Raw genomic sequence first — 72089 nt, forward strand, 5'->3', positions numbered from 1 at the left:
TCTCTGGTGGCTCTCCCTTTCACCATGTTTGCCACTCGAGGTTTATATAATGTTTTCGTTCGTGTATGCTATGTGGGCTTGGAAGGTAATTTTTGGTCTCAAGTTTAGTTTCTGATTTTTTTGGTGGTTGTCTTCCATTCTCCCTTCCTCGAGTTGTTTCTTTTCTTTTCATGTTTCTTTTGGTATAGGTGTGCGAAGTTAGTCTCTTGGAACTTTTATCTTTTCTATCCAGAGCTTTGTGTTTTTTCACTTGCATGGTCGTCTTGTATGTTCGTGTTTAGTTTATGAGATGTTTCTTACCTTTTAGCTACTGGTTGTGATTCTGGTGCTTTAAGCATATATCTTCCTGCTTCTTGGTGGCTTTGGCCTTTCGATTATTATTCTCCATCTGGCTCGTTTTCTTGGTTATTTGTGTTGGTGCTCTAATTTCTTATTCTTAGTTTGATTATCTTATGATATTAATATTGAAATAAATATATAATTTGTAAATAAAATAAGAAAAATTAGTAAAAAAATAATAAAATGGTGAAAGTTTATGTATTTTTAGTTATTAATAAATTTAAAATTTAAAATATATTTATATTATTTATTTATTTTGGACCAATAAGTGCGAGAAGGATTAGATAGTACACAATTAGAAATTTATGGAGTAAATTTAAATAATTTAAAAGAAGAAGGATTTAAAATACAAAAAAAAAACATGAAGACACATGTCAACAAACCCCCTTCAACATATCAAAAAATCTCCCTTCAACATGTCATAAGAAGGGAAAAAACCAACTTTATATATATAGATTATTAGCCACAAAAAGCCAATAATAAAAAAGTGCGGATATACAACCGTAGAAAATTTAAATTGTGGCTAAATCTAAACAAAAAGTCATGATCGTTTCGTGGGGAAAACAAATCGTGTTTTATCATGAAACTATGAAACTATGTGAAAGTAAATACATTATACTAATTTATTAATATTTTTAACAATTTAAAATAATTTTTTAATTAATATGTATAATTTATTTTAAACAAGATTATGTTATTTTAGTTATATGTATAATTTCATATATATAATATCTCATCTTTTTGGTTATTATATGGATACACGATCACATATATTTTTTCCGAGTCAACCATAATATTTTTGTTCTATAGATTAAAAACTTGATTGTTTTTTATTTGCATTTAATTTGATTTTTATCTGAGATTGAAAATATATTTAGTAAGATTATGTATAATTTAGTATATGTTGTTTTGAGAATTAAATAGTAAAACAAATTAATGTGGTGATCAAATCAAAGTTACAAAAATGAATATAACAACAATAGACTTTTGAAACATCATGCATATATATAGTATAAGTAATACAAAAGAACTTAATTGACATAGTTGATTAATATATCTATAATATTATTTGAGAATTTCATATTTATTTATTGATATGTTGAGTCATTCTAGAATTTATATTTATATATTATTATAAATAATAATATATTATTCTTAGTTAAATTTTTTATTGTAGATAAAATAATTGGATAGGTTCAATTATTATTATTTCGGATGTACTGTGTTACATATGTTATTTCAAATTAAAGTACAATTATTAGAAAAAATAAAGTGATGATCGGTATAAAGTTACATATAAACATAACCGATAATTTTAAAATGGAAGAATATTTCTTTAGTTTAATATCAAAAATAGTTTTGTAAACTTTCTTTTCTATTAAATAATATTATATATAGATAATATTTTCTTTTAAATTTTATAAAAAAATTCTTTATTATATTAGTCAGTTGGAATTTTTTTTAAAGGAAACTTAGATAAAATAAAACTTTTATTCATGAAAGATATCTTGGTTTATGTTATTTAAATTATATTCAATAATTTAAGAAATAGATTGGTTTAAATAGAATACTTATTACTTTTAAAATGCATATTATGTTGTTTAAATTTATCTTTTAAAAGAAAGATGATTTCTTTACTTTAAAATAAAAATTATTTTGTGAACTAGCCTTTTTATGAATCGCATTATATATAAAATCTATTTTCATTTTTAAATTTATTAATGTTATTTTTTAAAAAAAATATAAAGAAACATGAAACTTAAATAAAAAGGAAAAATAAAATAAAATAAAAAAATTTAATGTGACAATTAGATATACTTAATTCATTAAGGTACCGCTGTAATTAACCGTCGCTCAAATTAACGTGAGCGCGACCCATAAGAAACTGATTTCTCAAATAATATTATAGAGATAGAATGTGTCTAATACGTGGCTGTTTCAAATATATTAAAAAATATATAACATTTTAAAAATAAAACTAAATAAATATAATTTAAATCAAAATTTTATTTTTAAATTAAATTCGGTTTATGAATTAGAATTTTGTTTATAAATTTCAGTTGGTGAGTAAATTAAATTGGTGTGTAAATTGGTTTATAAAAAAAATGGGTTTACAAATCAAAATATGTTTAAACTAATTGTTGGTCTCACGGTTGATTCTCTTATATATACAACTTCACGTACATGAAATTCTCAGGCAATTCAGGCTTTGGTGGATCCTCGGGATGTAAAGATTTTTGAAAGTATTCTTTGAGCAGTTTTCAGATGATGGATAGGGACGGCTGACATTTCACTGAGAATGAAAAATACTCAGTCAAATCAGGATATCAGGTACAACGTGATTATCCGGATAAGGAAAAACCACAAGAACTCTACGGATCCACAGTAGATCTTCTGAAAGCTTTCCGCTGGAAGGTAAAGTGTCCACCAAAGATAAAACATTTGGTATCTGGGTGTATAGCTGTCAAGAAAAATCTAAAGGTGCGTGGGATGCAGGGGGAAATATGTTGTGATAGATGTGGAGCTGCAGAGGAATCAATCAATCATGTATTTTTTGAATATCCTCCAGCGCGTCAAATTTGGGCGCTTTCAAAGATCCCATCAAACCCGGCTTTTTTTCCCACAACCTCTCTATTCACAAATATGGATCACCTCTTTTGACGGATTAATCCGAAAATGGACGATCATCAATATGCGTGGATACTATGGTATATTTGGAAACGGAGAAACAATAAAGTTTATAGTAATTTGGATATTGAGCCCAGTGATACTCTTAAATTAGCGGAGACATAATCAATACTTTGGACAGAGGCACAAATGCAAAAAATTCAAAGGGAACCAGGACATATTGACATTCAGACTGTGCCATCAATCTCGGGGAGTTGGTGTTTTACAGATGACTCATGGAAAGATAAGGAATCTTACTCCGGACAAGGCTGATATAACACTCTGGAAGGTTTTGATGGACTGGTGGAGGCAAGAAATGTTAGGGCAAGTCTCTTAACTCTTCACTCGGAGATGGAGACGTTGATATGGGCAATGGAGTGTATGAGAAATTTGCGACAGTTTCAAGTTACGTTTGCAGCGGATTATTCTCAATTGGTGAAGATGGTTTCAGAACCAGAAGAATAGCCAGCGTTTGGGTGTTATCTAGAAGATATCAAAATCTTGAGAAATTGCTTCCTTAGTCCAGAGATCGTTTATGTACCTCGGACGAAGAATCTAAAGGCGGAGTCTTGCACGCAGTGCCAGACAACAACCATATTTCATCGTTCACATGGATGCAGAGCTACCCTCATGGTTTACAGAGTCTCTATGTTGATGTCCAAAAAAAAATTTTTTGCTGGTTTACGAACATAAACATAATTAAAAAAATTTAAATTAAATAACAAAGAAAAACTAAATCTATTTTATATGTTGTCGGACTCTGATATATGGCATCGATAGCAGTTTTTTGTCTCCAACGAGCCTCTGGCGCGTTCTCTCTCCACTTGTGTCTTCGGGAGTCTTCGTTCCCTTCTTCTTCCTCTCTCATATCTTTCTCCTCTTTCTTCTTCTTCTTTGGCCTACCGGATTGAGAAGAGTTTGAGCAGAGGTGAGATGAGATGATGGCGTGACAGCGAGATTGAGAAAAGATGAGGTGACAGTGTGACAGCGATCTTAAACAAAAATGAGGTGGCGGCGTTACAGTGAGCTTGAGCAGTGGTGAGGTGACGATGTGATGGCGAGCTTGAGCAGAGATGATGAGAGTCATGGAGGGGAGATCGAGAGACAGAAAAAGATAGAGGGCCGTTTGTTTCTCCATCTGTATGAAAATGAGATTTTTGTTTGTTTAGACACTAAAAGTGCAACTCATTCATGGATCATCCGGATGACTTTCGGAAATTTAGGCTTAATTTTAAAGTTCATCCAGCTGAACCAATTTGGATCATTTGAATGGAGATGGTTCATTCAAAATAGTATAATGTCTATTATGCCTTTAATGTAATTCACAAATTACAAATCTAAACATAATATTATTTTGTCACACACAAAAATGCATTTTCCCGCAAAAATCTAAAAACTAATTTTTCACGCCAAAACCCCAAAAACACATTTTTCCGCCAAAATTGTAAAAACGTGTTTTTCCACCAAAATTGTAAAACCGTGTTTTCCCGCAAAAACCGCAAAAATGTGTTTTCATGCCAAAATCACGAAAACATGTTTTCACGCCGAAACCCCAAAACGCAAATTTTTGCCAAAACACAAAAACATGTTTTCCCGCCAAAATCGCAAAATCGTGTTTTCTCGCCAAAATTGCAAAATCTCGTTTTCCCGCCAAAATTGCAAAAACGCGTTTTCACGCCAAAACTCCAAAAACGCGTTTTCACGCAAAAACTGCAAAAATGTGTTTTCCCGCCAAAATTGCAAAATCACGTTTTTCCGCCAAAACCGAAAATTTTCATTTTCCAGCCAAAACAAAAAAAAAAAGCATTTTCCCGCCAAAACGCGTTTTCCCACCAAAACCACAAAACGCCTGTTCCCACTAAAATCGCAAAATCTCGTTTTCCCGCCAAAATTGAAAATCTCATTTTCCCGCGAAAACCGCGAAAATCACAAAAACGTGTTTTCCTGCGAAAACCGCAAAACATATTTTCCCACCAAAACCGTAAAAACGCGCTTTCCCGTCAAAACCAAAAAAAAATTATTTTTCCGCCAAAACCGAAAAATGCGTTTTCTCGCTAAAACCAAAAAATCTTATTTTCCCGCCAAAACCACAAAAAAACTCGTTAGTTTTGAAATAATTATAATGTAAATATATTAAACTAAATAATTAAATGTAATATAGTTAAAATTAATATCAAATATATTATTAAATCAACACAAGGATATTTTGGTAATTTGTTTACTAAACTCATTTGGATGGAAATGAAAATAAAGAAACAAACATAAGATCCATTTAGATGATTCATCTAGATGAACTATCTGGATGGACAAACAAACAGTCACAAAAATCTGAATGGATCATCTCAATAGATCATACAAATGAATTATCTGGATGGAGTTGACAAATGGTGAAACAAACAGACCCAGAGTTGTGAGGTGGGAAGAAACACAAAAACAAGTAATTTGAACTGTAATTTATTGTAATTAACCAATAAAAATAAGTAGAAGTTATTAATTATATTTTATTTTTATTTTTATTTTTATTTTAAAGTTTGTGTTTAGAGTTTAGAATTGTAAAGATATATTTAGAGTTTAAATATAAGTTATAAAGTTAAAGGTTTTTAATTTTAAAGAGTTTGGAAAATTATATTTGTTGTTTAGATTTATGATCTACTGTATATGGTTTAAAGTTTAGTATTTGAAGTACAATGTTTATATTTAATTTAATATTTGAGATTAAATTTGGAAAAATATAAAAGAATTTGAATTTAAGTTTAAGATTTTAGGTTAAAATATGAAGAGATTAGAGTTTAAAAATTTGTGTTTCAAGTTTAGGATTTAAAAGTTTGTTTAAGGTTTATGGATTCAAATAGCCACAAAAATTTAGTGTGGATTACCCACAATTTAAACCACCTTTCATTTTCTTATGAATTATTCGTGGCAAAATATATTTCTAGCCACTTTTTGTTTCATGGCAAATTTGTGACTTACCATTTCTATTTGATTTCTACCTTTTATTTCGTTGATTTTCTTTGGCTTTTTGAAGATACCACAAAACATTTGTAGCTATTTTGTGGATATAGCGAAGATTTTTACTAGTAAGATAAATATAAAATATATTCATTATAAGTATCCACCTTTGAAATGTTTGGTATGTAGGAAATTATAAGAAGTCGAATGAAAATGGCAAATACTTTTTTGTAAAGAAGTTCAGCAGAAGTGATATTTTAATTGTTATCATCACTTACGAATGCTAAAATCTACTTAGGAGAAAAGAAAAGATTTACTTAGAGATTAAAATAAAAATAAGAATATTGACAGACAGTAGATACAGTTTTATTTTTGAAAACCATATAGCAAAGTGTTTTTTTTTTTTGAAAAAGGCTTACCATATAGCAAAGTTTCAAAAAAAAAAAAAAAAACAAACCATATAGCTGACATTAGAGTGTGGTTATTGCCCGCAAAAGGTTAAACAAGCTGTTTATGTATGCGAAATGGACTGAGATTAGTAGATCGATCCAAAATGGATCATCTTTAATTTCGTTTGTTTTTAAATTTATGCATGGGATTCTCTTGAAGATGTATATGGTGCTTTATCGACGAATTTTCTTAATATATAGACCACAAGCATATATGCGACACGTTCACTCGTGATGATTTTGATTCACCAAGAAAGTCAATTTCTATTAGAAAAAGAAGTCGATTTCTCATTCGATTGATCAGATATCGCCTTTAATATCTTATCTTATATATAACTATAATACAAGCAAATAAAATTTACAACAACTGTCTATGATATTTTGATCTTCTGTTTTACTCTTGCGCGAACCAACTTCCAGCTGAAAATCCGAAGAACATAGAATAAGCGTTTATCTACTAAAAAAAACGAGAAATCGCTTCGCAATGAGATTGCATGTCTTCGTTGGTTTTCTCTTGTCTTTGTTGGTTACATATAAAGAATAAGTTCTATTGAGCCGATAGGGAAAAAGTAATAGGTTTTACATCCATTTTTTTTCTATCTTAGATTATAATTTGATTAATTGAGAAGTGTAACTTAGAAAATGAATACAAATACTGAAGAATCTCGTTCCAGCATCTAGATTCCCACTATTAAATTATTAAATCAATTGATAGTTGGTTAAGGTTTCGTTTTGCCTAACCATTGATTTAGCTTACATTTACTAAACCATGGGTATGAATGGTGATTAAGAAATGACGATAAATAATGCATTCTTTAACGTTCATAAAAAAATCATCATTCACAAGGAATAATAATTCTCTTTCATTATTTTTTTTGGTAAAGAATTAAAGAACAAAATTATTCCTTGTTAAATTTGAGAAAGAACAACAATTCCTTTTTATTTACGCTATTTTATTCTCGTAGATTTATTTTCTAGTCGTTCCTCTTATTTCCCCAATGGTCACCAGTGAGACCGTATATGTATAAATACTCTACATTGTACAGTTGTATACGGTAATTTTGAGCAATATATCATTTTACATTTTAACCAACTTTCGCATCTCTCTCAAGCTCAAAGCTCTAATACCATCCGCTGTAAGGTGTATTAATGTGTGCGTTGGCAGGAAAGATTAAGAGTGAAACTCTTCTCTGTGTATTGTGGGTGTAATGTTTATATGGATAGTCAATCACCTCATTTTTATCAAGAACAAAAATTCCACATCAAATTAGAAAAGATATGAACTAATATATAAAAGATATTACTCAATATATTTATAACCAACCAAGTGCTCTTGGCCTAGTGGCAATGGAACTCCAGCTCGAGTGCCCGCCCTGGGTTCGAGTCGCCTTGGCCACCTTCCCGCCTATAACCGTGCGTGCCCGGATGGAAGGCCTCGTGGGGATTAGTCTGGGCTTACCGCCTGGGATCCTCCACGGATATCAAAAAAAATATATATTTATAACCAATTAGTTTTGGTTGAAAGTTCATCTAAATTAATTTAAAATTTGAGTTGTCCTCTTTTTGTCAAAGATGATGTAACTTGATGAAACATTTTTCTTTATTGGTCTTTGTGTTGTTTGGTGCATTCAAATGACTTGCGTGTCAGTGTCCGTCATAGTCTTGTAGAAGCTCCAAAATAGTGACAGTGTATCTTTTCGTACCAGGTTGATAAATCTATGAAACCCTCCAGCTATGTAGCTCATCCAAATTGGATCGTGAAAACCAAACGTTTCATTACCACGATAGTGGTTTAAAGTGAAGATGCTAGATGTCTGTTTTGAAGTAGTCGATGACGTAGTTACTAATACAGACGACATGTTAAGTGGTGAAGACTATGTGGAGTCAATGCTGAGCTGGAGTCGTGGAGACTTGGAGAGCAAGAGAATATCTTGGAGAAAGGCAATATGAATAAACTTGGAGAGCAAGTTTATCACTTAAAGAAAGTGGAATAAGTGCAATTTCAAGAAAAGGAAAATTGCACTTATTGTTATGAAAGATGTTCATATTCGTTATGCCTTGGAGAAAAGGCATTGAAGAGGGTGGAGTTAATGATAAAATAGCTCTGAAGGTCGTTGGGAAAGACACAGACACAGAGGCTGATTTTACAGAGAGAAAAAAGCTCTTGAGTGTGGTCTTGGTCGTGCTGAAGCTGTTGCTGAAGTACTTGATGGAAGATAGACATAAGCGTTGTAGCTTAGAAATCTTTCAGTAGCGTGTGTTAGGGTGTAAACACTAGACGTGTAAAAGCTGAATTAAGCAGATCTTGTAATAGATTGTTTAAAAAAGATTCTAATAAAATATAAGTGTTTGCTTGTAGTGTTTTGTTTCACTTTCTGCAGTACTATTGTAGTGTCTCTTTTGCATTAACAATTGGTATCAGAGCGGGTCACCTAAGTCACTGGTGAAGATCCCGAAGGCAAGAGGAAAGAAAGGAAGACATAGTACAACATGAAGCATGGTGCCTGAAGTTATGCTTGATCCTCAACAATATGGGCATTGGAAAGTGAAGATGAAGGTAAGCTTACAAAGTGTTGATATGGATGTTTGGGCATCAGTGGAGGATGGCTATGAAGATCCCAAAATAGTAGATAAAGATGGTGTTGTGATCAACAAACCATTGGCTAAATGGACAAAGCGTGAGAAGGAGATGTCAAGGTATAATGCAAAAGCTTTATGTAGTATTTTTACATTAGTCAAAAAGAAGCAACTCGATCTGATTCAAGGATGTAAGAATATAAAAGAGGCGTGGGATATTCTGCAATTACACTTTGAAGGAATTGAGAAGGTTAAGAGTTCAAGGATGGATTTTTTCAAGTCAAAATTTGAGAACTTGAAGATGGAAGAACATGAATCTGTATCAGATTTTAGTTCTCAACTCAGTGCGTTAGCACAAGAGGCTCGTGTTCTAGGCATGGAATACAAGGACAAGAAACTGGTGAAGAAGTTATTAAAGTGTCTACCAGAAAGATTTACAGCTTATAAGGTAGCAATGTTTGTGTCTCTTGACATAGATAAATTCAGCTTTCACGAAGTTGTGGGTATGGTAAAAGCTCATGAGATGTAGCTTGATGGCGTGGGCAATCATACTGAAGTCAACCTGACAGCTGATGAAACGACAAGTCAAAAATCAGAGAATGAAGATGAGATGGTTAAAATGATTTGCGTGCTTCACCAAGTACTACGGGAAGTGATACAGTGGCAAGGACATGAGAAAGTTGTTGTGAGCAAACAAAGGCAAGAAGCTGGCGAGTCATGCGGTAATAAAGATGTGCAATGTTATAAATGCAGATGATATGGACATTTCAAAAGGGAGTGTCCAATGGCCAAGAGAAGAAGATTCAAAGGCTTTAGGTGGAGAAAAATTGGACACGATGAGATGCAAAAGAAAGAGAGATCCTTCATAAGGACAGATGATAATAAATCAGAAAAAGACGAAGTGCTCAACCTAGTTGCTTTTGGTGCACACAAAGATGAAGCAAGTACATCATCTGGATCAGATTTTGAATCTGAGGAGGGAAAATATGAGGAAGGGCTAGATGATGATCTCAAAGAGTGCTATAAACAAGTGTGTGGAACGTTAATAAAGCTTGGAAAGGAGAATATGGTGCTAGTAAAAGAGCAGAGACGTCTTGAAGCACTTATTGAAGTTCTACAGAAGGACTTGCAAGTAGAGAAAGAAGAAATAAGACAAGCTCGTGTTACACCTGATGAAACACAAAAAGGAAAAACAGAGAGTGTATCCATGTCTGCAATGAAGCCAGTAGTTGAGACGTATGCAAGGACTACTTCATATGGAAAGACTGCAGTGAAGATTGCAACTGCAACGAGAACTGCTTCATCGTCTGCTACAAGGAAAATTCAAGAGGTAAATAGTGCATCTCAGCGATCCTTCATACCTGTGTGTTATCATTGTGGAGTTGTTGAGCATATTAGGCCAAAGTGTTTCAGGCTATTGAGGGAGAAGCATCAGAGTGAGAGAGTATATGATATGTGGACTCATGGCCCAACGTGTTATTCTTGTGGAGTTCAAGGACATGTTCGACGTAATTGTTTCAAGTTGGTTGATCAAAGGGGCACATCAAAAAGTGGGGCCAAAGAACCTTGTCAGGAAATACGTCGGGACGTGCAACAAGGAGTACGACATGAAGTTCTACAGTGAGTAACTGTGAGTAACAAGCCCAAGGTTGTACATCAGTGCACCAACATGAAAGTCAGATAGGAGGTTTTGAAGCATGGTTGTGCATCTGGTACAAGGAAGGAGACTGAACGGTGCATCAGTAATTGTGTCATGCAAAACAAGAAGCAACATCGGGTATGATGTTGGTTCTGTGGAAAGGTTGGACACAAGAAGGCGGAGTGTTTTGCTCGTGAGAAGAGCAGAAACATGGCCAAGAAGGTGAACAAGGCGTTCATCAGAATGTAATGTCTTCTATCATGTCTATTGTGGCCAACGTTTTCTATCTAATGTATGGTTTACTAAAAAAAAAATGGAGTAGATTATCAGAAATTGAGGAGAAGATACTTAAACAAAAATCGAAGATGCACTGGTTGCATTTGGGAGACAGAAATGACAAAGTATTTCACAGTGCTGCTAAAATCAGAGAATAGAGGAACACAATCAGAGAGATCAAGTGTCTGACAGGAGCTGAAGTTACTTCTCAAGAAGACATCAAGAAAGAAGCAGGGAGATTCTTTAGTGACTTCCTTTCCTATGAGCCTGATGACATTAGAAGTGTGACAGTGGAAGAGATGCAAAATATTATTGGTTTTCGCTGCTCTGATATGGAAAGAACTCAACTGATCAAGCTAGTTACAAATGAAGAAATAAGAGAAGTGCTTTTCAGAATGCCCAGCAATAAGTCACCGGGGCCAGATGGGTATACAACAGAGTTCTTCAAGGCAGCTTGGAGTATCACTGGGAAGGATTTCACGACAGTAGTACAATCCTTCTTTAGTAAAGGGTTCTTGCCAAAGGGATTGAATACAACTATATTGGCTCTCATACCAAAGAAGGATATTGCAGTTGAGATGAAGGATTACATGTCGATTTCTTGTTGCAACGTTTTATATAAAGTGATTTCGAAGATCATAGCAAATCGGTTGAAAGGTACACTTCCTCAATGTATCTCCTATAATTAATCTGCATTTGTTAAAGATAGACTGCTTGTGGAGAATCTGTTGCTGGCTACTGAGATTGTTAAAGATTATCACAAAGAAGATGTGTCCCCTAGATGTGCCATGAAGATAGACATTGCAAAGGCTTTTGATTCAGTGAATTGGTCTTTCTTGCTTACTACTTTGAAGGCTCTTCATATGCCGGAACGGTTTATAAGATGAATTGAGCTATGTGTTTGTACTCCGTCTTTTTCTGTCCAAGTCAATGGCGAACTAGCGGGATTTTTTCAGAGTAAAAGAGGGTTGAGGCAGGGATGTGTGTTATCGCCATATCTCTTTGTCATACGTATGAATGTATTATCGCATATGATTGATAATGCTGCTGCTAGGAGGCAAATTGGATATCACCCAAGGTGTCAAAACATATTACTCACATACTTATGTTTTGCGGATGATCTTCTAGTCTTTACGGATGGGACACGAAAATCTATTGAAGGAGTTTTACAGATCTTTGAAGACTTTGCAGTAATATCAGGCCTCAAGATTAGTCTTGAGAAATCAACATTATACACAGCAGGGATTTTAGACCGTCAAGAAGAGGATATACTAACTCGATTTCCCTTTGCTGCGGGGCAGTTACCAGTAAGATACCTTGGCCTTCCTCTCCTCACAAGAAGTGACCGTAAATGACTACATGCCACTGGTTGAGAAGGTTAGAAAGAAGATGAAGTTATGGACAGGGAGATTTTTATCTCATGGAGGCAGGTTGCAGTTAATAAGCTCGGTCATCACAAGTCTAGCAAGCTTCTGGCTCTCGGCTTTTCGACTGCCAAGTAGTTGCTTAAAGGAGATCGAAAGTTTATGCTCTGCGTTTTTATGGTCTGGTCCTGATTTAAAAACTAGTAAAGCAAAAGTCAGTTGGAGGGATGTATGCTTACCTAAATTGGAGGGAGGTTTGGGGATTAGGCTCAAAGAAGTAAATATGGTGCTTTGTCTGAAGCTGATATGGAGACTGGTCTCAAATAGATCATCGATGTGGGTTAAATGGATTCAATGCTATCTGATTCGTAAGGGTTCTTTTGGTCTATTAAGAATAGCACAGCCTCAAGCTCTTGGATGTGGAAGAAACTGTTGAAAATGAGAGAGCAAGCAATGTCGTTTCTTAAAATGGAGGTGAACAATGGAAGACATACTTCTTTTTGGTATGATTCTTGGTCTAGATTGGGCTGTCTAAAAACTTATTTGAGAGATGGAGGAAGCATTGATCTGGGCATTATGGATAATGAGTGTGTATTTGACGTTCTTAATCATCATAGGCGAAGAAGACACCGAGTGCAAAGTCTTAATGAAATAGAAGATGAGATTGAGGCAGTTCGAAGGAGACTAACCCAAGATGATAATATTCCTCTATGGAAACAAACTTAAGGTAAATACTCAGCGAAGTTCTCTACTAAGGCAACTTGGCTGTGTGTTCGTCAACCTCAATCAGTGTGTGCTTGGAGTAAAGGTGTGTGGTTCCCTCACTCCACACCTAAATACTCCTTTCTTGCTTGGGTTGCTATTAAAAATAGATTGCAAACTGGGGATAGAATCCTACAATGGAATAGAGATGCAAATGGAGTTTGTGTGCTTTGTCATGATGCACTAGAAACTCATGACCATCTATTTTTTGGATGTTGTTACTCGGGCAGAGTATGGAGAGAATTGGTAGGAGGTATTACGGGTGATGGTTTCTCGACAGAATAGTCTGAGATTATTGAAGTTATATATGTCCCTCAATATCCAGCCACAGAAAGCTTCCTCATCCGTTATACTTTCCAAGTGTTGGCTCATAGTATATGGAGAGAGCGTAATGAAAGGAGGCATGGAGAGTGCCCTAAGGATGAGAGAATATTAGCTAAGATGGTAGACAAGATGGTTCGGTTAAAGTTGCTTATGGTAAAAATAAAAGGCAAGAGATACTTAGAAAGAAGTTTACTCAAATGGCTAGCAACAAGAGCCTAGGAGAAGGAGTTGTTTATTGAGTTTTTAAACGTAGAATTTGGAGTGTTGTAAATATCATAAACAAAAGCACTTGATGTAAAATATTTTTTGTTTGAAAAAATTTTACATTCATTCAAAAAAAAAAACAAGGTGTTCACTAAACCCAAGAGGGTTGAAGAGGTGTCCTAAGCCAAAAAGTGGCTTACTTGATGAGATCAAGGATGGGACATCAGAAGATGGATGCAGCTCTGGTAGGAGTGATCTTGAGGTTGGTCAAGAAACATCAAGTCTGGAGCCAGGACACAAAGTTTTTTGTGGCACAAAGGGGAAGGAGATCGAAGTGCGTCAGGAAGTGATGCGAGGTGATCTTCAGAAAGGTGATAGTGAAGTCACTCCAAGACAATAGCGACTGAGTGCAGAGTGCACTCAGTGCGGATGGGGAAGGGCTCATGGTCAAGAAAACGACACATGAAGGAAACCAGGTCCTCAGCAGAAGCTGGTCGAAGGATAGTTTGAAAGGTGCGTTAGATCGTGATGCAGTACTTGTAATCTATTCCGATGCAGCAGGAGTTGTATCATGATTACGCATGAGAAGCAGGCAGGTGTGTCTGTGATGGAAGGCTTGACATCTAAGCATCTGTGTTTTTGCTTGGTATGCAATCAAGCAAGGGGAGAAGTGGTGACGTTCTGGTCCAAGGAGTGCATATCTCATGGGGGAGAAAAGCATGTTGTGGTGCACATCTCATGGGGGAGAAAAGCATGTTGTGGCGCACATCTCATGGGGGAGAAAAACACATATGGTGGAAGTTTCCAGGTGAGGAACGTGTTTATTGAACCAGAAGAATGTTGTGCTTGATCGGCATACAAAGCTAAAAGGAAGAGATTGAAGATACAAGATGTCTGCCCTGAAGTAGTTGCTGACGCAGACGACAAGTTGAGTGGTGAAGACCATGTCGAGTCAAGATGCTGAGTTGGAGTCGTGGAGACTTGGAGAGCAACGGAGTATCTTGGAGAAAGAGAATATGAATAAACTTGGGGAGCAAGTTTATGACTTAAAGAAAGTGGAATAAGTGCAATTCCAAGAAAAGGAAAGTTGCACTTATTGTTATGAAAGATGTCCATATTTGTTATGCCTTGGAGAAAAGGCATTGAAGAACGTGGAGTTAATGATAAAATAGCTCTGAAGGTCGTTGGGAAAGACACAGACACATAGGCTGATTTTACAGAGAGAGAAAAGCTCTTGAGTGTGGTCTTGGTCGTGCTGAAGCAGTTGCTGAAGTACTTGACGGAAGAAAGACATAAGCGTTGTAGCTTAGGAATCTTTCAGTAGCGTGTGTTAGGGTGTTAACACTAGACGTGTAAAAGCTGAATTAAGCAGATCTTGTAATAGATTGTTTAAAAAAGATTCTAATAAAATATAAGTGTTTGCTTGTAGTGTTTTGTCTCTCGGTTGACTTTCTGCAGAACTATTGTGGTGTATCCTTTGCATTAACATAAAGGAATCTATGAGTGGTGTGGATCTCATGTTTTTTCTAGAGTTCTTCACTTTTCTTGTACTCTGATGGAGGCTTTTCTGGTTAAAGTATTTCTCGCCCGACCTTGTGGAGGTTTCTCCAACATTTTTCTTTCTCTTTTTCGGTCTTTGCTTAGATCTGACAGAATATACAAGTCTTGTAGTTTTTTGGAGTCTATTTTTTTCTGAAACACTAGTAGGTATATGGCACAGTGAACCTCTACGAAAGCTTTGTGGTCCTGGTGGCTCGTCGATTTACGGTTGGTACTCTCTGTTAGAGAATCTGGTAACCCCACCATCATGGCTTGGGGTTTGTACCCGTTGTTGTTGGGAAATCTGGTAACAACATGTCTATTTTTGGAGATGGTGGTTCTCTTGGATTTGTAACCTCTTGACCACGGATTCCTTTCTTGACCGGGTTGAATTTGGAGTCATGCGCGGTTTCTAGATTATGTGTGATGTTGAGGCTCCAAAATAACTTGCGGCGTTAGAGTTTTGGGAGTCGGATTTTCTTTTGAAAATTGGCGTTGTGACTGCAAAACTTGTCCACCGTGATTATATCTCAGACGGTTTAACTGTGGATGGATCTACATGCCGGTCTCGAACACGCCGATCTCCGGATGATGCAGAAAAGTCTGATTGGTTAGAGCACCTCCAATAGGGCGGGGGGGGGGGGGGGGGGGTTATACCCATTTAAATTCTAAACATGTGTATATATGTATGTATGTGTATATATATATATATTATATATACATATACATGCATACACATATATGTTTTTGGGACTCCAATGGGTAGAACCCCCCCCCCCCCCCCCCCTCCCCCTAATTGGAGGTGCTCATAGATGCTGGTGTTCGTCAAAGTTGAAAGTTTTTGTTTCCAATCTTCTTTTCAACGCCTACTTCTTATTCTCTCAGATCTATAGGTTGATAGTTTTTGGGGATGATTGGTTGCGGCTGTAAATGTTCTAAACATCCAAAATTTAGTCTATAGTCATATATGTCAACCAATTGAGCTTTCATTTATTTAAAAAGTTCACGGCAAAAAAATCTTTACAAAATTAAAATATGGCTATAAAGAGTTTTATTTCCAAATAAAAAAAAAATAGTGTTTTACAAAGGTACATCAAAATAATCTACATCATAAATATACGGCTTAAATTCTACGACCAAAAACTTAAAGCTATAGTCAAAAACTTAAAGGTATAGCTCATTTCAATCATCTTTTTTAGCTAAATTTTTGTAACCTAGGCATCATCGTTTTTCCATTTAATCGGATGGATCCTTGTGCTTTTCGGATTTCCAATTTGGGTTGAAAGTTCAGTAACAATTAAATTTATAAGAAAATGTTTTTGTTACCAATGTATTTTGGAGCGATTAATTTTAGAAAAATCAATGATGAATATTCAAAAACACCGGAGCAGGTTGAGTTACGGAACAAGATAGTAGTAATTATTTTCCTACTTTGGACAAGACACTGTTTGTCAGAGAATGACATTTTTCTTTTTGTCTTTTATATTTTCATTTGATTTCACTCTGCCCCCACAGCTTATCATTACGCGATTATACTCCCGAACATTTGTTTTTCCATGTTGACCCTCGTCTATTTTGTTGTGTGTTTCAAAATCCTCTCATTCAGACATATAATTATTTACTTTTGGAGGAGTTAGCCGCTAAAATAGCGTTTTAGACAAATAGAACATATTGTGACCAAAAAAAAAAGATATATAGAACATAAATTTGTCAATTTTTGCGAAAGGCGTAGTATAATACTCCTTGTAAGCTTTAGCCAAAAGTAATTTGGAAATGTTACTGTTAAATATTTTGAAGGAGGGACATAATCCAATATGATGATTGATGGATTACTTAATAATTCACAGATTCAGGTATACATATACTGATGATTAGCTAGTATGTACTTATTACTTTGATGTGAATACTAATAATTCTGGAAGAGTGGGAGAGAGATAATAATTTTTTTTTTTTTTTGAAAAAATGCATCGTATCCGAGAAAAAAGCGGGGGACCTGTTTCACGAGCGACGAAGAGGAAGATTCCTCCGCAGAATGAGAGCCCGATGTTGATAATGAGGGTAAAAGGTGTCGGATATGAGGAGGCAAAACTCTGCCCAGCCTGTCAAATTATCTTTTTCCCAAAACAAATTTCCAAACAAATCATAATTCCAGACAAAAAAAAAGGGACTTTTACTGTTCTTCCGCAGAATCGACAGTGTCACTAACTCACTAGCTGTATGGTAAATATAGTAAATTTATAATCTCAGACGGCGGAAGGCTCGCTGTTTCAGTTTAGCAATAACTATGGGCTTTCTATTAATAATAAAACAATATTTGGGTTCACCCTTGCTGCGGTGAGTGCTTAAATTCGCTACATTCTTTGTAACCAACCGAAGCAGCATGTACGATTAGTTAAAAATGCAATAAATTCTTAAAAAAATAGCTAAAGAAATAATAAAATCAAAACCGAGCTCTAAAAACCTAAAATTTAAAACTATAAACCCTAAATCCAAAACTCTAAACCATAAATATTAAATCCTAAAATTTGAACTCTAAACATAAAACCCTAAATCCTGAAATCTAAACCTAAATCTTAAACCCTAAACCCAAAATTCTAAACCATAAACCCTAAACCCTAAATATTAATCACTAAATTCTAAACCTTAAACCTAACAAATCAATCTTAACCCTAAACCTAAATTCTAAATCCTAAACCCTAAACTTAAAATTCTAAACCCCAGAACCCTAAACTCCAAATCCTGAACCCACAACTCCAAATCTTAACACTAAACCCCATAATCCTAAACCTTAAACTCTAAATTTTAACACTAAACCTAAAATTCTAAACCCCATAATCCTAAACAAGTGATGGGTTTAGGGTTTATAGTTTAGGGTTTTTGGTTTAGAGTTTATGATTTAGAATTTAGTACTTATGGTTTAGGGTTATGATTTAGTGTTTATAGTTTAGAATTTTGGGTTTAGAGTTTAGGATTTAGGGTTTAGAATTTAAGAATTAGAGTTTTGGGTTTAGGGTTTATGATTTAAAGCTTAAGGTTTATGATTGATGGTTAGGATTTAGGGTTTAAGGTTTTAGATTTAGACTTTAGGTTTTTAGAGTTTCGTAGCGGGTTTTAATGTGTTTATTGTTTTTTTTTAGCTATTTATTATTTTTAATTTATTGTTTTTATAGCTGGCAATTTGGTTAGTTATAAATTGTGCTATTGAAAGGCCCAATAATAAGAGGGATTGAACAATATGTGCTATTGAAATTCCCAATAGGTCTAAGGCCCAGCCCAAACCCAACGGACTGTGAAAGCTTCCTTCTTCCTCTTTCCTCTTTCCTTCTCTGAATAGAGAGAGAAAGATCAGAGAACGAACGAAGGGGGAAAAATCGATAAAAAAAAACCAGAAGGAAAGGATCGTAAAAATCGGAGAGATCTGATTGATCTGTGTGGTGTGGGTTGGAATGATGTACGTGAGAGCGTTGCCGACGACGGACGTGAACCGGAACACGGAGTGGTTCACGTATCCAGGGGTGTGGACGACTTACATCCTCATCCTCTTCTTCTCATGGCTCCTCGTTCTATCCATCTTCAATTGTTCCCCTGGCATGGCCTGGACCATCGTCCACCTCGCCCATTTCGCCGTAAGCAAGCGCAAGATCGATCTCATTCGATTCAATTCAATTCGTGAACCACTCTTCTTCTTTATAGGTTACGTATCATTTGTTTCACTGGAAGAAGGGAACGCCGTTTGGGGATGATCAGGGGATCTACAATAGGCTGACTTGGTGGGAACAGATTGACAACGGCAAGCAACTCACTCGCAATCGCAAGTTCCTCACTCTTGTTCCCGTTGTCTTGTAAGCTCTCTCTCTCTCTTTCTTTCTCTCTCTTGTGTAGGTCAATTGGGAACCTCTTCGTTGTTATGTGCCTACCATTTGTATAAAAGCCTTTGCAATATTATTTCCAAATTACTCAGAGAGGCAATATGTCCTTCTTTTCCCTTTTCTCACTTTCCTTTATATATATGATTGTCTTCCTTTGGGAAAGAGATTGGTACTGAGAGAGCTATTAGAACATTGCCATAGCTATTTTAGTCACTTCCTCTCTTTTCTTTTTGGTGTGCATCAGTAACCTCTGTCATTCTCCTTGTTTTATGCCAATCTCATTCCTTAGGATTTAGCTCCTATTAGCCTTTGATTCCCACAGAACGCTCTCTGAGAGCTGTAAGGAATATTAAACCATGCTTCTTTTCTCTTGTGTCGTGGGATTACGCAATGTTAGGATGTTTGGACATAACTACATATTATTACTGGCGACAAGTCTTTTAAGTAAAAATTGTGTGTTTTACTCATAGGTACTTGATAGCATCGCACACGACAGACTATCAGAATCCCATGCTGTTTCTGAACACCCTTGCTGTATTTATAATGGTGGTTGCAAAGTTCCCGCACATGCACAAGGTTCGCATCTTTGGAATCAATGCAGACCAGTGAAAAGCACCAAATGAGATATGTTGTGGTAAATCAATCTGATCATGATGCCTTGGAAATGGAAATACATATGCCACTTTTGTCTTCTTCTTCTTCTCCTTAGATTTTTTTCTTTTACTTATTTATGTAAAAACCAAATAAGTCATTCCAAAGTGGGTTTGTAAGTCTGAACCCGTGGTTTAGTGATTTTTTTTCAAAAATCATATACTAATACTAATATACATGATATACAGTCGACATAGTCATTTTAGACTTTAGAATTGTTTATATGCATTTCATCTGAATCATTCCTTTCCATAAAAATAGTTTTTTTTTCCATTTGTTCACACTTAAATCAATATCATAATTAAATTAATATCATATATGTATATCTTTTATAAAATAAAACTAAGGGAAAATTTCATTAAAATATTCAGACTAAATTTTGTTACAAAACTCAGCTTTATAATACCTAAACTTTTTTGATATCCGGTTTAATATCAAAACTAAATATTTTGCTCATTTTGATAAACTTCAAAAATTGTAAAATTTAATACCCTACAATGTTTATTTTAATCAAAATATTAATAAATTTTAAACCAAACCTAAAAAATCTCTACTTTTTTTACTAAATCTTAAAAAAAAATCAAATTTTAATTCAAGATTTAAGAATAAATTAACTAAATTTTGATTAAAGTTTAGAAAAAATAATAATTATGAATAAAATAAATAAAATAGTTTTAAACTTCATGAAACACACTAAATTTTAAATTAAAACTAAAATTATGAAAAAAATAAAGATTTCAACAATTTAGTTACTTTTATTCCTAAATCTTAAAACCAAAATTTGGAATTTTTGAGATTTTTTTTTGAGTTTTAGAGATTTAAAAAAATTGTTTGAAACTTACTAATATTTTTGATTAAAAACATTTTGAGTATTAAAATAAGTTAAAATAAGTACATATTTTAAAGTAAGTGTACTAAAAGGAAAATTAATAATTATTTTGGGTATTAAACCGGTTAACAAAGAAGTCTGTGTATTAAAAAGTTCAATGAAATTTAGTTAGAATATTTATATGAAATTTTTCTTAAAAATAATAGTAACTTAATTAATTCAATTTTTTTTTTAAAAGATACAATATTCTATTATTAAACAATATAACATTTATATAAAATAGAAAAATCTATTTATGTGAAACAATGTTTTTCAAAACATTTATCTTTGCAGCGTCGATGTAGTATTTATTATGTATGTATATTTATACTTAATGATGTTACTATTTTATATGCTTGCATTTAATGTTGAACTGAGAATGGTAGCTACCAAAGGAGTCTAAGATAACCTTATGCAAAAGTAAATATTTTTTAAAAATGCAGCTCATTAGTTAAAAACTTATGCAAATGAGAATGGTAGCTACCAAAGGAGTCTAAGATAACCTTGCGTTTCTTCGGATTGAGTAACAATTTCATTTCGTAAACTACAAACACAAATAATGGACAACCTATTAAGTCCTCCTCTGCAAAATCTCATTTGATGATTACAAAAAAACATATAGTAGTTTTCATAACTCCACAAGTTCTTCCGTCTGTGCGCCAACATAAGCCAAAGACCCTTCTTGTTCTTTATCACACAACACAGTCTCTCTTGCACCATCAGCGTCGTCATCATCTTCTTCATAGTCCTCATCCTCATCACTAATAGTGATATAATCACTACAAGAAAACATATTTTTTACTAAGGCAGTATTCGTTATAAATTCGTCGTAAACGGTGTGTTACGACGAATTAACGTCGAAAGACGATTCGTTGTTAAACGTCCGTCGTAACGGAGGTTTCGTCGTAAACGACTCATTACGTTTACGACGAAATATATTCCTCGTAAAGCGCAGGGAAAGGATTCGTCGTAAACGACACGTAAGCTTTCGTCGTAAAGCCCACGTAATTAAAACGATGTAAAGCACACGTAAATACATTCGTTGTAAATCACTCGTAAACATTTCGATGTAAAACCCTCGTAAATGTTTCGATGTTAATCACTCGTAAACATTCGATGTAAACTCCATGTAATGTTTACGAGGAGTTTACATCGTTTCTTATTATATTATTATTAATTAGTATATAATAAATTTTAATTTATATTTAATATTCAGAATTTAAAATAATTTAAATTTTAAAACGAAATATGAAATTGGAAAACATATTTTAAAAAGTCATACAATAATATTTAAATTCATAATACAAACAGAAAAAATAAAAAAACTACATATTCTCGAAGTAGTTGGTGGGGTTCCTCGGCTGTTGACGGGTTGGATCGGACTCTTGGGGATCTCGTGGTGGCATTCCAAGAGCGGCTCGTCTCCCACTCAACATTCTCTGCATAACCGGGTTTCCCACGGCCATCACGTCTAGCAAATCCTCAAGAGAGTCTAAACGAACCTGCTGGCTATCCATTCGAGCCTTCATCTGAGCAGTCTCTTCATCCCGTCTCGACGTGTATGACGAAGTTGCCCTTGCAACTTCGTTAACAGAGCCTATACCGACTATCCGTCCCTTCTTTTTAGGAGCCACCTATAAAATCAAAACATATATTAATATAGTTAATTATGTTAAAATATTTAAAATAATGTAAACAAAAATTTTAAGTTGTACCTCTTCGAAGATTTGTCGACCTCTTCGGTGGACAATGTGACTGGTAATCCATCGGGAGACTCCTGGGTTAGTTGCGTCTCCCGTTCTTCAATCCGACCAGCCACTGTTTGGAAGAGTTTCTCAGATGCAGGATCCACAAAAACTTCGTCGGATGTGGCGTGAGTCATCTTGAATAGGTCAGACAGAGAAGGTAAGACTCCCGTATTCTCGAACTACAAAAAAAAAATTAAATTAAATATTATAAATTATATTAATTGAATATTTTAAAAAATATATTTAAAACAAAACTTACAGGTTCTAGACGGACTCATGCATGAGGTTTTTGTCCGGTTCTGTGAAGCATGGGCAAATGACCATCTTTATCCTTCGTCCTTCGAGAAGCCGAGCACGAATTGGCCTTTTTGATCGAAGAGGGGTGCTCCCAATAGGCGATGAGGCCATCCCACACATCCGTCGTGAGCTCAGTGGGCTTTCCCTCATACCCGTAGATCTCCCACTTGTCCTTCCAATCAGAGACTGTGTTGCAGAGGCGTATCTTTGCCTTTGCAACGAATTCCGCCTTCACCTTCTCGGTGATTCCCAAAGACCAATGCCACTTTTGCTGAAACATAAAATTTTTAAAAAATTACAATTAATAATAAATATTAAAAATATATATATATATATATTTAAAAGTGAAAATTTAATTAAATTTAAAAATCTTACCGCAAAACATTTAAACCACGTGATCTTAACGTGATTTGGTGTCTTGCTCCAGTTCGGGTATGCCCCGTCGTAGTAACCCTTAATCGTCGCCGAAACGCTCCGGCTAACACGGTTGTTAGCCCCAAACCTGAAAAAACAATTTAACCGTTAGAAAATAAAAATTAATTAAATTTTAATGTAATAAAAATTAATAACTTACCAATAAGTTCCTCGGGGTCTATCGGGGTCTAGAACATCCAAACCCTCCCGTCCAGGCTGGGCAAGCAAATCCTCCACCGTATATCTCGCGAAGGGAGCATATGAAGGCACACGCAAATCCGGATGAACTGCACCTTCTGGGACAGGCTCAGGTGCAGCCGCTGGAGGAGGAGGTGGAGGCATCTGCGGTGGAAGAGGAGGACTCGAAAAAACTCTCTGAGAAGTCTGAGAGTCTGGAACTGCATCGGAAGACGATGGACCGGAAGAAGATGTACCGGAACCATCGCCAAACAACTGGGCATAAGTAGGTGCTGCTGGTTTCCTTCTAGGAGCCATCTAAAAAAAATTTAAATAAATTTAATCAATTATGACGACATAATTAAAAAATTATTCCGTTACCTAACTAATCACCTAAACTATAGTATTCCGTCATCTAACTAATCACCTAAACTAATTATCTAACTAATCACCTAAACTAATTACCTAACTAATTAATAACCTAAACTAACTTAAAAAAAAAGGAGGAAAGAGAATGTACCTTAGAGGGAGAGGAGAGGAGTTTGGGAGGAATGAACGAGGCAGCCTCGTCTCGGCGTCTCAATATATAGAAAAGGATTCGTCGTAAACGCGACGTAATATTACGACGAAGTTACCAGGCCCGCGTTTTCATTTACGACGAAGTTACCAGGCCCGCGTTTTTCAATTTACGACGAAATTACGTCGAAACGTCGGTTTACGACGAATTTACCAGGCCCGCGTTTATGACGAAGTTACCTAGCCCGCGTTTTTCCATTTACGACGAAATTACGTGGAATCAATTTAACCATTTACGACGAAGTTACCATGCCCGTGTTATTTTTACAACGATTTTACAACGCTTAACCCTAAACACCGAGAATGAAATCCCTAAACCCCAAAGTCACATATCATCTAACATCATATCTCTTCTCTACTACTTTGTGCTCTTTCTCCAACTTAAACTCTAAAACCCTAAAACTCCAAATAATTTTTTAAAAACTAAAGAAATACATATTATATAAAACAACATTTGTTACACATACATTAGGATGGTAAAAAAATAATATTTCTTTAAACATACGTTACAATAGAGAAATACAACATTTGTTACATATATTACATCACTCTAAATCGGTTTCGTTCTCATCAATATTACATCACTCTAAATCGTTTTCGTTCTCATCACTATCATTACAATCATCATCGTCGCTTCTCTCGAACTCGTCTTCACGTGCTTCGGGAATATCTTCATATTGAAAGTTTTGCGGGTCGATCAAAAGGATTTCATCAGTTGGTTGTTCTGGTACCTCAACTTCATTGATAGCGTCTTCTTCTTGCAAGGGCGGTTCTTCTCCAGCGACAATGCGTCCACGAGGTGTAATTTTGATAGCAGCTAACCAGTTTATCCCGGAAGTTCGAAGCCGAGGATAAGGAAGGAAGCTAACTTGCTCGGCTTGTGAAGCTAAAATGAAAGGCTCAAATTTGTTGTATCTTCTCCCAAAATTGACATCCACAACACCAAATTTGTTATACCGAATCCCTCGGTTCACAACAGGATCGAACCATTCACATTTGAAGAGGACGCATTTTAGCTTCAATAACCCCGGAAATTCCACTTCAATAATCTCCTGCAAGATCCCGTAAAAGTCCGTTTCACCTTTCACACATATTCCGTAGTTACTCGTTGCCCGATGTCTCCCATACTCGTATGTGTGAAAGGTAAATCCTCGTGTGAAATACATAGGTGATGTGGTGACCTTTGCAACTGGACCTTGAACCAATTCGTGAAACCATACGGGATAATAAGGATCGTCATAATCAACCTGCACAAAGCAGTTATTCTTAATTAATATTGAAGTATCAAAACACTTACTTAATTAATCAATGTATGAGATATATTACGTACCTGTGATTTTAACCACTTGACAAAGTGCTTATCTTTACGTGTGTCCACATCAGTTGCAGATATTCCTGGTATTGCTTCTTCAACTTGAGATACAAACATGCTGCAAATTAAACAAATAATCAAGTCATACATAATTAACTTCAATTCATATAATTAACATTCACAAAAATATTTACCTTTCAAAGTAACGGGTCACTGCATCCTCGCAGTTGAGCAGAATATAAGTGTGGGCACTATGTTTATCCTCTTCACATGACCACCATACTTCTTTCGTTTTACCACCAAACCGTGCAATTTCGCAGAAAATGTCAGGAACACCATCAATTGGATATGATGTCGGTACTCCACCATCATCATATCTTCTAGGAACTCTTTTCCTCGTACGAACAGTTGGAGCAAAGTAGTATGATGTGAAGTTAGATGTTTCGGCTGTCAAACTCCCGCAACTATTGAACCTTCCACCTTTGCAAGATTTCTTGCTTTCCCCTTCAAATGTTTCATCTGTCGCTCATACGGATACATCCATCCGTTGTGAACAGGTCCACGAAGCAATGCTTCATACGGTAGGTGGACAACTAGATGCTCCATGACGTCAAAAAATGAAGGAGGAAATATCTTCTCCAGGTTGCACAATATGATCGGAATGTTATGATGAAGTTGTTCGATGACTTCTTCCTTGAACGTACGTGTGCTAAGATCTCTGAAAAAAGCGCTGATGGCTGTATATTGCAAAAGTAATCAAATTAATAACATTTCATAACATATGTATATATATTATAAAATTATAATTACCTGCAAGTGCTTCATGGACATTTGCTGGAAGGAGCTCGGCAAAAGCAAATGGAAGTAGTCGTTGCATAAACACATGACAATCATGACTCTTCATTCCGGAGAACTTTTGACCTCGTTCAACACATCTTGACAGATTTGAAACATAACCATCAGGAAACTTAACTTCTGATGCAACCCAGTCAAACAAGGTTGTTTTGGCTTCTGATGACAACCGGAAGATGGGAACATGAACGTTTCCATTGCTCTTGATATGTAACTCACTTCTTGAGCAAATATCAGGTAAGTCCATCCTTGACTTTTTGTTATCTTTTGTCTTCCCAGGGACGTTAAGTAATGTATTCATGATGTTCTCAAAAAATTTCTTCTCAATATGCATGACATCCAGATTGTGGCGTAAGAGAAGATCCTTCCAATAGGGTAGCTCCCAAAATATACTCTTCTTATGCCAATTGTGAGACACACCATACCCATCAGGCATATTTCCAGGAACATGCCAATTTCCTCCAACTTTAACTGTTTCCTGAGCTCCGTAATAATCAATGTCTGCTTCGATCTGCTGGCCGGTGAGATATGGAGGAGGACCGTCTCTGACAATTTTTTTGTGCCGAAACAATGTCTTATTTCTTCTGTACGGATGGGCAAGTGGAAGAAAGCGACGATGACAATCAAACCAACAACTCTTCCTACCATTCTTCAGTTGAAAAGCATCCGTCGATCCAAGACAATATGGACAAGATAATCTTCCATGTGTTGTCCAGCCAGACAACATCCCATAAGCAGGGAAATCACTTATCGTCCACAGCAGAACTGCTCGCATCGTAAAATTGTTTTTCAAGGAACAATCGTACGTCCTCACCCCTTCTGACCACAATTGCTTTAGCTCTTCTATCAACAGTTGAAAAAAAACATCAAGAGACCGTTTTGGATGCTTCGGCCCAGGGATTAATATGGTCAAAAATAGAAATTCTTGTTCCATGCACATATCCGGCGGTAAATTGTACGGCGTAAGAATGACTGGCCACAAAGAATATTGTCTACCAGACATTCCAAATGGACTAAATCCATCGGTGCATAACCCAAGATAGACATTCCGAATATTTGTAGCAAAATCTGCGTGTACCTTGTTGAAATGTTTCCACGCTCTTGCGTCTGATGGATGTGCAACCTCACCATCTCTCTGGACATGTTCCGCATGCCACCTCATCGACGCAGCAGTCCTCTCAGATTGATATAATCTTTTCAATCTGTCTGTAATTGGTAGGTACCACATCCTTTGGTACGGTACCCTATTCCTCCCACGGCCTTGCGGTTTGAATCGTGGTTTTTTGCAGAATCGACACTCTTCTAACTTGTCATCTTCTTTTCAGTAGATCATGCAGTTGTCGATGCAAACATCAATCATCTCCGAAGGCAACCCAAGACTATAAACCAATTTCTGAATCTCATAATAAGATTCAGCAGACACGTTGTCTTCTGGCAAATACTCTTTAAACAACTCCGCCCATGCATCCATGCAATTCTCAGGTAAATTATGATCCGTTTTAATATTCATCATCCTAGCTGCTAGAGACAATTTAGAGAGACCTTCTCTACAACCAGTGTAGATTGGTTGATTTGCAGCATCTAGCATTTCATAAAACCTTTTTGCATCCAAATTAGGTTCTTCTACATTTCCAGTTCCATCAGCTATTGTTGTAGTTGTTTCTAAAAATGCATCACTAATCATATCTTGAACCCTATCATGATCTACCATCTGCTCCTGATCTTGATGATAATTATATTCATTATGCAAATGATTCGGTTCTTCACTATGATGATCATCCTCAAAATTATTATTACTACTACTAGCTTCATTTCCCCCATAACCCTCTCCATGTTGATACCAAATGTAGTACTGTGGCGTAAATCCTCTGTTTACTAAATGCTTCCATACAGTTTCACTACGTGCAAATTTTGAATTCTTGCATTTTCGACAGGGGCAGAACATCTTACTGCTTTCCTGTGTGATCGGTGTACAGCCCGCCTGGTGCATGAATGTCTCTAGCCCGCTCAGAAATGCGTTCGTCACCCTCCCGTCGGAATCTTTGTGCAAATACATCCAACTCCGTAACTCGTAAATACTACCGCCACCGGCCATTTTTTTCTTAAATTTTTTTTTGAAATTTTTTTTTTCTGATTTTTTTTTCGGTTTGTGTGTTGTGAGGAAGAGAGTTGTGAGAAATGACATATATATAGAGAAATTTTCGAGTTGGGTAGTTGAAATATAACAACGATTTTACAAGGAATATTTTACATGGATTTTACATGGTTTTAACATAGTATTTACAACGCCTTTACGACGAAATTAGGTAAGTTAAAGCGCATTGAATACACGTTTTCACCTAAATATAACGGTAACATGTTTCGTTGTAATGTCGATGTAATGATTACGACGTATTTCTCATTCCACGTACATTCGTCGTAAACTTACATGGATTTTACGACGAAAACTGTTCGTCGTAAATTTACATGGCGTTTACGACGAAAGTTGGATTCCTCGTAACTTCGTTGTAAACACCATGTAAATTTACAACGAAATATTTTCGTTGTTATGGGCACGTTTTCTTGTAGTGAATTGTCTTCATCATCATCATAAGTTCCATAGACTCCAGCAACGATAACTGTCTTCTCATCTATAAGACCAGTTACTTCCTTAGCTTCCTCCAGCTCATCTTCATCCTCATCACTACTAGTGATATAATTGTCTTCATCATCAGTTCCATCGACTCCAGCAAGGCTCGTTGTCTTCTCATCTATAAGACAAGTAACTTCCTTAGCTTCCTCTAGCTCATAAAAAAATATTTTCACAAAATTAAATGTTGGTAAAATTGTTTTCGAGATCAAGAGTCTTTAGATGGTCTAGTACTTTTTTTGTCTTACGAGTTTTAAAAAGTAGTAGATGACTTTTCGCGAATATCACAGGAATAATATTATTTAAATATTACTTGTGGTAAGTAAGTTTTGTATATATTTATAGCAAGAAATTTTTTTGTATATTGTTGAAATTAAAAATAATTTCAATAAATTAAATTTATTGATAAAAATCAATAGAGAACTTTTGATTGGTTAATAAGAACAACATTTAGTTTATTCGATTATGTTAACCATCTTACTTCTACTTATATAATTATTTATATAGGTATTAATGATACAATACATGTTATACTTATAATATGAAATTAACCTACGGCAAATACAGATGAAACTTATTTCATTGATATTGTTTATTTGAGAATTATAAATATATTAAAATTTTGATCAATACAGTGAAGTCCAATTTAATTATGTATAATTAAATTATGAACTTTATATAGTACTAGGGGTTAGCCCGCCCTACGGGCGGAAAGTTATATTAAAAATTATTTATATAAATATACATATTATATTAATTTATTATACATTTTAAAATCAGTATTGATTGAAAATGATATTATAAACGAACAAATAATGGATAAACATTATCTAATTTTGATATCCATTAGCTATTTTTGATATTTGTTTTTTATTTTCTTAGTTTTATTGTTTGGTTATATGTGTGAATTTTAAATTTCAAGGGATAGATTTTTTGTTGAATGTAAGGAGACCGGATCTTTAGGTCGCTTTATTTGGCTAAATTTATAATACAGTATTTAAATGGTTCGAAAGAGAGCAGTGTTCAATTTTGATTTATGCTCGAAGAGCTATTTTTTAGAGTCGTTTTATTAAGTTATGTACATTCATGTTAGATTTATGTATTTTTGTATGGTCATTGTATTTTACCAAGTTCATCCAAACTATGCAAGTATTTTTTTTAACTTCAATTTTAATAAAAAAATCATGGTAGAGTTTTTTTCTATTATTATACCGTATAGATAAATATCAACGTTATACAAAAATTATTATGTTTGGTGAAGAAAATATAGCCATATGTCCGTGTTGTTTTAATTTTTAGTTACTCTTATTTTCTTTCTATAGATTGTAGTTACTGAGTTATTGCTTAGAAAACTTTTTTTTTTACATTTCATTCATTCAGTATATTTCTGTACTTAAAATATGAATCCATGTAAGTTGTTTAGATTTGATCTGTGGTTTTGTCAAATAAAGTGGTCATAATTGATATTTTATTGAAGTTATTTTCTTTCATATGTAGCCGTAACTACACAGTTGTCCATGCTGAACAAAGTTACATGTTCGCAAATTCAAGCTACGGTGGTAGACATATAATATTGTTGTAAAAGATGGGACTGATATTTATTTAGTAGATATTGTAAGTTTGGTTGTTTCCTCACTTTTTAATTACAGTTAAAATGATTTCACAAAATATGTTTTCATTTCTAGGTATTTATTTAGATGAACAAAAATATTATATATATATATATATACACATATATATATATATATATATATATATTTTTTTTTTATTATTTATTTATATATGTAGATAGATGTATTGTCACCAAACAATGTTCATCTAATTGGAGATGGTAGTCACCGATTACTTAAACCATGGGTAATTATGATATTCAGGACAATACATCCTTTTCTTCAAATGCTATCAAGCTTTCTCTTTTTGGAGTTTCTGCTATTCACATCTGTAATTCGTTGTGGTGATTTATTGTTTTATTTCCTTTCTTCCTGTCAGTGTGTTTTATCCATCACAGTTAAACATTTACTCTTCTAAATCAATGGCTTGGCCTGATAATAATACTTTTGAGTATATTGTCCTACTTGTTTGATCAAAAGAAAATATTGTCCTACTTGCTACCTTACATAAAAAAAAATCACGTAAATCAAGCATCACAGTACAAATTATATAAGTAAATCTCCTGCTAGTTGACAAAGAAAAAATCTCATGCTCAAACAATTCAAATAATCAGCCCCATCATATATATAATTTAACCAAAGTATATTTGTTGCACAGTTTCCTCTAGCTTTACCAAATAGTGAAGAAGGAGACAATATCCCGCATGAATATTAAACAACCAACAAACGTCTTGTGCTAATCATTTCTCATCTATGCAAGAATCACCATGAAGCATATGGGTGAGTGAGTGATTTCCGTGTGGTTTCGGGTATATCGAAAGGGGTTCGAAGAAGTGTTTCTCCTTAGGGTCTTCTCCACACCAGGTTCATAAGAAATTGCATTTGTTTCTTCTTTGGCATGCTCTCTAAGATGCTCAGGCTATAGTTTGGAACCAAATATATAAAAAATGAAACACGACCGTAAACACAAAATAAAAGAGTCCATAACCGTATAATAATGTGCTACACCTGTAGAAAGGAGGCTGTAGTGAGGACTGAGTACACGTAGAACAGATTTTATTTATAGAAAAGAGATTAAAATCACCTCAGTTCGGAATGCACGATTGCTTTTTTGAGATATGTTAGGAGAGTTTGAAGTTGTCTTCATATACTTGGAACTATTGCAGAGCCTGGAATATTGACCAAAACATAAATTTCATATATTCTTTCATGGTGAATTATTGTAAATCATGAGAAGAATGGTAGGTAAGTTTTAACATTGTGATGTGAAGCTGTAGTATATATGGCTTAGTCCATCAATCGAACCTGTATGGCCGGTGATCAGATAAAATTTGAGCTATTTCTTGTCTATTGTTGTGTATGAATTTGTGGTGGGGGAGTTAGACATGAGTCAGAACTGAGACACAACATGAGCTCATATATTGTCTATGGAGAGTAGGAGCAAACTGAAGAGGCGTGGGTAGACGTTTTTCTCATTTTCAGAGGACATACTTTCTCTTAATAGAAGTAAAAGAATGACTTACATTGCAACCACCAACCCTTGCTCTTCTTGTACTTTTCTTCAGATTGGCTTACGTTTTAACTTCAAGCAGAAGAAGACCAATTCTGTTTTTCTGGGCGATCAAGTTTCAAGTCAAAAAAGAGGTGATAGATTAGAAACTCATTATACACAACAATAATCAACACTGATAGTTTATAAACTCAACAGTCTCATTAAAATCAAAGCTCGATGATTTGTTTCACATTCATACGAAACTCAAAAATCTAAACTCCAAAAACCCTCACAAAATATATATTAATTCATATCTTCATATTAATAAAAAGCTCATCAAACCAACCTTCTGAAGCATTTTCAAGTCACTATCCTGATTATGTGAAAAAATGCTTGTAACTTTTGGTTCAAGATACCTCTGACGATCTGTCTACTGAATTTGCCTCCTCGTGGTCACATCTAACAACTCAAATTATGGCAAATCAATTAGAGAAACATTTTAAAACATCCAGTTTTGGCATCTCAAAAGAAGACCCCCACACTTCCAATCCAGAAAGCTCATCATCTCTGTTACACATATGAATTTCATACACATTATACAGAAACCATGCCTTCAACTTAAAGGCTAGTAACCACATTCTATACATTATTAAGCTTTTACCATATCAATTTCATAGCAAGATAAGATAGTGAAAAAGGGAAGGGAAGCTCACGTGAGTGTACTAATTAAGCATATGAGCAGAATAATCTTTACCCAGTTCCGGCAACTCCGTAACCACACATATACAATTAGCTCAAACGAAGGCATCATAAAAACTGATTAGAAATAGTGAGGAACGATGGATAACAGAGAGAGGGAGAGAAAGAGATGGAACCTGATTGATTAGGGATGGGTCGTCAAATGTTATATCTGAGACAGTAAGACTTGTTGTCAAGCAGCGTTAAAGTAATCAATGATAAATGAGAAAAAAAAATCCACGATTGAACCACATTAGCTTAGGCGTATACATGATCAAAGAAGCGTATGGTGTATGTTTACACTCACAGCTTGAAGGCCTTCTTCTTCTTCATCATCTTCTTCTTCTTCTTTTCTTCTTCTTCTTCTTCTTCTTATCTTTGATTCCTGGTGAGCCAAACCCAAACTTCATTGGATCATCATCTGTCATTGACTTAAAGTTCCACATATCTTTTTAGCAGGTGGCGACACTGCAAATTCTGTTCAGTATTATTCTTTGACAGTTTACTGCAAAGAAAATAAGCTAGCATCATAATCATTCTATATATCAGTCACTCACAAAAATACTTATCTCTTGTTTTATGATCAACAAAACGCGCCACCTTTGCAATCATCCATGTCTGCTACTTAATCGCCGCCAGCTAGCTTCACCACCAGTCCCACTCCCTCCGGCGTCCTCCCTACCCACTTTCCTTCCATCTCTGGTTAATCCTCCACCTCAGATTAGTCGCCATCGTAATTAAAAATCCTCTCAGATTATTCGGGATCTCAAAAACTGAATCGATTACTAAACTAAAGGGGGAGAGTAAATGATTAATTAGTGGATGATGTGGGTGAACCTTTGATTTGTAACCGGTGACTATCAAGTTTCGCAGTAGGCGAGAAAAATCTAGACGAAATGAAGGATTAAGATTTGGGCAAACCGAAAAAAAATTATCTTTGAAAGAGAGGATGACACGTGTCATCTTTTCCCATCTCTCCAAAGCGACGTGGACGCCTGAGAAGACAGATATGTCAACTTTATTTATAAAGATTTACATACGATATATATTTCATTAACTAAAACCTCATAAAAATTGACTGATATATATTACGCTATATATTCTCTAACAAATATGATTTAAAATTTGGGTCGAGCAAAATATTTAGATTTCTATCATAATTTTTATATCTATAAATTTAAATTGATCGATTCCTCAGTCAAAATCATAAGAACATGACAAATAAAATTACCAAAAATCATATAAAACATAACAAATAAGCAAAATCACTTCTCAAATAATAGTATAAATAACATAATCTAAAATAGTGTTTCTAAAATATTAGTAGAGAGTACACTATTAGTAGATTAATTAATATATCTCGTTTTAAGAATAAAATAATTATATTAAAAAGTGTAAAAGTAAATATTTTTAAAAAATACTTTAAAGATGAAGCATGTATATTGCTCTATTGACAGTTCTTAATTTTATATTAAAAGAAGAAAACCAAACATTTTGTTACACTTTTTATTATTTTAATTTACTGAAAAGTTAATGAATATTAATTATGTTTAAAGAAGAAATATGTTGTGAATGATCGGTTGTGTGTGAGATCTTTTTTAAAACGGTTTCCATTGAAAGGCCTAAGCTAAATCAGAATAATGTTGTGATAGTTGAATACTGCTAATGTATAATGTGCAAAGAGAAAGAATCAAACGGGAAGGAAAGTGTTTTTTGGAGAGTCAATTGCAACAGAAACTTCACCTAAACACATATTCATAAATATAATTAGGCTTAGTATTTTAAAATAATGAAAGCTAGTATTTTTCTTTCATTTTTATTTTGTTTATAATTTAGAAATAAATTGTAATTCTTTAAACACTTTTTGAAAAATTTAAAATTATTTAATATTATCACTGTATTTACTTTTAATAAAGGAAAAAACTATTAAAAGTTGTGATAGAATTTTAAGTTGCTCACCTTTCTTATTTAAATATAATATTAGATGGAATTATGGATGAAAGACAGCTGCAAGAAAAATAAAGAACTAGTTTTGAAGCAAGCGTTTCAACCTTCTATATACATATAATAAAATGAGAGGATCATAAAGCATGGCGTTATTTGATTCTAGTTTGTTATTTTGTTAGAAGCTTTTGTAATATTTGATAGAAGGGGGAGTTATAAAAACAACTCATATTACACCGTTACCATCATCTTCATTTGCTTTACGCCCATTTCCAAATGTTTTCTCCTAAATGACAAACAAACTACCAAATGAGAGTCGTCTTGACAAAACTAAGGATTTGAGTAGAGTTTCGTATGTACTATCATGTGACATGTAAAAAGCGTGGGACTAATATAATAGAGACTAGTTTCGTATGTATATTTTTTGTTTACATATTTTTGTAGAAATTTAATTTTTATATTTGTGTTTTTTTTGTAACCATATTTGTGTTTTTTTTGTAAGCATATTTTTGTTTTTCTTTGTACTCATATTTGTGTGAAATATTTTTTTTAAAAAAATTATTATTAAGAATTTCGATAATTGTATTGAATTAGAGATTTTACATAACTACTAGGGGCATTCCAGCGCTACGCGCCGGGTTCGTATATTTTGGTATCTAATAAGTTAAAGAGGGTTTGTTTGATCCATTTGATAGAGGTTAGTGGTAGTAGTATAGAAATGATGCATTTGATCTATTTTAATATGTGTGTATGACGTTGTGAGAAAGAATATATTTTCGAGCTATGGAAAACAATTATTTTCCAAAATTATTAGCAAATGTCAAAATTATTAGCAAATTCCATAATTGTAATTCTCGAAGCATTCAGTGCACGTATCACTTTCTTCTTCCACAGTTGGATTGGAGGTCTATTAGTTCCTTCAAGATCGGTGAAGATAAGTTTGATATCTAGTAAAATATGAGGGTTACGGGTCGTAGCTATGTCATATATATGTTGGAGGGTGGGGGTTTCTTGTTCTATCAGTTTGTTTTAAGGACTACTCACGTCGAGTAAATGTTTTTTTGTTGAATTGACTGTTCTTTTTATTAATAGTGTTTTTAAGTAGCTTTTATATATTATCATTTGAGATACAGCTCGATGAGGGTTGGTGTTGTATTGGTTTATTTGGCTGTCCATAATCTATGTGGATTGTTACTGGATGGTTAATTTTATATGTAGTACAGTATTTGTTTTTAAGTAAAACTATTGTGTTGTATTCGGTGTGGAGAATTGTATTTAACTTGAACACAACACAGTTTTGTAACACTTGTTTGTCTAATTAGGTTGTTTTATATTATGAATGGTGTAGTTACGCAAATCTTTATTTGGAGCTGAAGTATGTAGTAGTGTGGAAGCCTGAATACTTTTTCTAATATCATGTTTTCTCAGCAGTTTGTTAATGGATTTTCGTGATCAGTGTTCGTTTTTTGGGTTTAAATATTACCTTTTGATGTATTAATTCACAAGATGTGATGGAGATTTATTCAACAAAGCTGAAGTTGATTAATATGATTTTTATATATAAATAATTTTGGAAGTTATTACTTTGTTACAAACATCCCTTGTGTATGTATTTTTTTACTTCAAGACTTGTTGAAGCTTTCGTTCTCCGCAAGAAACCCCATATTTGACTCTTATGAGCTTTTTGTTGCAGTGTCAGTAGTTGAAATCCTCTCCAAATTCACAACCTTCTTCCCAGCGTATTGGCGCTGGTCCGATCCCAATGTCTTGCCACACTCCTGGAATATCAAAATATTTTTTAATTGACTGAGACCTAAGATAGAGGAACCAGAAGCAACATGACATGTATGTACAAATACACAGACGTACCTGTGTCGACAATGCCAATGATAACTTCTTTACCATATTCAGACTGGCTGCAAAAAAAGCTAAGAACAACACATCAGGTAAATCTGTTGGCACAAAGCATTAGCAATGAGAAACACATCAGATGTGTTTGAGACAAATGAAGATGTTGTGTAAATGCATGACTTAGGTGTTTGTTTCCAAGAAAGCCAAGAATATATGAGACATGAGACAAAGTACCTGCGATTTGCTTGGCTTGGGACTTGGTAAGCTTCGCTGCAAAACCTGAGTACTATAATCATGGGAACAAAAAAACACATGAATCTGAGTAACAGTTGAGACATTAATATAAACTTGGAAAGAGAAACTGATGTTATATACCTTCCAAGAAGTGACCACAATATCTGATGATGAGATTTCGTGACAAGCTCAGAATCATCATGTCCTTCTCACCAATACACACTATGAACCTATTATTGTTTATAACAACAGAACCAACTTTGTTAGTGTATTGGTGTCTGGTTGTGTTACTGGCCAAAATATAATAATAATAAATCATTGTTGAGTACCTTTTTGTCAAAGTTAACACCAGAAAATTCTGTAATTCTTCATTCCAAGCAGAAAAGGAGTCCCATTTCAATGGTGTGGCGCCGCAACAATGCAACTTGAGATTGAGATTGGACTCAGTCGTAGATGAAATTCTGACGCTAAAGGTGTCTGCTCTAGATGAGTTGGTAGAAGCTCATAGATGTGGCGCCATAACAATGTAACTCAGTCATCTCTTTTTCGTTTTCTATTGGTTAGCGTTTTTGATGTAAGAAATGCTCAGAGTAGTAAAATTGTCATTTCCACTAAAAAACTGTAAAATAAAGACAAAGAAGCAACCACTGTTCAGAACAGATGGTAGTAAGATGCTATGTGGAAGATAAAGAACTTACAGTTGGTCCAGATTCGAAGAACCAAGAATCATTCATACTCATCTCAGCAACTCTGATATCCTCTGGTAGTTGTTTCCTTGCATTTTCCCACTAACTTCATGGAAGCCAAACTAATTAGCACGACTTTTCATATAAACCCGAAGGGACTTTCTTTTACATACCAGATATGATTCTAAACATACCTAAGCGGTCTTGCACAAACTGTCATAAGTTCGAATTTTGAGATAGCCTATGCAACATCTACGAACACTCGTTGTGTGGGTAAAGCGTTTTGCGGCCAGTTATCCTGTAGTTCCTGCAGCCAGTTATGTCAGAACAAACCGCAGATCAAAACTATAAAAACATGTTTAAGGTTATGACAAAAAAAGGCATGTTTGAGGTTAAGACTGACACTGTTTGATCCATTCAATCTGAGATCATAGGAGCTTCTTGAAACTCCTTGAAGTTCAACACGCTCACTTTTGCTTCATACAGCTTCTTCTTCCAAGACTCAATGATCTCCGGGGTCAGATGATGCATCCTCCCCGCTAGAACTTGTTCTTTCGGCTTCACCACTGACGCATACTCCTTAGTGAAAAATCCAAAAATCCAAAACATCAGATCACTTCTTAAACACAACCAGATATATAAGTACTCATCCCACATAAAACAATTCCTAAGATCCACACTTTGCCCATTCAAAACACTAACCCGCAAAAGTCTTACAATAATTGAAAGCAAGAAGAAAAGAAAAAAACATACTAATTCGAGATCTTGATCAAACGCATAGCTTACGGATACGGAAACTATGAAAACGGAACATCGTGAGATGATCAGAGAAGAAACGTAGATAAATAGATAGAAAACTTTGAAAAAGAGGAGTAAGAAACGACTTTCCATCATCCTTGCATACCTTTATTTTGTTCGGCACTGTGAACTTAATTACAATCCTACTAACAATGGCGGTTTTGGGAGGTGCTATTTAGGGCATGCGTTACAGCAGCGACGATGGGAGGTGGAGCGAGCCAAGACGGGAATCAGATGATTGACTTTCCAATTAGGAGTTAACGAAGCCAATTTTAAAATGGGCCGTCAAACCCAAATACCATAAGAAGAAAAAAATCACGCAAAGAGCTGCTACTTTCGGCTTGCCAGGTGTCCTCTTTTGCCCAATGCTCAAAGATGAGGTGACAGGTTAACGAGAGACTCAACTCTCCTTTATTATATAAGATACATTTGTGTCATAGCCATTTCACACATTAATTTTATATTTTAGTCGTAAATAAATAGATATTATTTTTTGAAAAAATAAAAATATAGTACAATTTTGTTTATTAATCAAATAGTAATTAAATAAATGCAAATTATATGTTTTTCATTAAAGTTTCATGATTTGATTTCATATATAATCATAAAAATATTAGTATTACACATAATAGTACACATAATATTACAACAAACAAAAAATATTACTAAATTGGTTGTTTGTAAATCACTAAATTGGTTGTTTGTAAATCACCACCGGACTTCAGCAAAGCAATCCTGCAATATTCTTTCACAGAGGCACCAACGAATTCTTCCAGATATATGCAAACACATTTGAAGAAAGCCCAACATCTCTTGATTCAGTCTTCATAAGAAAAGCTCTATCTAATACCCGTGAAAGACTCTCCTGATAGATTGAGGATGATGAGGATATTATTTCCACATGAAGAAAAAAGCAAGTTGGGAAAAAAAAAGAGCAAGTCCGGCGAAATACATGAACATCATCGAAAAAATTGCTGGGATTTGAACAATAAAAACAGTGGTGGTTACATAAAAAAATAAAATATATGGATGGTTAGAAAAAGTGGTTACCGATTATTAGGCCATTTAAGTGGTGGTTACATAAAAAAATATATATTTCGATGCCTTTATATTAAAATGATATATATTGTTGAAATTATAAAATGGTCGATGGTTCACACTGCGGTTTTAATAGAATAGATGATAGAAAAGAAAAATACGAGGTATCTATGTCTAAAAAGAGGGTAATGCCCACTTCTCGCCTCTGATAGCAGCAAAATTATTGGTACAACAGTCTTTAATTACACTACAGTTATTTCACTTGAGATGTACACCATTCGGCACTAAAACAAACATAACCCATAAACTTTTAGATAACTAACAACTGGGGTTCGATAATAATATTAATAATACAAAGCCATCCATCCCCAACCCAACAAAGTTAAAGATGGTAAACACCCAGATGGTACTTAGTTAACCTTCATCTTCTAAATTTGGATGAAAAATTTAAAGACTTCTCTTTTTTTTTCTCTTCTAAGAAACTCTCCTTGACTATAATTATTGCCATGGTCCACCAGCAGAGGCAGCCGAGTCACCAGCACTTAACATGCCATTCCAAAACCCAACAGAGTTGTCAGCTTCTCCTTCTTCTTTCTCACGCTCATGATCATTCCCATTGCCACCACCACTATTGGTGCTTGATGATGAAACATGAAGTTTCAGGCTCTCAAAAGGCAGCAAAGGCCTTCCATTGTCAGTGCCACTGGACCCCTCTTCTAGATGTAGAGAATCCCCACCATCAAGAGAGAACCCCAAAGGTGGTCTCATGAACTCTTGAAACTGTGGGTAACTCATACCAAACCCAGGTGATGCTGCTGTGTACACCGAAGAATCATGAACGTTAGGATAGGTCACGAAAGCAGGGCTTGAGTTAGAGGAGGTGGTTGAGGAATTGGAGATCCCTAAAAGCTCCAAAGCCGACGAGGTTGATACAAATGTGTGGTTCTTCATACTGCTGGGTACTACTTGCAGAAACTCAGGAATACTTTGATGATGATGATGATGATGATGACCAATCTCAAACCCTTGAGAAAACGCCGAGTTGAGATCTTTGGCCTCGTGGGCGTTACCAAAACCATGAGAACACGCTTTAGCCACGTGGTCATTCTCAACAGTCTTAAGGTTTAGCTGTTGAAGTGGTGGTGGCGTTTTGTTGTTGACAGAAAGAGTTTTCTTTGAAGAGGAAGCGGAATTGGAATTGGAAGAAGAGGAAGAGGAAGATCTCTTGTTTTTCCGGACGCCACCGCCGATGGGGATGTTCCTGAGAGAGCCACCTTGGGTCCAGTATCTCTTGCAGTCTTTACAGAAGTACCTGGGCTGAGTGAGGCTGTAGTTGTTGTAGTAACAGAACTTGGTGTTAAGGGAGTTGCATCTTGGACAGTTCAAAGCATGATATTTCTCCGGTCTTGCCTTCTTCTCCTCCACTGGAGCAGCAGCAGGATTCGGCTGTTTCAAGCATGTCTCGTTCATTGGCTTCACAATAAATTCCTTCTTTTTTTTTGCAGGAACAAACAAACAAGTAAAGCATATGAGCTACAAATTTAACTTTTCAAAAGACGAAAACTTTTATCAGAAAATATAAAGATTAAAGAGAAGGCAAACCCTGCAAAATAGACGAGACGAATAAATAAATTAAATAAACAATACCTGAGGCCATTTAGCTATGTCCATGGCTAGGATATTTTCAAGCTGATCAAAATCACTGAAGAGGCCATTTAGCTATGTCCATGGCTAGGATATTTTCAAGCTGATCAAAATCACTGAAGAAGAAGAAAAACCCTGCAAATAGCTAATGAGAGAAACAGTGGTAGAGAGAGATAGAGAAGTGTGTGGGGAAAGGTAAAGCTGGTTTTTTTTAAAGCAAGAAGAAGACGAAAAAAGAGAATATTAAAATATTTTTATTTAATTTCTCACGAAGTGTTGGTCTGAGAGTTTGATGGAATTCTTCGTACAAGAGAGAGAGAAAATAGTTTGGCTCAAGTCTGACAACACTCTCAAACTATGCACCCGCCGTCCCAGTAAACTTTACTTCTTCCATGATATTTAAAGAAGTTTTTTATGTTTAAAAATAGACGAAGTTTTCGTATTTCATTGTAATTTTTAATTTTATCAAAAATTGTATCACTAATAATATTTTATAGTCAATTTTGTAATTGGTTAAAATGGTTTATAATTGAGACGGAAGAATATTATTTAGGAAAAATTAGAAGATTGAGCAATTTTTAAGTTTGAATTAGAAATTTGGGCAAGCCCAACAACCTAGTAGGAGAGAAAAAAAAAAGTGGACAATTTAAACCTTTTTGCCCCACAATCTTGAGCTGAAATTCGTGGGACCAAACTGTCTTTTGCCCAGAAAAACTTGTCTCAGGAATACCGACACACGCGCGCCGGATGTGCGTGTAAGAGACGAATTGAATATTATATTATTTTAATTTCAGAAGGAAACATGGTATTGGACTTCGTTTTTGGGCTATTTGACCCCAAAACTTGAAGGCCTTATATGTGATGATTTCTCGCGGGAAACAACGGCTCCACGGTGGACGAATGGCCATTAATGACTCGTGACTTTGGAAAACATGTGTTTTACTTTAATTTATTAATTAAAAACAGGGCAACTATTAATTATTTAATACAAAAACGTACGAACCCTATCTCTTTGCATGTCTCCTTGTTGAGGAGTAAAAAAGGGTACCGAACAAGAGAACTTGAGGCAGCGAATTTTACACACAGAGGCATGAGCTGCATCCGATATGGTGAGGGAGGAAAGGGTATGGCGGATGGTGGGTGTTCTGTATCTAGCATCGAAGGTAAATCATATATAAGCCGTACACCATTGCATTTATGACATTATAGTTATTGCTGAAATCATTTATTACAGATTTGAGGGTGTTCGGAATTCAGGTGTTTTTTTGTGCGAAACTATATTTATTGCTTCTGATTAGCACATTGAATTTTTAAATAAATTTATATTTTATTTTTCGTAGGTGTTCACGATTGATACATCGTTGTAATCTCTGGACGGTTGATTATGTACGACACTGGTGACTGGGATTTTAAACTTGATAGCGACCATATGGGGAGGGCTGTCTATGCGAAGTTGATAACTTCTGTTGAAGACTTGAAGCGGGCCATTATTGAGTCATACGGTCTAGTTGGAATGTCTGTTGCCGTTGAGATGTCATATTGGCTTGGTGAACACGGATCTTGTGCTGTTGGTGAAAAAGAAGCTCCTGTTCAAATTTCCAAAGATAAGGATTTCGACTTGTTTACTTCGGCACGTAAGGTGGACAAGTACATCAACGTATTTGTCACATTCAAAGAGTAAATAGATGGGAAAATCCATTTTCTGAGGCCAATGGGGAATCTTTTGAAGTCCAAAGAAGTTGCCAGCAGCAACGAAATGCAAGTTGGGAGTACGTCTGCTGATGTGCACACCCGGAATGAAGTTAATGACGGTGGGACTGATTTGACCGAAGATGAAATAATTCTGATGGGAGTTGCGAAAATTGAAGCAGTTTATGCCTCAAATGGTTTTGGGATGCGTGAAGTGGATGAAACTACATGTGAAGTTCAGAATAAAGTGGAGACGACTGAAGATGCTGCGTTAGGGGAAGGCGAAGATGCCGACGATGAGGATTATGATTACAATTTATGGCATGATTTTGTTGGACGAAATTGCGAATGTGACGATGATAAGGATGAGGATGGAGGGGTAGGTGGTGGTGGTCGAACGAACGTAACATATGGAGGTGTACGTGGTAAGGTGGTGACTAAAACGAGGAGTGGACGAACTAATCCTTCTTCAAACAAAGGCAGTGGTTCATCTACAAACAAACAGCGTACCGCAAACCCACCATCAACTTTTGAAGATTACGTAGATGAGGGTAGAGATTACATAGGCTCATCTAGGATTTCGATGGAGAATATTGAAGAAGCAAGTAACAATTTAGGTGTCAAGTCAAGTGATCAAGTGGCCGACACTGAGAATCATTCAGATCCAAATCAAGAAGAGGACCCAAGTTTGGACAACAGCTCCCAAATGTTGGTTCTCCAGACTCCTCCAAAGCCGTTCAACATGCATACTCGGGAAGTTGACGACAGTGATGATTTCGTTGGGCAGGTCCCTCAATGTGTTTCGTCTAGACCGACACATGATACATCTGATGGAGAAGACGAGGATGACGACTTTGTCGAACTGGTACCTCAGTGTGTTTCGGGTGGTCAGACACATGAAACCTTGGTTGGAGAAGACGAGGATGACGACTTTATCGAACCGGTACCTCAGTCTCGAAGCCGTGAGGAAGACGCAAGAAGACGTCGTGAAAAGGATAAGGCTGATGACGAATCACTCATGAAATCCGTTAGAGCCGTTGAGCTATATGGATTTGAGGATGTAGAAGCTTTGTCTAACAACGAAGCAGTTAACGATTATACCGTCGATGATATTGACTTCACTCTAGCAGATGCTGATATGTACACTGGGAAGCTATTCAGTAGCAAGCAAGAATTCAAGATCAGTTTGCACATTTATGCCTTAAAGCAGGTGTTCAGGTTCAAGTTCCACAAACATGCGTTTAACTACGTCGCAGCGAAATGCATTGATAAAAACTGCAAATTTTATGTTATGGCTAAGCAATTGGGGGAATCTTCGACATATCAGGTGAGGAAGGCGCAACTGAAGCATGTCTGCACATCTGATGCTAAAGCGCAATATAAGAAACATGCGACGTCGAAAGTAATAGCTGCACTAATGAGATCGAAGTATGAACCCCTCCAAGCTGGACCGCGCGCATCTGAATTACCCGAGATGTTCCGGAGTGAGTTCTTGTTTACGGCCACATATTGGAAATGTTGGAAAGCAAAAGAGTTAGCAAATGTGGCTGCACAAGGAACAGAAGAGAGCTCTTACAAGCTCCTGCCGAAATATTTTTTTGTTGTAAAGTATGCAAATCCTGGGTCAATTACTAATATCAAAACTGAAAAAGATGATAAGGGTCAGACAAGGTTTAAGTACGCGTTCATGGCGCTGAAAGCTTGCATTGATGGGTGGAAGCATCTACGGAAGGTTATTGTGGTGGATGGTACTCATATGTTTGGGAAGTACAAAGGGTGTTTACTAACTGCAAGTGGGCAAGATCCCAATTTTCAGGTATTCCCTATAGCGTTTGCTGTTGTAGACAATGAAACAAACGAGTCTTGGAGTTGGTTTTTTGAGAAGCTGACAGAGATCGTAGAAGATGGCTCCGATTTATCTATTGTGTCTGATAGAGCAAATCAAATATGTTTTGCTAAAGATAAGTGGTATCCTCTTTCACACCATGGGTGCTGCCTCGTACACCTACAGAGAAACGTCGACGCAAAATTCAAGGAAAGGAATCAGAAGCAAATGGTTGGCAGGGTAGCCGAGGTATTCAAGGTATCCCACTTTAAGAGACTTTATGCGGAGATCAAACTTACAGATAAGCGCTGTTGGGATTATCTTCAGAAGATCGATCCTAGACATTGGACAAGGTCACACTTTGAGGGCGAGCGGTACAATCTAATGAGCTCGAATATAGCTGAGTCTCTCAACAAAGCACTAGTTCCTGCGCGCGATTCCCCGATAATAGCGCTATTTGAGTTCATCAGACGCATGATTAGTCGTTGGTTTGTGAGTAGACAGCGAAAGATATCGAAAATGAGTGGTGAGATCCCCCCGGCTGTTGACGAGTTGATGGAGAACAATCTAGAAGACGCAAGAGCGTACGCTGTGATGCCTCTGTCTGCTTTTGAATTTGAGGTAACTCTAAAAACAACCGGCTTCGGGAGTTATGTTAATTTGGAAACCAGGTCTTGCACATGTCTTGAATTCCAGAAAGTTGGAATACCATGTCGACATGCCATTGATGCGGCTACGTTTCGGGACTTGCAGCACTCAGAGTTCGTTGCAGACGCCTATCTAAAAAAGACATGGAATGAAACAACAAAGGGTGTTACACTCCCGGTTCCAGATCCGCAAGATCCTTTCATACCTTCGGAGGTTAGTGACCTTATCATGTTACCACCAAAGACGAAGAGACCACCAGGACGTCCACCAACCAAGCGTAAACGTTCTGCAGGAGAAATACCGGTACGACCTAATCTCATCTGACTGTAGTCATGGATATTTTCTGAATAAAAGCTGTTATGTTTTTTTCAGGAGGGGCCAAAGAAGAAGAAACTAAACACATGTAGTCGATGTCATATCTCAGGTCACAACAAAAAGTCTTGTAAAGAACCGCTACAATGATGGGTTATGGATGGAGGAGATTTTATGTATTGTTGACAAGGGAGTTATTGTTTAGGTATTTCCCAATAACACATCTATAATGCTATTTTGCGAACTGATGAGATATGGATTACGCAGTGCTTCTTCTTGAATTTATTAGATATGTATGGTTTTATTGTCATTCCTAAATATGGTGTTCATGTTTATGATTTGATGTAACTTGTTTATAACTTGAGGTGTACGATATCTGTGTAGCCAATCTAGTCGTTAGAAAGACATTTAAATACAATGTAGCCGTTGTATTGTGGTCCAATAATAATATAGCCGTTACAATCTCAATCTATTTAAGTATGACTGCTTGTGTCGTCTATATTTCATATTTTTAGCGATTCTCTCTTTACTCTATTTTTATACTAAAGATGGGACTTGATTATAGCTATAGCCATCCTTCCGAATCAGAGGACTATGGTGGGAATGACTCCAGCCACACAGAAGACCGTGAGGTTGAAGATCTTATTCGTCGGGACCAAGCTGAGCTAAATTACAATTATGCTGCGACGGTTCAGTACCCTCCGCAACCCGAGGTCAAATTTGGATTCCCGCAGACATGCTACTGTGGTGGTCGGCCTAAGCTAGCAACATCTTGCACTATAAATGATCCAGGTAGAAGATACTACACGTGTGATTATGTTAATGATGGAGACTGTCATGTTCATAAATGGTGGGATGAGGCGGTTATGGAGGAGATGAGAGCCAGGGATACGCACACACTTCAATTGCCTGAAAAGGTAGATTATCTTACCTTTTGGAATGACTATGACCCACAACTTAACAAGTTTAAGGATCTCCAGAATGAGACTGAGCAAAAGCTGGTTAGGCTAGAGAAGATAGTGTCTGAGTTAGCTGAAAACAGAACAAGGTTAACCAATGGCTTCGAATACTTTGTTGGTGGAATGGTTATTATATTAGTTTTACTTGGGTTGGTGATCATATTCAAGTAACTCTTTATTTTGTAATGTAATAAATCGGATGAGTAATGAACTCTTGATGTGGTTTTTTGTAATTTGTCATTTTTTTATGATTCTACTAAAATTCTATGAACCAATAAACACGTTTGAAAAAAAAATGGTGAATATATCCCTTTCAATATTATATTCTACTATTTAATTAGAAATGCTTTTGAAGCAACTTACCGTTAGAAATGCTGGAGTTCACAATACTTAAATTTGCCTCCATTGTTAACGGAAATGGTATTGTTTTTAGCTAACAAATCTAATATATTTTCTTGTTGAACGATGGTTTGCACATCCGTCATGACTGCCTTACCGCCCTCGAGGAAGAGCTGGATTGCTTGAGAAGTCAGTATGCTGAGGAGGTGTCGCTCCGCCGTGAGCTGCAATTTGAACTTGCGCAAATGCGTGAGGAGATCAAAGAGCTTAAGCAATTAATTATGGTGGATCGCTGATCTTAGCATTTGTCGGATCTATTATGTAATTTTCGTACTCTTCTATTAAATTTGTACTCTTTATGTTAAGGTTAAGGGATTCTAAGGTTAATTTGTACTATGTTATGTAATTTTATATTAAGGTTAATTTGTACTCTTCTATCAAATTTTAACTGTTTATCTCATAATGGGCCTATCCATATCCAATTAAGAAGCAAACCCATTTGAATTAATGTAGTTTCATAATGTGTACAAAAGTCATCATTATACACCCTCGGTTAGGGTGTACGAAATCATCATTATACCCCTCGGTTACGTAAGCTTCATAACGTAGTTTGAAATTAGGGCAACCTTCTGACACGGAAAAGACATCTTCTTTATACATATTTGTACTAATGAATGTATGAACTTAAGGTATTCTCATCTCTCTCTTCGTTTGTGTACGAACACGCGTACACTTATGGTTTTAACACGCCAATAAATTTAAGTGAACTCTGTCTACGACAAGAAAGTTTCCTACTTCATTTCATATGGTCTAATCAGTCGGAGATTTAATTCTACCGAGGAGTCGCAACGATTTAATTCGCATGGTTTAAACCGAGGAGTAGTAATGGAACGCCGCGTCTGTTACGAAAAAAATAATTAATTATTTTCGTAATATATATACTACTCTGTTGTCATTTAATATCTTTTTCATCTTTCTAAACACATTCTCTGCAAACCTCTTTCTCTGCAAAACTCTTTCATTCCAAAAATGGTGTCTGATATCAGCCAAGGCAAAATGACCGTCGCAAAATACAAACGATTCTTTTACAGTTTGCCTATAGTCGGCGAACGCACCGAGCAGCAGTTGATCCTGTTGGCCAAGGCCGGTTTGAAGGAAGAGATCCGCGACGGTCTGGAAACTGAGGAGTTCGCCACACTCGAGGCCCTGTTCGAGGAGGCGGAGGAAGTCGAGGAGGGGTTAAAGGAAACACCTCCATCCAGCCCTCGCAAACGCCGCCGTACAAGCCCCGATCACCGCAGTAGCAAACGTGCTCGCAAGGCGGAGAGAAAAGGTGACCCGGAGGATGAGGGTTATGGATACCCCGGCGAAGAAGAGAAGGGGTTAAAGGACGATGAAGAAGGTGACTACTGGGAGTGGATGCAGATGGACACGGACGTGGATGACGATGCTTCCGACTGGACCGACGACACATTGGGTTATGGGCAGTTTAGGATGAACAACTACCCAGACAGCTCCGGCACCGACTCCAGCACCTCCGACTCCGACTAGGAACCTCCTCCTCTTTTAATATTATTAAATATTTTGAATTTTATTATTTTTTGTAATTATGTTGATCTCTTTTTTTTTTGAACTCTTTATTATATTATATAATAAAATTTATGATTTCTGTTTATTATTGCTGTCTTTTTATGCATGTTTAATATTAGTAAAATTAGGAATTGCTAATTATACGAATATTGACGGTATACGAATACTAACGGTATTCGAATACTGACGGTATACGAATACTGACGGTATACGAATACTAACGGTATTCGAATACTGACGGTATACGAATACTGACGGTATTCGTATACTGACGGTATACGAATACTGACAGTATTCGTATACTGACGTTATACGAATACTGACGGTATACGAATACTAACGGTATTCGAATACTGACGGTATTCGAATACTGACGGTATACGAATATTAACGGTATTCAAATACTGACGGTATACGAATACTCACGGTATACGAATACTCACGGTATACGAATACTCACGGTATATGAATACGGACGGTATTCGAATACTGACGGTATTCGAATACTTAAGGTCTACGTATACTGACGGTATTCGAATACTTAAGGTCTACGAATAATTCCATTAATTACTCACTTTTATTACTTAACATTCATAACTAGGGATGTCAAATGGACTGAAACCTATTAAGTCCAAATTAGATGGGCTAAAACCATTTGGACATGGACGTCCAATTTGGAATGGTTTATGGTTCTATTTGGAATGGTCTGTTTTGGAATGAAAACTAAAATTTATTTTAAATAATTTTAAAAATGAGAATTCAGATTTGCTTTGATATTTTGATTATGGTTCTATTAAGTTCCACAAGCATAAAAACATAAAATTTAAAAGCATATTTAATATTAAGAAAAAAATAACTTTAATAATGATAAAATATAATATGCGGCCAATCAGTCTTTTTAATGTTGCGGACCTACAAGGATGACGAAATTGCGGCTAATCAGTCTTTGTAATGTAGGATATAAAATTGTTTCTAAGGTTTTGTGCCAGCGATTGAAAATCTATCTTCCCTCACTCATATCTGAAACTCAATCGGCATTCGTGGCAGGAAGGTTGATTTCTGATAATATTCTTATTGCCCAGGAAATGTTCCACGGATTGCGAACAAATAAAGCATGTCAGGGAAAGTATATGGCAATTAAAACTGATATGAGCAAAGCATATGATAGAGTGGAATGAGACTTTATTAAGGCTCTACTACAGAAAATGGGTTTCGACCTCCATTGGATTAAATTGATGATGAAATGTATATCGTCGGTGCAATATCGGGTACTTATAAATGGTCAACCACGTGGTCTTATTGTTCCACATAGGGGCTTACGTCAAGGGTACCCTTTATCGCTTTATTTATTTATTCTTTGCACTGAGGCTTTAATTGTGAATATACAAAAGGCAGAGAGGGGGCAACAACTAACGGGTATGAAGGTAGCTCGAGCTTGTCCATCGATATCTCATTTGCTTTTTGCGGATGATAGTCTCTTCTTTTGTGAAGCTCAAAATGGAGAGCGTCAAACCATTCTTAGGATTTTAAAGGAATATGAGACAGTTTCAGGGCAGCTAATGAATTTTGAAAAGTCCTCAATTCAATTTGGACATAAAATTGAGGAATCCTTAAGACATGAATTAAGGGATATTTTGAGCATTCAGAATCTTGGAGGAGAATCTTGGAGGAATGAGATCTTATTTTGGTTCACCAGAAAATATGGGGGGTTCAAAGATCCAAGTTTTTAGCTTCGTTCAGGATCGATTAAATAATAGAGTCAATGGGTGGACTTTCAAGTTCTTCACAAAAAGAGGAAAGGAAGTGATCATTAAATCAGTGATTACGGCATTACCAAATCATACGATGTCGTGCTATCGTTTACCTAAGGCAACCGTTAAAAAACTGACGAGCGCGGTATCACAATTCTGGTGGAGTCCAGGGGGAAGTACAAGAGGCATGCACTGGAAATCATGAGACAAAGTATGTATAGATAAGGATGAAGGAGGTTTGGGGTTTAAGGACATCACTGATTTCAACACAGCGATGCTTGGTAAACTGTTATGGCCCCTAATATAGAAGCCAAACACATTATTCTCTCGAGTTTTCAAAGGTCGGTATTACAGGAATGCATCACCTCTGGAACCGATTCGTTCATATTCTCCGTCATATGGATGGCAGAGTATCATATATGTTAGATCTTTGGTAAGCAAAGGACTAATCAAAAGGGTGGGATCAGGTTCTTCCATATCCGTATGGAATGATCCATGGCTCCCAACCACTCGCCCGAGACCAGCTAATAAAAATCAACACAATTTATACTCGGACCCTACTGTGGAGTTTTTCATTGACTCTACCTCACGTACTTGGAACTCACATGCAATTCGGTTTTTGGTGGATCCACATGATGCGAAACTTATAGAAAGCATACCACTGAGCATGACTCAGAGGGTAGATAGAGATGAATGGCACTTCACCAAAAATGGGATGTATACGGTCAAATCAGGATATCAGGTAGAACAGATTTATCCAGATAGGGAGAGACCACCATTACTGATTGGTCCCACAGTGGATGTTCTGAAGGTTTTCTGCTGGAAAATACGGTGTCCACCAATGTTTTAAGTTAAAACATTTTTTATGGCAATTGGTGACATGATGTATAGCAGTGAAGAAAAATTTACAAGCGAGGGGGATTCAAGGGGATATTTGTTGTGCACGATGTGGAGCCCAAGAGGAATCGATAAACCATGTGTTTTTTGAATGTCCTCCAGCACTCCAGGTTTGGGTTCTTTCGAAGATACCGTCAAATCCAGATATTTTTCCAACAAGTTCTCTCTTTACAAACATGGATCATCTTTTCTGGAGAGTTTTCCCGTAGCTGGAAGATCATCATTTTGCATGGATACTATGGTATATTTGGAAAGCTAGGAATAATAAAGTTTTTAGTAATTTGGATGTGGATCCCATGGATACGCTTAAATTAGCAGAAACATAATCAACATTGTGGGCTGAGGCACAAATATTGAATGGACAGAGGACAACACCACAAATAGTGGATATGATTTTACCGTCAATTCCACGAAGATGGTGTTTTACAGATGGCTCATGCAAAGAGGGTGATATTTTTTCAGGACAAAGTTGGCTCAACACTTTAGAAGGATTTGATGGATTGTTGGGGCGAAGAATGTTAAGGCTAGTCTCTCTCCTCTTCATGCGGAGATGGAAGCGCTCCTCTAGGCAGTGGAATGCATGAGGAATCTACGTCAGTTTTAGGTTACGTTTGCAACGGATTGTTCTCAATTGGTGAAAATGGTTTCGGAACCAGAAGAATGACCACCTTTTGCAAATTATTTGGACGATGTCAAGACCCTGAAAGAGAGCTTCTCCCGATCAGAGATCATCTATATACCAAGGACGCAAAACTTAACGGCGGATAGACTAGCACACAGTGTTAGGAAGCAACCGTCTTTTGTCGTTTACATGGTTGCAGATCACCCGGTTTGGTTTACAGAGTCAGTATGAGTCTGGAAAGTTGATGACAAAAAAAAAGGATAAAATATAATATATCTACCTCATTAAACTATTTTGTAACTATTTGATCAAACGATGTTTATTTTAAAAATTTTGTTTTTTGTTCTTTTAGTATCTCTTAAAAATAGGCAGTAAAAAAATTGTGATTGTATTTAAAAATATTATTATATAAGTAAAATATAATTTATCGATATTTTTCGCTGTAATTAAAAGATATTATAGTCAACTAAATTTTTTAAAAATAAATAAAACATTTCAATATTACTAATTATAAAATATTTTTAGACAATTAAACATATATTAGTTTATGTTACTTAATTATTTTATGTAATCATTTAAGAAAATATATAGATATATAAAAATATTTTTCTTACTTTGAATTTTTTTGTATTGTTTAAATTTTGTTTTAAAAGAAATAATATTTATGTTCCTAATATCAAGATTATCTGTGTAAATTTCTTTTAATGAAATCACATTATATAGAAATTTATAATTTTCATCTAAGAAAATATAGATATAAAGAAAGTATTTTATTAGTTCAAAATTATATTTTATGTTATTTAACTTTATAAGAAAATTTTTTTTATTATATGTGTACATTTTCGGAATTTTTTTAAAAGGAAGCTAAATAAAATAATAAATAATAGTATTTAAAATATAAGTTAATTCATTAAGGGTATCAGTGTAATCAACCATCGTGAGAGTTAACGGGAGAGCGACACAAAGGAAACTGCCTTCTCAAATAATATTATAGAGATTTATTGTACTTGTATAATTTTATAATTCGTTTTTGTTATAGATTTATTTTAAAATTTGATATATTTTTTATATAATTATCTTTCTTTAGTATCTTTTAAAATGAAAATTATAATTTAAAAAAACTACTTTCGTATAGCTTTTTACAATTATTTTTTGGTTGAGGACTTTAAAAAATGAAAATTACTATCACATATTTTTGAATAATATGTTTATAAATTTATGATAAAAAAAATAAAAGACATTTCATAATCTTAAAATATATATTGTCATGTATCATAATCATGTTAATTAGAAACTTTTAAGTGATTATGTGATAATAATTTTATTTTTATAAAATCCTAGTAAAAAATATTTGAAAAGTATTATTTTTTATAATTTTAAATCCTAAACTAAAACAGAAATTGTTTTCTAAAAAAATCCTGACCAAGGAGAATTTTAAAATTTGAACTAATAGTAAACTTTTTTAGGATTTAATGATAAACATAACACTAAAATCTTGTTTATAAGCAAAGAATTTTTTTAAGAATAGTAGTAATATTTAATAATTAATTGTAAAATACCAATTTTTGAAAGAAAAAAATATTAACTGAAAATAATTACTTGATAATAATTTCATTTTATAATATCCTAAACAATATATAATTGTAAAAAATTATGTAATAAAAATTTTATTTTTCTAAAACCATAAAAGAAACGGTAAAAGAATATTTGTTGACATATGTCGCGATTATTTTAATTAACAACTTTAAAAAACTAAATTTTATGTAATAAGATAACTATGTTTTTATGTTTGTAGTTTTTAACGGAAAATACTTTTTTTTTTGACAACGACATTACGAAAAAATGAGTGGGATTCAACAAGAAAAAAAAACCAATATAAAGTGAGTGGGATTCATTAATTTGAATTAAGTTAACTATGAAAATTAAACTAAATTAAAAGCTAGAAGAAGTGAAGAGTGTAAAGAGTCTTTAACACTTGAATCTCTCATATATTACCCTAACCTAATGACAGAGAGGTTATAAGAGTCGTAACCGGCGGCGAACTGCAGCCTGTCATACCATAAGAGTGGGGGACCCACCTAGTGAATCTTTTGAAGATTGCAAACAAGTGTCTTGTGACGTTTTGGAGTCCATCCACAGTGGTAAGAAAAACTCACCAAAAAGTAGTAATAATACTGCTGTTGATGTGTGTTTTGTTGAGTCTGGACGGTGGAGATCAGTCGTCTTCTGGACCCTACCTGTTTGGTTTATTTTTGGTCCGAATACAAGCTTTCCACCTCATCACAGCCGTCCAATGTCTCCCTCTCGTGGGCCCGACCATCTTATTTTGCGATCCACGTCACCCCTATACTAGCTAGGATTTAGGGTTACACCCTATTAGTACTATTGTTTTTTTTCCCCGAAATTTATTCTTCACGTAATTTATTTTCCATATATTCTTCACGCAATTTATTTACTATACTTAGCTACACTAATTCTCCGTTCAAAATTGACAAATATATGTTGGATATCTTTAATCGTGTTTTAGTAGCACACAAATGAACAACTGCATGACTCGTTGAGTCTCGTTCTCCTCTCATCTCGACTTTTTAATAGACATAAATTGATTGGAAATCGTCGACTATTCAGAACAGAAGCTAACACCTAAAACACAAATAATAACCGAATTGTTGAGTTATTTTGTTCACACGATTAGATTCTTAGGCCATGATTATCTCTAAACCGTTTTTTTTTTGTTTCTTATTATTATTTTTTTGTTTTCTTAATTTAGAAAAAAAAAATTTAAAAGGTATCCAACCGTAGACCGCCACATGTCAGTGGGGCTTGCAAACAGTACCAGAAACAACAAAAATTCGATCTTTTTTTGGCTACTTCTGTGACCGATTTTATCTTTTTTGATGGAGCCACTATGGTTATTTTTCTTATAATTTTCACTCTAGAAACCGCGACGTTGATGCTCTTAGAGGGAATCCAAAATCAGAGCCTAATCAAAGACAGAGAGTAGATGTTAGGCCACGCTAAACATCACCTGGAAAACCTCGCATTTGGTGCGATAAAATTCTATATGATTTGTTGTTTGAGGAGAGATATGCTTTTATGGAAATGGAAGGGGTTGAAATGATCCAACTTTAACCTAACATGCATGGCACAGCTCACATGCTGACATGCATATGGTATCTGTGACAAGTACAAAAGCAATTGTATGTGATGAGCTGATGATACCATCATATGCCATGCTATCAACAAACATATATAAGAGAGAAAAAAGGATGCAAATATTGTTTACACAATCATTCACTTTCCCTTATACTCGCTCGTATAAAAATAATATTAAGGGAAAATTCAAAATTCTATTAAAATATCCCAACTAAATTTTTTAAAGCTTTCAATATCCAATTTTTATGGCTACGGGTTTAATACTCAACTTAAATATTTTTTTTCATTTTAATACACTTAATTTTATAAATATGCTCATTTTAATATCTAAACTATGCTCATTTTAATCAAAAATGTTAATAATTTTAAAAAACTTAAAATAATCTATAAAATACAAAAAAAAAAATCTTAAAATTTAAAATTTATTTTAAGATTTAAGAATAAAATTAACTAAATTTAGGATAATTTTAAAAATTAAAGAAACTTAATTCTAAATAAAAATAAATAAACTAGTTTTAAAGTTCACGAAACAAACTAAATTTGAAATTAAAACTAAAACTAAAACTAATATTTCAATTTTTTTTGATATTATAGATAATTTATTTACTTGTAATCGTAAAACTTCAACCAAAATTTGGAATTTTAATATATTTTTTGAAATTTAGAGATTTTTAAAATTGTGTTTGAAAATTACTAATATTTTGATTAAAAGCATAGTTTGGATATTTAATTAAACACATATTTAAAAGTAAGTGTATGAAAATGTGTGAAATAACTAGTGTGTGTATAACCAGATAGCAAAGTTTAATGAAATTTAGTTAAGCTATTTTTATGCAATTTTTCCTAATATTAAATCAGTATACCCATAGGATTTGGATGATTATATGTATTACTGTCACATGTCGCGTACGAATGATGCGGACATAGCGACTAAATTAAGCGAAACTAGTGTAAATGGACACTACAAGAAAACACGAAACATTCTGACAGAGATTCCGACGGCGACGAAATTTTCTCGGAAATTTATGACGCATTCCTGACCTAATACCGATGAACTGTTTATTTTCGCATTCGTCGGTAATTTCCGACGAAATACCGACGAACATTACTTTATCGATAACTTTCAACGGAATTTCCACCACTTTCCGAGGAAAGAATATATCCGTTACGCGACATTTTTATATGTTTTCTATTTTTTTACTTTCGTCGGAATTTCGTCGGACAATTTTTACGAAATTTCGACGAAAGTATATAACTGTTACGCAAGTGCTTTTTAAGTTTTGTATTTTATATTGTCGTCAGAATTTCGTCTGAAAATACCGACGAAATTCCGACGGAAAATTTTTAACCGTTTTATTTCCGACGAATATTATTACCGTTGACAGTTTCCGACGAATTTCCGACAGTTTGATGTTTTTCCGTCGGAATTCCGTTGGAATTCTGTCGGTTCTGTCGGCAACTTTCCTTTACAAATACGTGCTCTCCCTCACTTCCCTCATTCACAATTCATTCTCTCCTCATTCCCTTTACTACAATTCAAAAAAAAAAATCATGTCTTCTGGAAATTATTATTCTTCGTGGATGGATAAAACTCATTTGGATCCAAACACCAACTTGCTTACGGAAGAATACGCAGAATGCATTGGAGAATTCATGAGGCTTGTTTAACAACAACCGAAAGCAAATACCAGTATGTTAAGATGTCTCAGCTCTTTGTGCAATAATAATCGGATTATAAAGGAATGAGATGTTTGGACTCATTTATATATGAGAGGGTTTACACGGAATTAAAAAGTTTAGTATCTTCATGGGGAAAATGGTTATTAATATGGTAGTACTAGCGAACTTCAGCCTTTTGATAGGTTAAAAGAACCGGATGTAGATTATGGTGTAGGTACTTAGCAGATGGTAAATGATCATTATAGAGGGGAAGAACCCAATGCAGAATCGAGGAGACTTTTTGACATGTTGGATGCATGAAAATAGCATTTGTATAAAGGTTGTAGAGATGGTCATTCACCCTTATCATCTGCAACTAGATTGATGGGTATTAAGACATATTATAATTTGGCTGAAGAATGCGTGAATGCGATTGCTAATTTTGTTAATGGTGTTCTACCAGAGGATAATCTTGCACTGGGTTCATACTACGAGGTTTAGAAACTTGTAGCGGGTCTTTGTTTACCGTATCAGGTGATAGACGTTTGTATCGACAACTGCATGATCTACTGGAGAGAGGATGAGAACATAGATAAATGAAAATTTTGTGGGAAACCTCGTTATCAGGATACGAGGGGAAGAGTTCTGGTGCCATTCAAAAAGATGTGGTATTTGCCTTTGACGGAAAGATTGAAGAGGTTGTATCAGTCCAAATGCACATCCCAACCAATGAGATGGCATGCAGAGCACTCCACAGATGGTCAGATTATACATCCTTCAGATGCAAAATCTTGGAAACATTTCCAATCAACATATCCAGAATTTTCCCAAGAGAGAAGAAATATTTATCTTGGATTATGTACTGATGGATTCAGCCCATTTGGAAAGCATGGAAGACAATATTCTCTATGGCCAGTGATTCTGACACCGTACAACTTACCGCTGAATTTGTGCATGCGACGAGAGTTTTTATTTCTCTCCATTCTTGTCTCTGGGCCAGAGCATCCTAAGAGATCATTAGATGTGTTTCTTCAGCCACTGATATATGAGTTGCAACAATTATGGGCGCATGGTGCTGAGACATACAAAAAAAACTTTCAGATGCGGGCGGTACTTATGTGGACAATAAGTGATTTTCCCGCATATGGTATGTTATCTGGATGGACAACACATGGGAGGCTTTCATGTCCATATTGTCAAGATAACACATATGTTTTCCAACTTAAGCACAGAAGGAAAACGTGTTGGTTTGACTGTCACATGCGATTTCTACCACCCGATCATCAATATCGTAGAAGTAGGACTTTGTTTACGAAGAACAAGAAGGTGTTTGACAGTCCACCTGAAGAAGTTAGTGGGAAAAATTTGAGGAAACAACTAAGGGATTTTGGTGCACAAAGGACGCCAGATGTAGATGGACATGAAAATATTCGAGTCGACGCTGTTGGACTACTACACAATTGGCACAAAAAGAATATTTTTTGGGATCTGACATACTGGGAGAATCATCTGTTACAACATAATTTAGATGTCATGCATATTGAGAAGAACTTTTTTGACAATCTGATGAACACAATCCTAAACATCCAAGGTAAAACGAAGGATAATTTGAAGTCAAGACTGGATTTAATCGATATTTGTGCTTGTTTTGAACTTCACGTTGATGAGAACGGTATGGCTCCTTTTCCCATATACCGACTGGATGCAGCTGCAAAAGAGGAGTTCTTTGATTGGATTATAGATAAAGTGGCATTTCCAGACGGTTATGCTTCAAATTTGCGTAACTGTGTGGACAAAAGCGAAGGAAAGTTTACTGGCTTGAAGAGTCACGATTATCACGTAATGATGCAGCGTCTCCTTCCGTTTGCTCTTTCAGAATTATTACCACGTAATGTTCATGAAGCAATTGCAGGTATATTTTTTACATTTTCCGTTGGTTGTCATATTTATTTATGTTTAAATATATATAAATGTACTTATGAAATTTTTTGTTTATCTGTGTAGGGATAAGTGCATTTTACCGCGATTTATGCAGTAGAGAAGTCACTGAAGAGAGTATTAGTAATTTGAAGGCTAGGATACCCGTCATCATGTGCAACCTCGAGAATATATTTCCTCCATCATTTTTTGATGTTATGGAACATCTTACTATTCATTTCGTTAGAGAATTAGAATTTGGTGGTCCTGTGCAGTATCGATGAATGTATTTTTTGAGCGTTTCATGCATCATCTGAAGAAGAAGATCAAAAATTTAAGCAAGGTGGAATGATCTATAATCGCACAGGTGATCAATGAAGAAACTTCAATCTTTGATGAAAACTACTTTCCTTCAGAAGTGCACACAAAAAACCGAAGACCTACTCGGCATGATGATGGAGGGCAAAGGGCAACATCTTATGTTTACGTTCCAAACATCTTTAAGGAAATTGGACAACTTAGTGGAAAATACACAAAGCGAAGACTTACTGAGACAGAGCACACTCATTTGCAAACATATTTGTTCACCAACTGTGAAGATGTTCTACAGTATGAGAAGTAAATATTTTTTCCTATTTCATTGTAAGAATATTCAGTAACTTTTATTTCATACTAATAACATAATTTTTGTATAGTGTTTATATGGCACAGTTGCGTTTGACTTACAGACATGCCACATAAGAGGAGCTTGAACAACTCAGACATAACGGATTTGCTGGATGACTTCTTAATTATGTGAGTGTGTACATGTGAAAAAAAAGTTATATGTTTTGTGAAATAACTTATCACTAACATTTTTTCATCATAGGTGACTGAAGGTTTGGCTATAAGTGAAGTGTTCGATGATTGGATATGCGAGTTTGTGTGGGGACCAAACTATGTGGTCAAATCATATCCAAAATATTGTACTCGAGGATACGCATTCACAAGGAAATGTCATTCTATGAAAACTTATGATGCTAGTGTTTCATCTTCATCCGGTGACGATGTTTACTACGGCAACATTAAGGAAATTTTGGAAATTTAGTATCCTGGTATGGTTGGATTGAGGTGTAATGTATTCTGTTGTGATTGGTACGACAACACTCCAGGTCAAGGAGTGAAAACTGATGTATTTGGTGTTACATTGATTCATTCGCGAAGGAAACTTCAATATTATGATCTTTTCACTCTTGCTTCACAAGCTGATCAGGTATGTCAATTTATTCATAATGGTTTAACAATATAGTTATCGTTTTCAAGTATTACTAATTACTTACAATATATTTACAGGTTTGTTACATCAGTTTCCCACGGGTAACGTACAGAGACGATCCCTGTATCACTGTAACGTTAATCAAACCAAGAGGAAGAGTACATGGAAGTTGTGATAACGAACCATTACAACCAAGCTCTACCAGCAAGGTGAGTCCATTTGAAAATTCAGAAAATTTTGAACTCCTTGTCGATTTATCTGAGTTTGGAGATGATGATGTTGTGCACTCGGAATCAGAGCCTGAGGTTGGAGAATTTGACGAAGATTCTGAGTAGATTTGTATTTTTAGAGTTGTTTTTTATAAGTTATTGAAGTTATGTAAGTTATTGGAGTTGTTTTTTTATACATTATTAGACTTATATGAGTTATTGGAGGAGTTATGTGAGTTATTGGAGTTGTTATTTTTAATAATAAGTTATTGGAGTTATTCATAACATCTTTCATTAACTCTTATACATCTTTCATTAAAACCATCTGTTTATTATAAAAGTATTGTTTTGGAGCATTATATTGAGGTATGAAACCCTGTATAAATACTTTCGTCGGTATTCCGTCGGAAATTTCCAACGAAATTCCCACGAACAACGATGCATCGTCGGTATTCCGTCGAAAATTTCTGACCATTTTCCGACGAATTGTAGTTTTATAATTTCGTTTTTTCTTATATAATGTAAAAGTGGATACTAAAATACAAAATAACACATATTAGATGTGTAATATAATGTTCAGAGTGATTTAAGTTTATTCAATTATAAAAAACTCTAAATGTACGTATATATATCAACTTATTCAAAACATCTTTCATAACACTTATATATTTAAACAAAAAACATATTTCAAAATCTAATCATATATATTTAATTTGTATAAGAAGAAGTTAAACCATTTTTTAAGTTATTCTTTTTAAAACAATCTGTTTTTATAAGAGTTTTGTATTAGAGCATTATATTGAAGTTTTGAAACCCTATACCCTCTTTCGTCGGAAAACCGTAGGAAGTTTCGTCGGTTTTCGGTCGGAAAATACCGACGCATATTCCGACGAATTATTATTATTTGCGACACGTTGCGCGTACACGTTTCTGCAATATTCTGACTAATTACCGACGAAACCTCTCCGACGGAGAATATTTCGTCGGAATTCGGTCAGATTATTTCATACCCCGTGAACATTTTTCGCGGAAATCATTTCGTTAACCGCGTAAAACTTAATATTCCGACGTATTTCCGATGAAATATAACCGACCGGCCTCTCTCGTGGGAATTCGGTCGGATATATTTTAATAACATAACCCGACACTTCTTCTTCTTCCTTGCGCGGCTCTCTCTCTCTCTCTCTATCTCTCTCTCTCTCTCTCTCTCTCTCTCTCTCTCTCTCTCTCTCTCTCTCTCTCTCTCTCTCTCCCATGCTGCTATCTCCTCCGGCGAACCTCTCTCACTCCGGCGAAGCCCTCTCCCTCCGGCGAGTCCCTCTCCCTCCGGCGAGTCTCTCTTCCTCCGGCGAATCTCTTTCTCAAATCTCTTTCCACAATCATGTAAGATCTAACCCTTTTCAATCTCAATTTTAATAGTTTTTCATGTTAGATTTAGAGGTTTTTATATATAATTGAACGTTTTTATATAGAATGGTTAGCATTAAATGGATATAGGAATTTGCATGTTAGATTTTGTGGTTTATATGTAGATTTTAGGTTTTGAATGTTAGATTTGTAGATGTTAGGAATTTTATGTATATTTTGTAAAATATATATATGTTAATTATATTTTAAAAACGTTTATATATATATATATACTGTTTATTATACTTATATTAATTATTAAAATTTAAAACTTTATAGAATTGGTGGTTTATATGGTATTTTTGGAAATTTAAATGTTACTATTTTTTATAAAACGTTTTAATAATTTAGTATATATGTTAATTATATTTTTAAAAATGTTTATATATATATATGTAATGTTTATTATACTTATATAAACTATTAAAATTTAAAAATTATAGAATTTGTGGTTTATATGGTATTTTGAAAATTTATATATTATTATATTTTATAAAACGTTTTAATAATTTAATATATAATACTAAAAGCATTGATTAGACCACGTCGTTATTTTTTGGTAGGTCCGAGGATGGTGGTATTAGACCACGTCGTTCTGCACCCCGAGGTCGGGGTCGGGCTAGTTCAGGTGGTCGGTCTAGTTCAGGTGGTCGGGCTAGTTCAGGTGGGGCTAGTTCGAGGAGTCATTCCCAGACTTCAGGCTTGTCGCATGAGCAAAACTCAATCCTGTTTATTCCTCCTCCAGTCCCTCCTCCATTTGTTCCACCGGCTGATCCCGCTGCTCCATATGAGCCTGGTACCATACCGGTTGAGCTCCTTGTTCTCCAACCTGGTCGAGACCATCTTCGAGTGCTCCATCCGTATCCACAAGGATACACAACTTGGTAAAGTTTTTTTTCTTAAAATTTTAGTTTAATTTCTTATTTTTTTAAAAAAATTATATCTAACAAAATCTTTGTTTTTTAAAGGTTCAACAAGTTGAAAAATGGCATTTGCAGGTGCATCAACCAGATGATGTATTCCATGCTCCGCAAGGGATATCCGACCTACAGTGTGATGCCTAACGATGAACGCCATTTGTGGTTCCGTAACTTTGCGGTAATTTCTAAATTTTAATTTTTTTTTGAGTTTTAATTTTTAATAAATATTATCTAACTTTTTTTCCTTGGCAGCAACATTTCAATTGAGAGTCAGGCCTCACGGAAACTGTTCGTTTAGCTTTCCACGAAAAGGTGACAAAAACTTATACTAAGCAGATATATGAGTGGAAGAACCTATGGCTCGCCGGAAAGACACCAAAATTCATCAACCCAACGGTTTGGTTAGATTTGCAGAATCATTGGGTGGACCAGGACACTATAGACAAATCCAACAAAAACTCAGCCAACCGCAAGAGCGATCGTGGCAGGAAAGGCATTTATGTCCACAACCTCGGTGCTTGCAGTATATCTTCTAAGGAAAATGAACTTGTAAGTTCTATATATATTTTTCAATTATTTTTTTATATATGTGTTGATTAATATTGTATTTAGGTTGAAGCAAATGCGGGTAATCCCGTTGATCATGAAAGAGGCGTACACTAACAAGAAGACGAGGGGAATTCAGAATCTCGTCATCAAAGATGTCATAGACTTTGTGCAAACCCAGAAAGAAGCATTACTTGCTTCTCAGCCTATCTCAGATGACGATTCCTCTGCAGCATCCACGAACATGACCCGAGCTCGAATTTAAGAAATGGTGGAAGAGGTAATTTTTTTTTAATTATTGCATTACTATATTAACTTGATTATTAATATATATATATATATATATTTTTTTTTTAAAAGGCGGTTCCAAAGAAGAAAGGTCGTTTGGTTGGTTTGGCTCGGCGTGCTTCTTCTTGTCCTTCCTCTTCACAAGCTCCGTTTGCTCCTCCTGATCCTATGATTATACAGCAGCTGCAGAACAATGATTATCGGATTGTGGCGCTGGAGACGCAGAGCACCACAATTCTTTCTGAATTAGCACGTCAGAAGAAGACAAACAAAGAGATATTGGAGAAGATGAAGCGTTTGTTTCCTGCTGAATTTTCTTAGTTTCTTTTTCTATTCTTAAAACTTTTAACCGTTGTTTTAAATTATGTAAAAACTTTTAAATGTTGTTTTAAATTATGCAAAACTTTTTTCTATAAAATTTTATATAAATTCGGTTTTTTAGATTTTTATTTTAAAGCAAAATAAATTTTTATAAAATACAATTTATTAAAAAATAATAAATAAAAAAGGCCGACGGAAGATATATCATCGGAAATAGGACAAATTTCCGACGACTAAGTTTCGTCGGAAATTTCCGACGACAACGTTTCGTCGGAAATTTCCGAGAGATGTGTGTCGTCGGAAATACTTTTCCGATGACAAATGTGGTCGGACATATTTCCGATAAATTTCAGATGAACATTTTCCTGACGAAATGTGTTGTCGGATTTGCGTCGGAATATCAGGCGTCGGTGTCGCTCGGAATTTCGTCGGAATTTGCGACGAATCTCCGACGAACTTTTTTTTTCCGACGAATCCATTCCAACGATTAGTTTCCTCGGAATTTCGTCGGAATTCCCCTAAACCGACGAAAATACCGACGAATATAGCCGTTGGAAATCGCTTGTTTTCTTGTAGTGGGACACTTTGTTTGGTATCTTAAAAATCCATTACTATTTAGAAACCTAGGTTTTTTTTAGGGGGCAAACCAAACTGATATAGTTTTTACCAATGTTCGGTCTCGGCGGGCGCTTAATCGGCAGATACTCGTTCAACGGTGAGGAGCCGACGCAATTTCATCATAATCAGTCAAAAAATCGGTTGATTTTAAAAAAAACTTGATTTTTTTTGGGTTTTTGACTATTTTTATGGAATTCCTTGTTTTTTTTTCTTTTTTTGGTCGTGGAAACGTAGGGAAAATGGCCTATTCTCCTTTAAACTAATTGTTTCCGACTTTTTCATATACGAATTTATAAGCCATGTTAAAAACTACATGAACTGCGGGAAAATTGCTTATTCTCCTATAGAATAGTTGTTTCTGTTTTTTTCACACATAAACTTTTAAGTCATGCCAAAAACCGGGAAAATGGCATATTCTCCTTTAAACTAATTGTTCCCGGCTTTTTCATATATGAACTTTTAAGCCATGTTAAAAACTACATGAACTGCGGGAAAATTGCTTATTCCCCTATAAACTGGTTGTTTCTGGTTTTTTCACACATAAACTTTTAAGCCATGCCAAAAACCATATGAACAATTCTATTTTTTTTTTTGAATTACATACACAAACTATTGATTTTAAACTAATTCCCCTAAAACCGTAAACGGTGTTATTTAAACGTTAACTTGATTTATGACAGGTTGAATTTGGGTTGATAAAAAAAATAGTACTCCATTTTATTCTTTTTCTTTTTTTAGTCAACTGCTCTTTTTCTTCACAAATCGTTTCACTCTTTATCATCAATTGAGGATAAAATTTATTATTCTGCAGAAGAATAAAACTGCAGAATAATAAAACGTTTTACATGACGCATAAAGAAAGAAGAGCAGCAACTACTAGCTTATAAATCTCCATGTATTGCCACAAGGAACTATAAAATCGGTGCAGTGTTCCAATTGATGATGAAGATATGAAAAAATGAGCAATTGACAAAAAAAGAAGAGCAGCAACTACTAGCTTACAAATCTCCATGTATTGCCATAAAAAAACTATAAAATCGGTGCAGTGTCTCCGATTGATGATGAAGGATAAAACTATTTATGAAAAAATGAGCAATTGGCAAAAAAAAAAGAATAAAACGATGTAGTATTTTTTTTATCAAGTCAAACTAAACCGGCTCTACATCTGTCATAAACCAAGTTAACGTTTAAATAACATGTTTACGGTTTTAAGGAAATTAATTTAAAATCGATAATTTAAGTATGTAATTAAAAGAATAAAGTTGTTTATGTGGTTTTTGGCATGATTTAAAAGTTCGTGTGTGAAAAAAGTCAGGAACAACTAGTTCATAGGAGAGCAAACCATTTTCCCTGGAAACGTATGGGTTCCTTAAGCAATCTATAGTATTAAAATACTCTAGGATCCAATATTCCAATGAAAACATTCCTTTTCCCTCTAATATATATAAATGTGTCGATATTGTAAACTGACGCTAAAATTTGAACCCCGCGCGAGGATATAGGGCGTGTCATTGTTGATGTCTGGACCACATCTCAGTTGGATAATTGGTTAGCAAATAGTCAAATACACAATTCGTCCTATGATGTCGGTGCACATGTGGAAGGAGCCACTGAGTACTGCCTACTGGTAGGGTTCGAATACAAGCTTCAGCTTTAGCTATGAAACAAATATTACATATTATTGTTTACTTAAAACCTTAATTTAAACTTATAATTATGATTATAGATTCACCCTAATTCAATCACGGACAGTATCACCAATTCTATCAATCCCATATCTATTTTTCGGTGAACTAATAAATTCAAAGCTGAATTATTTGTTTAGCATATCCAACGGATAATAAATCTGAAGATGTTTCTTTTTGTAATTTGTAAATTTGAAGAGGTTAGCGAAGCATTCAAAAAAAAATAATTCTGAATCGATAAAACAAACCAATATTCTTGACATTACTTAAACTAGGGTTGCCCGTCCGTTGTCCGCCCTACGGTGAGTTTACACTAAAACTATTTTATGTTTAAGTTTATTATATTTTAATTTTATAAAATATTTAAAATTTACTTTATATTTAAAATAATAAATATTATCCGTTTTTATTCTAAAATTATATTTTAAACTTTGTTAAATTTTGTTGGTTTGACGTGAAAAACCACTAAAAATTGTTTTGTTAAAGAACACAAAATTATTAAATCAGAAAATTAAAGAAAATGTAATGATTTATATTTCTATTTGATTTCTGTTTCAATTTGATATATTTGAAAAAAAATTAAAGTAAGAATAACTAATATTTTCTTATTTCTAAGAGTATCAAATTTTAATATTATTACAATAACTAATTTCTCACGATAATAAATTAATACACCCACCTCCAAACTAAATCAATTGAAAATCAAATGTAATGTGATAAAATTATAAAAATTTATAATTTAAAGAAATATATAAATAGTTTCAATATTGTCTTAGTATATATTATGTAACAACAAATGATGTTTTATAATATATATTTTTTTCATTTTATATTAGATTTTTGATTTATAATAAAATTTTCTTTAATTTTTAGTGTTTCACTAATTATTTTTGTAAATTATTTTAAGCATTTGTTGAACTTTTTTTATAAAAAAAATTGTTGAAAATTTTGCTTATACTATTTGAAAATATATTATAGATTAATAGTGTTATAAATTAATAAAGTATTATATTTCTAACATAATTTTACTTGAGTTTTATACCCTATCTTATTAAATAATTTACTTTGATTGAATCAAACATAATTTAACCAAAATAAATTAAATGTAGTGTAACCATTAATAATCTGAAAATAAGATGAACCAGACTGCGTATAAATGTTTTCTGAAAATTGTTTTTTCTTAAAGAAATAACTAAATCCTTTAGTCTTTCTAGTGTTGGCTTTATTGAATGAAAGTATATAATTTCTATCTAATCAAATATCTCATTCTTAGTTTCCACATAGTAGCAACGATAACATCGTATGTCATCGCCACCATCTCTGTCAACATCCGCCTTGCAATCCTCCAAACCCAACGTTGTGGCCTATTCCTTGGCCCAGTCCTATAATTTATAACCTAAGTGCACATCCTCTGTTCCAGCTAAGAGACATGTCTTTCCAGATACATAGATATAAGAGCCACCTGAAAAGTCCAAGTTGACATTTTCTTTCTTGTATGAGATCGTCTAAGTCATTATTGGCTACAGATGTTCGGAAATAATTCACTATCTTTTAACTTATATACGCTACCAAAATAGTGTCAGATGCTTAAAAATAAGTGCTAATGTGGCAATTACCTGTTATTGCAAATTTCTCCACCGCATCATGTATTTGATTCTGAATATCTTCGAAAGGCCAGATTCTAAGCGTTAGGGATGAAAAGTAAGAGGTTATTAATTTAAAAGAAACATATGTAATGACGACATAAACATCAAACTTTAGGAAATAATAATGTGATTCCAACTACAGTGACTCCATGTAACTTTTAAAGAAAAATATCTTACCACACCAAAGAATCGTTGAGGAACCCCTAGCCTCTGAGATGAGGGTAACATTTATTTCTTCTCCCATGTTGTCTATGTCCCCTCTGGCAAAAAAAAAAGAACTATTTACTAAGTTCATATGTATAAAAATGACTCTATACCAAATGTCTATTTGATACAGAAATTGTTGCAGTATGTTTTAGTGATGGTGTAATGTACAAAAAGAAACAATACCTTTGGTGAGAGAATCAATAACTCCATTGAACTCTAAATACTTCCTGAAAGCTTCTTTCTTTGCTTCTTTCTCCTAAGTCATGTAGAAACAAAAAAAAAGTCTATCAAAAACTAAAAGAAACAGAGCTTTAAGGTTAAATCATCCTCTTCTTCGATCTCTTTTGAAAAGTGTTTACCTTTTCGTTTCCAACGATGTCAGGTTACTGTTACAGTTGTGGAAATCAACAGCCACCTCCTCAGCTACCTTACTCCTCCGACGGAAACAATCCACCGTACGGTCATCAACCCTTACGCTGTGCCCTACGACGCACCAAAGCCGCCATCCTCATCCACACCACCGTCTGCTCCATCCTACGGCGCACTGGCTCATTCTTCTCTTAAGAAAACAAATCGTCGGTTTGCATGCTAAAATCAGCGAAGACGTCAAGGTTGAAAGGTCGAAGAAAGATAACAATGAAACCCTTAATCTACTAAAACAATACCTTTGGTAATTGCAGTATGTTTTCAGTTGGGTTTCATCGCCATGGCTTAAGTTTATTGAGAGGAGGTTTTCGAGTTTAGATTTGTAGTAAGCTAACAAGAAAGATTTAGAAAGATTGAAGAGAGGGAGGTGAAAGGAAATGATTAACTGCATATGAGGATGGGTAACAGAGATGGAAGAAGATGAAACTGAGAAAACGATTGAATGGAATGAGTTAGTAGACCGATGTTTTAGAATATTAGAGTTTGTTAAGTGTTTTTCACCTAGGCCGTATATGAGGCGCAAAAAATTGATTTCCGGAGATCCAAGATCCTAAAAGCACGAGACCCGATTTCTTTTAAGAATTGGCTAAGCATAGATGACGTGGCAGAAAGAATTTTTCTTATTGGTTGATTTAATTGGCTGACGTGAACACACTCTACTTTAAGCATATTCCCCTTCTTGTTTGATCATTGCAAAATGAGCAATACTAGAAAGTGACAAACCATAGTTTATCCGAAAATATCATTAATAATCTACTATTATACTATGCGAAGTTCGCAGCATCTTCGTCTCCTTTGGTCGCGTAAGTGTTTTAATGGCTCCATAGGCGAGCTAACAAAATTGATTATTTGGAAGCCCAACAAGTATTTTTTTTCTCCATCTTAAAAGGCCCAATGAATTCTTTTTGGACACTTCGTTTTTCTCTGCACCTCCCACAGTGGAAAATAATAATGTGGAACAGGACATAAATGTTGAGATGACAATAAAAAATGTTGAGATGATTAATAGGGTACATGTGACATGCGCAGCAGATATCTGGAACTTGAATGATATTCGAGATCTGCTATGTTCTATACGGATAATTGGTTTTTCGATTTGTGTTTTAGATATCCGCAAAATACGTATTCGATCCGATTATTACTTTTTAAGAAATAAAAAAATTAAAAAAGAAAAAGTTGATTTAAAAAATAAATACGATTGAGGATGTCTGATGAGACGCATAAAAGTTTTTTTTTGGGAGGGGGGGTTGGATTTTTTTTATTTTCCATAAGGTGAATTTGTTACGATTCTCGGTAGGGATGGCAATCAAGGACCTGGACCACGGGCCTGGCCCGTAAAGGCTTGCTGCGGGGCGAGATTGGGCCTCCATTTGGTAAGCCCGTAAATTTGCGGGCCTCGCGGGACGGGTTCAAAGCGGGATGGGTCGAAAGCGGGACGGGTCGAAAGCGGGATGGGCTTAACCTGCGGGATTTTGAAGACCCGCAACCCTAAAACATTGAGAGAGAGAGAGAGAGAGAGAGAGAGAGAGAGAGAGAGAGAGAGAGAGAGAGAGAGAGAGAGAAGGTGATTCGACGTTATGTAGCTCCGGTGATTGTGGTTTCAGGGTCGATGATGCTTCTGGTCTCCCAAGCGCCTTCAATCTGCACTGGTGGAGCTTCTTCGAGTCATCATAAGAAGTTTGAAAACTCACTTTCCACCGAAGAAGAAGATCTAGTTCCCGCCATGGGTTCGTCATAGTTTTGCCTATATGTATTTGTTCACATTATCATACATTTTGGAGTTTTAGGTTTCAATATATCTTTAACTAACTTCTATTATTCTTATTTGCAGAAGATGAAGTTGATGGTGAAGAAAGAAATTTCTATCTTTTTGTCGCTTGTTGGTGATAAAGATGAAGAACAAGAAGTGTGATTGGTGTTTTCTTTTTATTTATTTTTGGGATTAGCATCCTTGATTTGGTGTTGGTTTTATTTAATTTTGGATTCAGAAAACTAAAGCATTTGTTATGAACTTATGATTTATAATATTTGGATTCAACAACTAAAGTATTGTTTATTTTAAAAATGCTTGGAGCCTAACAAAAGTAAATAAACTAGTGTTTTGATCCAACTAAAATCTTCAACTAACAAGGGTTTTACCATATCCAGTTCAATCCTCGACTAAACTCACTTACTGATGCGTTATGAAACTGATAAAGCGTCCTGAATCATGTCTTGAAGCGTTCAGGAACCATATGTTCATTTGTAATTCTATGTCTCGCGGGTCGATCCGCAAAGACCTACATGTTTTGCGGTACGGGTTTGGTCAGCCATTTTGAGGACCGCAGCCCGCGCGGGCCTGATCCGCCGTGACCCGCTCGAAGACGAGCCCGCTGCGATACGGGACGTATCAACCTGTTTGACATTCCTAATTCTGAGACACGGTTGAGGAGCCGATGTTTGATGAGATGCCGCTGAGCTGCGGAGAAATATCACAATTTTATTGTCTTAAGTCGCACTTTTGCTGAATCTTATCATCAACTTACAAATCATAAAGGAAATGTATTACACGCTTCAGTCTTATGTAAATAATTATGAATTTACTTGGATGTCAATTTAAAAAAAAACATAAAGAAAGATGAAAAAACTTGGAATGATTCTAGCGGTAAAGGGCAGAGTGAATGAGGTAAGGTCTTGGAGATGATTCCCTAGTCTAAGTCCTTGTACTAGATGGGAGATAAAATACAATTAAAGTGTTGGGATTTAGTGAACTCATGTCCGACTCTATATTATCCGATTAGTACGATATTGTCCACTTTAAGCCTAAAGAGATTAGTTTGCATGGATTTATTTTTGGGCTCATTCCCAAAAAGTCACTTCCTAATTAAAGTTGGACATCTTTTTATATATTAGATGTTATGAAATAACTTATAATTTATAGTATCGAGAAATTTAAATAAGAGTAGAATTTAATACCCGTAGGAAGCAAATAACACTACTATAAGTGAGAGAGTTTATTATAAGTAAGAAGAAGAAGATGTAATGGTTCTTTTCTTATAAACTCTTGTTCTTGTTTATGGTGTACAAAATAGTGAGATGAGTGATGGTATTTATAGTGAACAACAATGCATAAAATATCAAAGATGGTGCTTGATTTGGTAAATGAGTGGGTGATCATAGTGCTTGATGAGTAGATGATCATAGTGCTTGATGAGTAGATGATCATAGTGCTTGAGTTGGTAAAGGAGTGGAGGATCATTTCAAAGTTTATCTTATAACACTCCCCCTTGATCATCCATCTTGTATTAAATTAAGTTTCGTAACACTCCCCTTGGGAACCGGTGTCACTCTCCGCTCTCGCTTAACGTCTTTGTTGCCTCGTTAAAAACCTTTCTAGGAAAACCCAATGGGAAAAACCATAGTTAGGTAAAAAGAGTACAACTACGTAAGCTCCCCCTCGATTGAGCAGTCATAGATCCTTCTGATGACGCATTCCAATGTTATGGACATGTTTTCTGAATACCGAAGTAGGAAGTGCTTTTGTGAAGAGGTCGGCTGCATTGTCGCATGATCGGACATATCTTACTTCAATCTCTTTCTTCTTCTCGAGCTCTTGGGTGTATGAGAAGAACTTTGGATGTATATGTTTTGTTCTATCACTTTTGATATATCCTTCCTTCGTTTGAGCAACACATGCTGCATTGTCTTCATATAGAATAGTTGGCCCCGTACTTTTGTCAATCCCACTACTTGAACAAATGTGTTGGCTTATTGATCTTAGCCATACACATTCTTTACTTGCTTCATGGAGTGCGATGATCTCAGCATGATTTGAAGAGGTAGCCACAAGCGTTTGTTTCTGAGAACGCCAAGATATAGCAGTGCCTCCGATCGTAAAAACATATCCTGTTTGCGATCGGGCTTTGTGTGGATCTGAAAGATATCCTGCATCTGCAAAACCAACCATTTGACCATTTGAATCTTTAGGGTAAAATAAGCCTAAATCAATAGTCCCTTGTAAGTAACGAAAGACATGTTTAATTCCATTCCAATGTCTTCGTGTTGGAGATGAGCTAAATCTTGCTAGAAGATTAACAGCGAATGATATATCAGGCCGTGTACAATTTGCAAGGTACATCAACGCTCCAATTGCACTTAGATATGGTACTTCCGGACCAAGTATCTCTTCTTTTTCCTCAGGTGGTCGAAATGGATCACTTTCAATGTTAAGTGATCTAACGACCATTGGGGTGCTAAGAGGAGTTGATTTATCCATGTTAAATCGTTTCAACACTCTTTTAGTGTATGTGGATTGATGCACAAATATACCATTTTGTGAATGTTCTATTTGTAGGCCAAGACAATACTGTGTCTGTCCAAGATCTTTCATCTCAAATTCTCCTTTGAGATAGTCTGATGCCTTTTGTATTTCTTTTTGAGTTCCAATAATATTTAGATCATCAACATATACCGCGATTATCACAAATCCGGATGTTGTTTTCTTGATGAAAACACATGGGCATATAGGATCATTCACATATCCTTCTTTTGTTAAATGTTCACTGAGACGATTGTACCACATACGTCCAGATTGTTTTAACCCATATAATGATCTTTGCAATTTTATTGCACATAACTCTTTAGGTTTGGAACTTAATGCTTCTGGCATTTTAAATCCATCAGGGATTTTCATGTAGATAT

General features: G+C 35.1%; 2 protein-coding genes and 1 long non-coding RNA gene across 9 annotated transcripts; 1 reads left to right on the forward strand and 2 right to left on the reverse strand.

Moving 5' to 3' along the window:
* The first annotated feature begins 18387 nt into the window (after positions 1-18387).
* Positions 18388-19809, forward strand: BNAANNG20920D (uncharacterized protein C119.09c). The gene is made up of 3 exons (XM_013809076.3): positions 18388-18715; positions 18783-18931; positions 19429-19809. Exons 1-3 carry the CDS (start codon positions 18536-18538, stop codon positions 19565-19567), a joined length of 468 nt encoding a protein of 155 aa, XP_013664530.1. The 5' UTR covers positions 18388-18535; the 3' UTR covers positions 19568-19809.
* A 10806-nt stretch (positions 19810-30615) lies between these two features.
* On the reverse strand, positions 30616-37122 carry LOC111210752. 6 transcript variants are annotated; one of them, XR_007329316.1, is made up of 5 exons: positions 32923-37122; positions 32298-32827; positions 31931-32151; positions 31177-31705; positions 30616-31011 (listed from the first exon to the last, which is right to left on the reverse strand). It is a non-coding gene; the product is annotated as an uncharacterized LOC111210752 (long non-coding RNA). The 6 variants fall into 6 exon arrangements; XR_007329315.1 differs by having other exon boundaries at positions 31177-31261; positions 31398-31705; positions 31931-32827; XR_007329318.1 differs by having other exon boundaries at positions 30616-31100; positions 31177-31261; positions 31398-31705; positions 31931-32827.
* Positions 37123-39044: 1922 nt separating this feature from the next.
* On the reverse strand, positions 39045-40901 carry LOC111211868 (dof zinc finger protein DOF1.8). 2 transcript variants are annotated; one of them, XM_022713180.2, is made up of 2 exons: positions 40521-40901; positions 39045-40361 (listed from the first exon to the last, which is right to left on the reverse strand). In XM_022713180.2, exons 1-2 carry the CDS (start codon positions 40542-40544, stop codon positions 39372-39374), a joined length of 1014 nt encoding a protein of 337 aa, XP_022568901.1. In that variant the 5' UTR covers positions 40545-40901; the 3' UTR covers positions 39045-39371. The 2 variants fall into 2 exon arrangements, with proteins under 2 accessions (XP_022568901.1, XP_022568900.1); XM_022713179.2 differs by having other exon boundaries at positions 39045-40364; positions 40521-40899.
* Positions 40902-72089: the final 31188 nt, after the last annotated feature.

This window comes from Brassica napus, chromosome C9 (genome assembly GCF_020379485.1).
Source record: "Brassica napus cultivar Da-Ae chromosome C9, Da-Ae, whole genome shotgun sequence".
Lineage (NCBI taxonomy): Eukaryota > Viridiplantae > Streptophyta > Magnoliopsida > Brassicales > Brassicaceae > Brassica > Brassica napus.

Excerpts from the sequence above, each read along its gene's own strand:
- LOC111211868 (XM_022713179.2), bottom strand. The coding sequence starts at position 40,544 with ATGGACATAGCTAAATGGCCTCAG. Across the intron at positions 40,365-40,520 it reads ACATAGCTAAATGGCCTCAG|AAGGAATTTATTGTGAAGCC; the intron begins GTATTGTTTATT and ends GCAAAAAAAAAG.
- BNAANNG20920D (XM_013809076.3), top strand. The coding sequence starts at position 18,536 with ATGATGTACGTGAGAGCGTTGCCGACGACGGACGTGAACCGGAACACG. Across the intron at positions 18,716-18,782 it reads TCCACCTCGCCCATTTCGCC|GTTACGTATCATTTGTTTCA; the intron begins GTAAGCAAGCGC and ends TCTTCTTTATAG. Across the intron at positions 18,932-19,428 it reads ACTCTTGTTCCCGTTGTCTT|GTACTTGATAGCATCGCACA; the intron begins GTAAGCTCTCTC and ends TTTTACTCATAG.